The sequence below is a fragment of the Condylostylus longicornis genome, unplaced genomic scaffold, assembly GCF_029603195.1.
Source record: "Condylostylus longicornis isolate FDR11 unplaced genomic scaffold, ASM2960319v2 ptg000038l, whole genome shotgun sequence".
NCBI lineage: Eukaryota > Metazoa > Arthropoda > Insecta > Diptera > Dolichopodidae > Condylostylus > Condylostylus longicornis.
The window spans coordinates 1,381,390-1,453,478 of NW_026578007.1; the positions used below are offsets into that span (position 1 = coordinate 1,381,390).

The 72,089-nt window shown below is 26.6% G+C and overlaps 2 protein-coding genes across 2 annotated transcripts; both read left to right on the forward strand.

Moving 5' to 3' along the window:
* Nucleotides 1-21,402: 21,402 nt before the first annotated feature.
* On the forward strand, nucleotides 21,403-30,722 carry LOC129609225 (uncharacterized). The gene is made up of 5 exons (XM_055521157.1): nucleotides 21,403-21,665; nucleotides 28,275-28,724; nucleotides 29,016-29,692; nucleotides 29,825-30,574; nucleotides 30,718-30,722. Exons 1-5 carry the CDS (start codon nucleotides 21,403-21,405, stop codon nucleotides 30,720-30,722), a joined length of 2,145 nt encoding a protein of 714 aa, XP_055377132.1.
* On the forward strand, nucleotides 30,662-58,630 carry LOC129609226 (uncharacterized). Its single transcript, XM_055521158.1, has 9 exons — nucleotides 30,662-30,934; nucleotides 30,993-31,120; nucleotides 31,257-31,382; nucleotides 31,628-31,677; nucleotides 31,885-32,089; nucleotides 32,161-32,505; nucleotides 32,579-32,744; nucleotides 32,820-33,241; nucleotides 58,538-58,630. The coding sequence occupies exons 1-9, from the start codon at nucleotides 30,730-30,732 to the stop codon at nucleotides 58,628-58,630; spliced, it is 1,740 nt and encodes a 579-aa protein (XP_055377133.1). The 5' UTR covers nucleotides 30,662-30,729.
* The last annotated feature ends 13,459 nt before the right edge of the window (nucleotides 58,631-72,089 follow it).

Sequence of the window (72,089 nt, forward strand, 5' to 3'; positions counted from 1 at the left end):
GTTATTAAAGAGCGGTTTGACAGGTTCGAGTACTTATAGATATTTCAAAAACAAATTTTTAAATCCCGATTGTCAAGATATAATTCGGATAAGATGCAGGATATAACTCGGTCGGTTAATATCGACTTAAACGTTTTTACTTGTTTTCTTAACAAATTTTGTTGTTTTCTTTACTTGCTTTTTACTTGTTTTCATAAACGAAAACTATACCTGTTTTAATCCTTAAAACTGGTCAAATAATTAATTTAAAGAGCCAAGAAGCCGCGTTACCTTCGTCCGTGTTCAGTAGGCAGTCATTGTTTGATTTGTGTATCGGCATGCTTTCATGAACTTCTCTCCTGTGTTTTCTTTTCACCTCTTTTAATACCTTCAAGTTGTTCTCGGTAATTATGTGATCTCCGTAAGTTTCATAAATGTGTTTTGCAACCATTGAATCGAAATTTTTGTTAATTTCTATTTTTTTACACGCTTCACATCACTTAAATGTTTCTTAAGTTCCGTTATAACAGGTTTCTTCATTTGACCTAGGAAAAATTTGTCGGAATTATTGCATTCGATTTTAAATGCGCCGCATCTTTGATGTTTTTTCAATTTATCCTTAGCCGAATTCAACAAGTTATATTTATTGGTTTCCGATGTTCGAATGTTGTGTTTCTTTAGTTGTTTATTTATCAAGTTCGTAAAGAAATTAGATGATCGTAAGCTAAAGATGCCCATGTCGTTCTTTGTTCTTCCAATAAAATAGAACAGGTTATTAAAAGGTACTCATAAGAACGAGCAGCATAAGGTAATTAGAAACAAAAGCTAAGGAGCATAATTTAGTAATTTTTTAATTCTTTCTAATATTTTATGTACTTCACATAAATGATATACATTTTTCAGCGGGAACTTCCTGCGATAATATTTGTTTAAACAAATTTAGATCAACATTCTTGTTTTAGCAAATCTGTAGCCAGTTCTCTCACGTCGATTTTATATGAAAATAGTTATCAGAATCATTACCATCAGTACAAAAATTCTCAGGGTAATGTTGATTGTTCACAAAATGTGAAGTTAGATATCGAGCCTCTACTAACCCTCTTTCTATGTAAAATGCAGTATCAAGTAACTCATTTGCAAACGTTTTGCAAAGCACTATTAATCCATTTTGTCTTAGCACTTCGTACTATAGAATAATTACGAATGATTTCATGAGTCTTATGTCCATTATGATCGGTTGATATATCATTCTTAAGAATTTCATACGTAAATATATTTTCTAATAAAAATTTTTCATTTTTATCATATATAGTATCATAATTTAGAAAAGATACGTTGTCTAGCAACAAAACCGCTTCGACAAACTTATACTAGGAAAAAAAGTCAGTATGTTTACATATTATAGGATCAAGGTCAAGGATATAGGCTCAACATAAACCACAATCTTTTCAATCCATACAACTTTTCTCTACTAGGACAAAAGAATCTTACATGCATTAATTTAGTTCAATCTTTATACACTTCATCTTTGACAATAATACCAAAACAAGTCATTTGACCCTCCATTTTGCAAGTAACCCCTTAAACATAGATATCAATTTACATAACACAGATTTCTAAACATATATGTAGGTAGATACATGTATGTAGGTAGATACATGTATGTAGGTAGGAGCTTGTTAAATTTAGTTCGTTGTATTAATATTATTAGATAGATTAAAAAGCATTTGATAAAGATCCCTTACATAAAGAAATTTTTTTGTTCTTTTAATAATAAACTGTTCTTCTTTTCTGGTCATTAAATAGAAATTAATTTCAACCTCAAAGTAACAGTATAAAGCTACTTAAATTTGTTGCACCTATGGGAACAATTTTAGTATAAAAAGTCAAATGCAAAATTGTTAAATAATTCCTTTCCACCTCACAAATTTCTTAGTTTTACTCGTAGTTCATTTTTTTCTTCTTGTTTTTTACAATTAATACTCAAAAAAATCAAAAATAAACCGTAGCGCTTATGTTATGTCGCTATCAGTACCTTTATCAGTTTACTTTCACTTTCATCCGGTGTTCATAAAATTGTGAAGTAATAAAAATTAGTTCAAGGGAAAGGGTTAAGTTTTATTTCAAGATGCTGTTAGACAATAATGTAAAAAACAAAAAAACAAAAACCAAGTGGACCCTTCCTTTTATTTTTAATTTATAAGGACAAAAGAAAAAAAAGGACATTTCTATGCAAATTTTATTGTTTTTAATAAGCATAATTACGAATTTTTTTTTGTTTTATTGTATTTAAACGAAGAGCAGAAGGATAATGAAGAAAAAAAAATATTTTTAAATTTATGATCCTCGAAATTAGATTTTTAATGTTTTCTAATTTTTTTGTTCGTTAAAGGAATTTTTTTTTTCAAACGGACACAAAATCACTTGTGATGTAAACGGATAAAGTGAAGGTTGTTCTAAAAATGATATTTGATTTATAATTTTATTAATTTATTAACTTTTATATTTATGCACTGTTTATATTGTACAATATCGATATTAAGTTGCAGTATCTAATTAAGTCGTGCTTGTAGGATGAAAGTATTGACCAACGTCTGATCAAAAAAATTTTTGTGTTTTTATGTAGTTCGACTAGAAAGCTTGAAATTATAAGCTGTTTAAATCATTCCAAGGATATCACTTGTACGTCTGTATGTAATTTAACACTTTCTTAAATCCATGGCTATGTTTCAAGGAATTTTGTTTCTATTGTGCATTAATAGTATCTTCTCTAGTATAATTGTATACGTTATTCTCTCCCACCTTTTCAACCATGTGTTCGAGTGTCAAGACGGGTTAAATAAATTATATACTATATAGCTCATTACGAGTGCAGGAAATATTTGTTTAGCAGTGTTTACATTCAGCTTCAGTCCTGATCTCCAATTGTTCGATTCCAGTAACTTTAGAATTAATACCATTAGTCCTAAATTCTACCCTACCAGCTTTAAAAAAATGTTATGATAAATAATATTGTGCTTATTAAATATTTTACATACTTTTATTTTATTTATTCTTCATTTGAGCTCTTGGCCCATTTCAAGAATTTTTGCAAATACTTATTAATGAAGCCCACTAAATTCTGTACTGCATTAATAAGTTAGACACGTGTAAATAATCTTTTAAATAGTGGTACGTTGAAATACAATGCTTTGTGTTGAAAAAATTCAATAGTTTCGATATTTTCAAAGTAATTTTAAAATTTTGATTTTATTCCTTAATGAGAAATGCCAAAATTTTTCTTGCTTAATTTAAAAAAAAAAAAAAAGTCCGATGTGGCCAGCACATAACCGACGGCAATGTGTATTGTCTAGTTGTGTGAAATGTTGCAGAAGATTATAAAAATGCGTTAGCAAAGCTTTTAGTTAACATACCTAGAAAAAAGTAAATTTGGCTCTTAGTAGAATTTCGCTTTGTGCCATTCGAATTCCCTGAAATGCTCGCCAGTTAATTTTGGTAACAACCAGAACTCAAATATCAAACTTCAAGAAATTCCATCAATTAGTTCCATAAAAATATGATAAAAAATGTAAAATCGACCCCTATTTCGGTTTCAGAGCTATATAATAATAGAATTTAAATATTAAATTTCAAGAAAATTGGTTGATTATTCCTCTTTATATAAAAAGTTGATCAATCCGTGACATAGCCAAAACAAACTCACACATAAAATATCATGAAAATAGGTTAAGACGAACTTGAGATACATGCCTGCACACATAGACAGAGAGGCAGACAGGTTGACAAGTTGCTAAAAATTGTTTATTTATACTTCCCTACCATGGAGAAGTGCGTTTCTACCGAAAACTCGATATGCAAAATTTGTTGCTATCACGTCACCTACCTTATTTTATATAACATACAGTGCGTTCAGTAATAAGTAGCTATTTTGAAATATTTTTTCAACATGCATATAATGCAAAAATTATTTTGCTTTTACTTGCTCGCCGTTGTTCAAAATATAAACCCTACAAAACCCGAGTATTATACAAGTTCAACTATTCTTTTTTAATCATTCTAATTAAGACTAGAACACATATTGAACCCTCATATTTATCTAGCAATATAATACTTTGGACATCACTGTTCAGTAGAGCCACGAATTTTAGAATATCTACTTTTGGTTCATTCAGCATCTGAATCATTGATGTTTGACAACTTTAACATATCCTATAAGTGATTGAAGTCAAATACAACGAAACTCGCGGAATTTTTCTATTAATTTGATTTTTTTTTTTCAAAATGTTTTTGTAAATTTATTTTACCCGTATTTTTTTTTTTTTTTGTTGAAATATGCACAAATTTTCTTTTTATTAACTTCAACATGAGGACATAATGAAAAGAATTTTTAACACCCTTTAAAATTACTACAATCATTTTTCTTGTTGTAATCTAAATATTTCAATATTTAAATGTGTTACACGGGTGCATTTTCTTATTATGTTTAATAAAAAAATTATACTTTTTAAGTAATAGAGATCAAGGTAAAAAACAGACGAAATATGTAAAAAACTTAAAATAAATTAGAGTTTTGTGAAATCGAAGGCAATCGAATCGAAATTGTTTTCGATACTTATAAGAAATCAAAATTACATTTTTGTCAATATTAAAAAATATTAATAAGCAATTTTTAAAAATATTTTTAGATTGAACCCTTTTCACTAAAACTGAAAACTATTTACAAAATGTGAAAATTTGAATAAGAGCGCGGAAAAAAGGAACAAAAACGTTAATTACATCTTTTACAAAACTAAACATTGTTTTAAAGTAATCGATTCCAAATTCATATGTGTATTTAAAAGTTGGATATCCTAAACATTGTATGGAAAACTTCTGTATAGCAAAGACATATTTCAAACACATTTTAATTCTGAATATAATAATAAATTTCTAAAAAGAAATACGAATCGCATAACGATTTTATATAGACACCTTTCCAAAAGAGACTAAACAGGAAAAGAGTAGTGACACGAAAATTAAAAAAAGAAAGACAAAGAGTAAAAAATTTTACATAATGTATTGAAGTTGGAGTTAGACTAAAAAATCTTATTGCTTTGAAAAAAATTTTAACCTTGTGGGCTTCAAAAATATGTTCAGTCCCATCACAACTATCCGATATGCCAAAAAATTTATTAATTATATTGTAATGTTATATATTTTATAAATTTATTAATTATATTGTTAATTATATTGTTTTCCTAAATAAATACGTCAGTGTCGTTAAATTTTAATTATACTTATGTCAAATTTGCCATTCTGTTTGCGTTGTTAGTTGTACATGGTACCCTTTCCAAAAGTAATAGAGACTTGGTAACAAAGGCAATAGGTCGGATCGGTGAGGAACTACATTTCACAATTGAAAGAAGCTTTCCATAAAATTAGCTTTTGAAAAATTTATAAATGGAATCATATTTGGTCTTAAAAAAAAGATTTTTTTGTAAAACTTTTGTTTGGCCAATTTTTTGAAGTTACAAACACTCAGGCTTAGGCCCCAAAAATCGGGAATTAGATTTCATATAAAATATATTAAGAAATAAATTCCGATTGGATTATTTGTTTAACATTTTTGAATATTCTAAGAAGTATAAATAATCGTCCCAAAAATATAAATATAAATACTCCCTGTGAAGTAAAAAATAATTTTAGAAACAGTTTTTAAAATAAAGATTTATACAAGACAGGTTTGAAAGGTTTTTTTCGATATTACTATTTTGAAAAAGAATTTTGAATAGCTATATTGAATTTTTTAATTTTTCCGCCTTTAACTCGCTTCTTTGATTACGTAATCCATCTGTTCCGCAGTTGTATGAAGAAATTTTCATTAAATTAATATCATAAGTGTAAATTAATATCAGTATAAGTTATTGTATTAGTAAGTTATTCAGTATATTAGTGTAATAGGTACAATACCTATTTATATATACGTTCTTGTGATTGTGTGTTTTAAATAGCAGATTGCTTATGTAGCATCTAAATGTAAACAATGCTTAGTAAACATGTGGATTACAGTATAAAGCAATGTGAAGAACATTTCGTCGGCAATTTCTCCATGCCTCTGTAGCTCAGACGGTAGAACGTCCGCCTAGAAAGCGGTAAGTCACTGGTTCGAGTCCAGTTCGAGAAGAAAAATTTTTTAAGTTTTCTGCCCTTAACTCGTTCCTTTGATTACGTCATCCATCTGCTCTGCAGTTGTGTGAAAAAATTTCCATTGAGTTAATATTATTTGTCTAATAGTCACATTACTTATTAATTAAAACAACTACACGTTGTATTAGTAATTCAGTAACATTTTTTTTTCTTTTAGACCAAACTTTAGACATATCTAATTTAAAACAAACAAACATTCTCAGAGTACAAATATATTTCATGTAACGCAACCTGAGTTACTTTTCCTTTCACCCAGATGTTCACGTAAAACCACCTCAACACATATAAAAATTCATAAATTATATTTATTATATAGATGTAGATATATAAATAAGACTATCATAACCCATTTTCGTACTTAATATGCAAAGATAATTATTAAATTTATTATTTTTAATATTACCCTTGTGGGATTTTAACTTTTCTTTATATAATTCTTATACTCGTATACTATATAGATTCTTTATGGTACACCACATATCTATAGCAATATATGTTATTTTTTTTAAATATTAATTAGATTTCATACTTGTTTATGAGTCTTCTGATAGTAAGAGTTTCTTAGAAAATGGATTGTATAATTATCGTGGATAAGAATTTGAATATTCAGAAAAACTTTGTACATATGTACCTATAGCTTTAATATCTTATCAGAAATGTTAAAGTAGCCTAGACTTTTTGAATTATTTGTTCAGTTTGTTGAATAATAATTATGAAAATATTTGTTCCTCTCTTCTAAAAATTAAGAATTTAAGCAGTAGTAATTAATGCTAAATAAATACAATGCAGAAAAATCATCTTGGAACTCCATTTCACTCATTTAAGGGACTATACACTAAAAATATGCTTTGAGAAATAAGCTTGAAAATAAATGTTTTTAACTTGATTTGGTGAGAATTTTGTGAAAATGTTTTAGTATACCGAAGCTGCAATTTTCAATATATGGTTCAAAAGTATTAGTGTTCTACGGAAAAATTTTGCATCATATTGAAAACATAAAACATGATTTGGCGTTGAAAAAAAATTGCAAAGATATCCGTTAATTCTCATTTTGTATTCTTTATATTTTATTATTTGTACACAATTTCCAAAATCAATGGGTTTGTGATAAAGACGTAATTCTGTTGAAAAAGTGTTATATTTACGTTAACGTGTTCTATATTGTTTGTTAAAATATGCTACACATAAAGTACACAACTCATAATTGTGATCTTTTTAAATTATTTTCTAAAATAAATCTAAAAGTATTATATTGTGCTGATTTTTTAAAGTTAGCGAAATAAAATGAGATTTCAATAATATTACATTCAGTTAAAGCATTTTATCAATAACTGAAATTGTATGTACTTAATTAATTTTGAGCAAAAAATATATTAGGTTTTTAAAATAACTATATATTTCAATTTTAGTTAATTTAAAAATAGTCAAAAGATTTTAGGTTGATTACATTTATTTAAAGGCTCATAATATATACTTGATATATTTCTTTCTACTTATGCGAATAATATTTTCTCACCACAAAAATTAGTTAAAGCTTATATGTATTTTCTATTTCTAACATAAAATTAATCATTTATTTTAAAAGTTTGTCTTTATTAAACCAAAATTAGAAATAAAAATTGCATTAACAATTTTATTATATAAAATAAAGATATTAAAATATTTTCGTTTTATACGCAATAATACGACTAATAAGAATTCTTCTGTTCAAATAGACATTCTTTTTACATTAATATTGAAATTATCTTTATATTTTATACATATACAGACTTTCTTTATACGCTATAAGACAAAACTCTATAAAATACATTTGTTTCTTATTTCTCATATCCTTTTTTATATATACTGAATATGTAATGTACGTTTTCGTACTTAATACTCCTTAAATATCATTATTTTAATGTGAAAATTTTTAGAAAAACGAATAACAAAATAAAAGAAAACTCATATCTCCACACCAGAATAATCATTAAATATATACTCGTATACATATTATAATAATTATCCTTAAACATTTTTACGAGTATTATCCTTAAATTGTAAAAAAAAAAATTTTTTTTTTTTCGTTGACCTTTAGTGTAAAATGATTACCCATTAGCAATCAAATTATCTCCTTCCTATCTGATGTGTTCTCTTTAGTTTTCTTGAATTTCTTTTAAGATTTTGGCGAAGATAGGTATCACATCTTATGTATGTACTTACCGAAACACACATACATACATACTATATGTCGGTTTATATACTTAATATGCACTTACATTACGTGATATACTCATGTATTGGAATGGAAATTTTTTTGTATCTTTTTACTATTTTAATATGTAATTCTTGTGTACATTATAATGTTAAAAGTTAATAGACGTTAAAAACACTCTAGTATCCATAAGAAAATATTTTAAAATAATATAAGAATAAAGAAAATATAGAGCAAAAAATTTCCTTAGAGGATAATAAAATAATAGAATTTCATTATAAAAATGTTAATGGAATTTTAGGACCTTTTCTTTTGTCTTTCTAATTTATTTTGTTTCGTTATTTTTGTACATCTAAATAATTTGTGAAAAGCTTAATTAAATTTTTTTTTTTGTTCAAAATATTAAAATATTTGTAATGCTAAAAATGGAATTTTCTTATTATAGTGTTGAAGTACATTATTTGTACATTATTATTTAAATCTAATTAAGATATTTATGGAAACTGGAACTTATTTAAACATTAAAAAATTTAATTTGCCATATATGTATGTGTGACACGAAATTTGAATTCTTCGAGATTTCGATTTATCGAAGTCTGTCCGTCTATGAATTTGTGATCGTACAGCATGCTCTTAGAATGATCTTGGGAATCCTTACAACTTTTGACCAACAATTAACGAAAAGTTTTTGAAAGGTCATATTTTTGAGCATTTTTCGATAAGTTATATAATTTTATTATATATTTAAGTTCTTCTGTTTTCTTCAACGTTATATATTTTATGTACTTTTCTGTGAAGCATAATGAAATTCTTTTGCACTTAACAAGCACAGAAATTTGCTTTTTAAAAACTCAATTAAATTACTCAAGTAAATTATTTAAACTATATTTTTTTAGTTATATGCTTTTTTTACGAAAAGCTTATAAGGAACCCAAATCGCGAACCTATTAAAATTAAAATGTTTTCAATATAACATACGAGTACATATCATGAAAATCTAAAATGAAAGCTTAAATAATCACAATTACTAGGAAGCTCAAAATAATGTCATTCATTTTAAAAATGCTGCCTTATGTATTTGCAATCTATATGTGGTATTTAAGAAGTTCAACTTGTCTACTTTTTAGGTCTCAAATAGAATAACATACGTTGATTTTAAAATTTGATATTGATTAGTACTTGATTTTAACGAAAAATAATTTGAATGGATTTTATAAAAAAAAAATCTGATGTGGTCAGCACATAACCGACCGCATTGTGTATTGTCTAGTTAAGTGAAAGTGTTACAGAATATTATAAAAATGTCTGTTAAATACTTCTTTCCAATTTTTAGGACATTGGTAAGCTTATAGTTAACATACTTAGAAAAATGTAAATTTGGCTCTAAGTAGAGTTTCGCTTTGTGCTACCCGAATTCCCTGAAATGCTCGCCAGTTAGTTTCGGTAACAACCAGAACTCAAATATCAAATTTCAAGAAATTCCATCAATTTGTTCTGTGGATATGGTGAAAAATGTAAAATCGGCCCGCAAATCAGTTCTCGAGCCCTGATCATTCCAAAAAAATTACATGTTCATTGTTTTAATACGGGGAATTCATATATTAAATTTCAATGAAATCGGCTGATTATTTCTCTTTATATACACAAAAATGTATATTTGGCCCGTAGTAAACGTCTAGTTGCCGATGCCTGATTTCTTCCAAAACATACGAATTTTTGCGGACGGTCGAGCTGAGCTTATATATAAAATTTCAAGTAAATCGGTTGAATACTTTCTTCAAAATGTTCAAAAATGTAAAACAGGCCCGCTAAAAAGTGCAGTTCCCGAGGTCTGATATATACCAAAAGTTGATCGATCCGTGCCATGGTGGAAACAAACTTACATATAAAATTTCATCAAAATCGGTGCAGCCGAACTTGAGATACACGCGTGCACACACAGACCGACAGACCGACAGACCGACAGACCGACAGACTGACAGACCGACGGACCGACAGGTTGCTAAAAATAGTTTACTTACACTTCCCTACTATGGAGAAGTGCATTCCCACCGAAAACTCGATATGCAAAATTTGTTGCCATCACATAACCTACCTATTGTTTACACAATACGGTCGGTAAAAAACAAATAGCAAGTAACAAACAATTTGTTAACAGTCATTAAAAAATTTGTTAACATGTATTCAAAGTTACTATAAAAATAAACCGAGAAAATGCGAAATTAGAGAAAAAATTAAAGCGAACAAACATTTCTTGTTCTCATAATTTCCTTCTTGCTTGTCATAAAAAAGTACGCTTCTTTTTAGCACTTTTCTAAAAATTTTTTGAGAAAATTTTCCTTTTTTTCCAAATTTGTGATGTCGTTTTTCTTCTAGACCCCTGCCTGTAGAAGCTTAAAATTTTAGGGGCTTTTAGACATTAATCATTTGTTCATTTCCTTTAAAGAAAATTTTTTTCCATCTCCACCCCCTTTCAAGTTATCGCCTCTTGAAATTTGTAAAATTTAAATTTTTGACACCTTATATATCCGAAACCGCAAGCTTTTTCAAATTTCTATAAACGCAAAAAGCTAACGGTAAATTCCATGACATTAAGACATATAATTATTTTCCTTAACTCACACAATCAACTCTTAAAATCGACCATTATGTTAACCCCACTTTATATTAATTTTCGCTTTATTTCAAAGACCGCATATATGCATCATCCTAAATATATGCAATCCTAGAAATAGTTACGTACATGAATGAAAATAATTTTAATAGTGTGATAGATATACATAGACTGTATTTAAAAGCCGAATTTTCACTTTTTGAAGGGAAAAGTGCTACAATACAAACCATTGGTTTGACCCAACTTTATTTATTTCAAAGAATAAATAAAGTATGCATATGAATAGTAAAGTAGTAATGCAACCATATAGGTGTAAGAATATATTTTTCCAAATTTTTATTGCGGCGTTTTTGAACTATTAATTTAACCGATCATGTAAGATAGATTCAAGAACCAATACTTCGTTATTTTACAGAATAGTATTAAATGAAAGCAGATTTTTTACATAGCGGTGTCAGTCAAACATGTTTCTTAGTTTTCTAATTTTTAGCACTTTTCCAAAAAAATTTTTGAAAAAAATGCTTATTAGTTTCACTCTGTCCGTCCGTCCGTCCGTCCGTCCGTCCGTGGACACTTTTTTTGTTTACAAAACTTCTACACCCTTTAAGATAGAAAGCTGAAATTTCATACGTACATAGATCTTCACTAGAAACTTATTTCCGTAGAACAAAATTTTTACCTATCTCCCCCCCTCTAGAAGTTATACCCCCCCAAAACCCTAAAAATGGCCTTTTTTAAATATTTGTTGCAATGAAACCATAAGCATTTTTGAAATTTTGCAAACGCAGAAAGGCAGTGGCTTGCTTCCCCTAGCGCGATATACTATAGTTAAACTTTAGAAAAACAAAATGGCCGTTCAAATTTACCGTTATCTTAAGTCTGTTTTTTCCAAATTTTTGATGTCGTTTTTCTTCTAGACCCCAGCCTGTAGAAGCTTGAAATTTTAGGAGCTTTTAGACATTAACAAATAGTTCATTTCGTTAGAAGAAAATTTTTTTCCATCTCCACCCGCTCTCAAGTTATCACCTCTTGAAATTCGTAAAATTTGAATTTTTGACTCCTTATATTTCCGAAACCGCAAGCTTTTCCAAATTTTTATAAACTCAAAAAGCTAACGGTAAATTCCATGAAATTAAAAAATATAATTATTTTTCTTAACTCACACAATTAACCCTTAAAATCGAGCATTATGTTAACCCCATTTTAATTTAATTTTTGCTTTATTTCAAAGACTGCATATATGCGTCATCCTAAATATATGCAATTCTAGAAATAGTTTTGTATATGAATGAAAATAATTTTAATAGTTTGATAGGTATACATAGACTGTATTTAAAAGCAGAATTTTCACTTGTTGAAGGGAAAAGTGCTACAATACAAACCATTGGTTTGACCCAACTTTATTATTAATGAAACCGTACAATACAGAACTAAAAACAACAGAAATATTTGTAGTTATTTTTTTAATTTTTCTTCCGTATTACTTTTTAAAGAATTTTCAATAAATTGAAATTCTTTTAACGTGCTGGAAACAATTCCATTTCCGTTCTGCTTTTAAAGTAATAAATTTTTTCATATAATAAAGGTTGAACTTGTAGAGAATTATGAAAAATGCAGATGATATGAAACGCAAAATTGATTTAAAACTAAATAAATCCAAGTAAGAAAATTCAATTTTATCTAATACCATAAAAACTTGTAACATTTTTCAAAGTTTAATGAATCAAGAGTTGCTGAAACGTCTGAATAATAATCTTGAATTTTAGGGCATTTTCTTATAATTGTATTTTATAATTTTTAGACCTATTTGGCATCTAAAACACTATTTTTAAGACTTCGTTGTAAAACAATAAAAACGAGAATGGATATAGTTTTCCATGGCAACTTTGTGATACCCGTAAAAATCAATTAAATTAAGTGTCGGACATAATTGACATACAGTTCCATACAGCCTTTTGCTTTTTATATGTCTAGTTCTATTTTATATGGGAAATCTATACAATCTAAAAGAGTTTTACTGAAAATTATGGACCAAGTTACTTTGTTCAACATTTCAGTTTTGTAGCCTCAATAGGTTCTGTTCTATGAACAAACAGTTTATGAAGTTGTGTGGCAGCTTCCAAAAGCAGTCGATAAATTTTTCAAGCCGTTTTTTTTCAAATTTTTGATACGGTGTCCCTTCTAGACGATAAGCTGTAGGAGCCTGAAATAGCAACCTTTAGATATTAATAAATATTTATTATACCAAGTTATCGCCCCTCGAAATTTGTAAAATTTTAATTTTCGCCACTTTATGCTTCCGAAACTGTAAACTTTTCCAAATTTCTTCATATGCAGAAATATAATAATTTTTCTTAACTCTCGCAATTAACCCTTGAGTTCATCATTAGGTTAACAAGTCTTTGAAGTTTTTTTCTTCTCTCGTCCTAAATGTATGCAATATTTTGAAAAAATTTATATTTTAAAACTTTTGAATAAGAATTTAACAAAAAATTTTTCAAATAAAAAACATTTTTTTGTGTTTTTTTTTGTAAAGCTTTAATTATGCGGTCTTAAACGAGGGAAGTTAAATTAAACTAGACATTTGATACCCAGAATTACTTGATTTCAAAACAGTTTCTAGTAAGCGAGTTACAATATGTGTTAAAATATTTGAAGATTTTTCTAGTCAAAAGTGTTATAAATATAACCAATTTGTGATATTAATCAGGGTTGATATTAAGCGTGTTTAACTGCATATAATTTACAATATTGTAATAATGTTAAAACATTATTTTCACTTGTTGAAGTGAAATGTGCTACTTTGCAAACCATTGAATTGACCTAACTTTATCTTATATTAAGAGTACTTACAAAGACAGATGTATTCGAAAATTAAGAATATGCTGAAATCTACAATAATATTCCAAAAAAATATTTATAATGTTACTAATAATATCAATAACAAGTAAAAACGTTTCAGTCGGTATAAACCGGTTGAATTATACCCTGCACCTTTCGTTGATGTATAGCAATTACTCAAACCTGTAAAGCCATTCTATAAAAACTTCACGGATATATCTGATCTATAATTGGACACACAACTGCCAAGTTTCATGAATCTGACTTTATTATTTTTCCAAATATTTCAAATTAGCTTTTGGAGTTGTGTGGCAGGCACCCGAACCCGTTGTCCGAACTAGCCCAATTACAATAGGGTTCGTCCTTGGCACAAAAGAAACAACTTTTGAGAGTTTGATGTCGATTGCATTATTCGTTTTTGAGTTATCATGCGATCGGACGGACGGACGGACGGACGCACATGTCTAAATCAACGCAGAATTTTATACTGAGCAAGAATATATATATATGTATGTCCATACTGCAGATGACTCCTTCAAGTAGTTACAAACATCTTACCAAAGTTAATATACCCTTCACGAAGTGCAGGGTATAATAATATTATTAAACATATTAATATTAATATAATAATATTATTAATATTAATATAATAATAATAATAATATTAATAATAAATTCTACAGCAATCAACCCTCCCCACCCACACGCGAAGGAGGCCAAAATGAATCAACATCAGTTTTTTCGGCATTGCGGCAACATCAGTTTTTTCAATATTATTTTCTAGAATCAACTTTTCTAATTTATTCATATACCCATACCACAATTCAACTCAACATTACATATCATGAAGTTGTCTATTTAAATTATAATTTAATTATAAGACCATAATTCTTGCGTGATTTTAATTTTTCTTATCGTAAAATCTTATATTAAATTCATTGTAATTTGACATGTTTTTTAAACTCTATCCATATCCATAGTATTATTTTATTTCATAAAAATAAATCATCCACCTTTATCAATTAGTTACGATTTTCGATGTTAAATCCATTAACTAAACAATCAATCGCTATGCTTCTTAGGTGTTATAGTCTATTAATAGTTTGCGCTTGAAATGTCGGTGCATCTTTTGATATTAAATTTTTCGCTATTATTTAATTTGCATTTCGGACTCAATATTCGCTTGTTCTTTTTTGATTTAACTGTTTTTAGTTTTTCTTGTTTTTTTTTTTTTGTTTTTTTGTTGTTGTTGTTTACCTTTCAATACAATTTGGAGTCGAAATGTCTACAGTATAAAGTTTTTTCTTTATTAATGTTTACTTTTTCTCTTTTATTTGCATCTTGTTAAAGGCAATTAAAATGTGATCGCATTAACTTGAATAATAAGAAAAAGGAAATGAAGAAGAAAGAAGGATTAAAAGTATAATTACCTTCAACAATTTTGCAATAGTGTCGATTTTCTACTGCTACTGTTCGCACAAACAATTCATATAATTCATACTATTTTGTATGTTGCGTGCCAAATTCTTTTCTTTATTATCTGAGAGAATTTTTACACTGAAAAAAAGGCCTTAAATTGTTTGCAAAATGTAATCGGCATTTTTTTTGCTTTTAAAGAACTAATCAACGAGTCCCAATCTGTGAGTTTGAATATTCTTTCGCGGGCTATAAAATGGAAGTCATAATTTTCTTAATGTGAACGTCCACTAAAAAAATTAATTTTGCATAATTTTTGCAAATAAACGTACAGTTTAAATAAAAAACATTGAGCTAGATTTGCTGACAAAAAATTAATAAAATTAATAAATCTGACCAAAAATTAATAAAATTCTAAACGTAAAAATTCTACAAGAGAAGTAGCACAAAAGTCTTACAAAATATTGGCAACAGTATTGTGTTAACAAATGGTATAATTTGTTTTTGTAACTTGGGTGTTGTAAAATATAGCTATTTCCAATAATAATTTATATGTATATAGCTATTTCCAAAGATTTCAACGTATAGAAGATTTGTATTACGTATATATGTATGTATGTGTTTTTGTACCTTGTGTATACATGTGTTTCAGGTACGAAAATACTTAGTAATACTTTTAAAAGTTAATTTTATAAGAGTGCAAAATATTTACTACCAAAAAATAGAACTCAAACTGTTCATTAACAAGTAACTTCCTATATTATTACAAAAGTCAATCTGAATCTTAAATAATGAAACGAGTTCCTTTTTTAGCGATTGAGAAGAAAACTCGATAAAAATTGTCTATGAAAAATTAAAAGACTATTTGTCTTGGTGTAACTTGAAGTCAAGTAAAAACAAATGAAGTAAATCTATGATTGTTCTTTCGTTTTAAAATTCTAGTCTATAATATACAGCATCCCCTAGAAATTCACTGCAATTCACTTTTATTTTTTTAATAGAAACAAATTTTCATTTTTATTTTCCTTTATTTTCTTTACAAAACGAAGTTAACAAGTTTTTGACATTAAAAATGCTAATTAAGCTACTGGCATTTTGTACTAAAGTTTGTTTGTATCGTTGTTTTATTTATTTTCTTTTTCTTCTTCTCTTTTGCAATTTTCGCAGTTACAGCCAAACTTTTTCTTATTATACTTCAAAAGGTATTTTCTTTGTAGCTGCTACATAGTTGTTGGTTTTTTTGTTGCTGTTATGTAAGCGGAGAAAATGAAACAACAGAAATTCATTTGCATAAGAAATAAATGAATTAATGAATGAATTGCTTAAAAGTAATTTAGCCGACAATTAAGAAAATCTTGTAAAAGTTTTTTTTTCTTAGAATACAACAAAAAAAAAAAACAAAAATTTTCGTGCAAACAAAAAAATGAAGAGTACAAGAATAGGCACTTTACAATTACTTTGCTGATTTAATTGTTTATAAAATCAGCAAAGTAAAGTTATAGTATTTGTTATTGTGTATTGGAAAAGAACTTTTTAAAATGTTATGAATCATTCTCTCTGGATAAGAATTAATTGAACATTTATAATTGCGGCAATTTTAGCTGCAGGAGTGTGTTTTGACTGGTTAATTTTACTGTGGTATTTGTCTACTTTCGATTTACCAAAACAAAATATTTTCCATTGAATTTCCTTCATTTTGATAGAAAAATTGCATAAATTTCATTAAAATTGACCTGTAAGTACCTAAGAGTTTCTTAGATTTATTAACAATATGAATACCCAATTCCAAAAATTCTGGTAAACTTCCGAATGAACCTAATTGGTGCACGCGTTTAAACAAGACCTATGCAGCTATGTCTTTTTAGGTAAGCATAGCAAAATATGGTTGGCAAAGTTGGCAAAAATAAAGAACAGACGAAAAATCTGATGTGGTCAGCACATAACAACATGTATTTTCTAGTTAAGCGAAAATGATGCGTAAGATTATGAAAACGCCTTTTAAATACTTTTTTCAAATTTTACAGACACTAGTAAGCTTTTGGTTAACATACCCAGAAAAATGTGAGTTTGGCTCTTAGTAGACTTTCACTTTATTCCAGTCGAGTCCCTTCAAAGGTTCGCCAGTTAGTTTCGGTAACAACCAGAACTCAAATATTTAATTTCAAGAAATTGAATCAAATAGTTCCGTAGGTATGATAGAAAATATCAAATTGGCTTCTAGTTTGGTGTCCAAGCTCTGACATTTCCAAATAATTTTATAAATTCATTATTTGAATACCTTGAAGTCGTATATTAAGTCGTATTTTCAAGTCAATTGGTTGATTATTTTTATTTACATGCACAAAAAATGTATATTTGACCAGTAGTAAACGTCACCAGTTGCTGACACTCCGTGTCTTTCAAAAATTAGTTCAAATTAATTGATTTGAATACTTCCTTCAAAATTATCAAAAATGTAAAACCGATTCCTAAAAGGTCCAAATTGCGAGGCTTTACGTATCTCAAAAATCAATCAATCAGTATTATAGCCAAAATAAACTCACATATAAAATTTCATTAAACTCGGTTCAGCCGAATCTGAGATACAAACGTACACACACAGACCTACATCCCACTAAAAATAGTTTATTTAAACTTCTATCCAATGGCGAAGTGTGTTTTTACCGAAAACTCGATATGCGAAATTTGATGTGATCACATAACCTCCCTGTTGTATGCAATGCGGAACGTTTTTGAAAAATCGTGTTTAAAAACATACAAAATCATTTATAATTCTTTAAATTTCTTTGAAAACCCGTTTAATGTATTAGTTACACCTTTAAGTATTATCATACAAAAACTTATATTGAACTCTGTTAGCTTAATAATAAAATTTCAACTTTCAACTTAATATTGCAACTTTTCCATAAATTAAAAATAGTATTATATTGATTTTATTTCCAACACTTTTAGGCGTGTTAATCTGTTTCCTTACCTAAATAACTATATACACGTGGAATGAAACAGCTTATGGATGAAACTTAAACGTCAAACCCCAATCACACTTTTTTTGAAGAGAACTTATTTATAATGGAAGGCTTTATTTCAAATTTTTTCACCGTGAGCTTTTTCCATCCTGTTTTTTTATCCGATTACAAGGTTTTAAGAAATATCAATAATTTTTATATAAGCTCAAGACCTGAAATATGCAAGTGCCAAAAACTTTCCATAATAATCGCTGTAAGAAACATTTAATCCTGATATTTATCAAGTGAGGAGTTGATCTTTTGGAAATTTTCTGAGATCAACACTATAACAACCCGGATTTCAAAAACAAAAACCCGAAAAATATATTGACGGAAAAAACACTTCTTTTCGATTTTTATATATCTGCTCCGTGCAGAATACCAAAAACCTCAACGCCTACCAGACAATAGCACATGCATTTTTCGCAATTTTGCTATGAGTTTCCAAAAAGTTTAATAAAGAGTTTATTTTAAAATAATTTACTGAGAAAAAATTATTTTCAATGTGCTGCTTTACAAATAGTTAAAAAAAAGCTTTCAAGTTAGACCTATTGTAGGTACGAGTAAATAGAAAATTTATTTTTTCCTTTTATCATTCCACCTTTATTTAATATTCAAATGCGGTTTTTCATGCTGAATTTTTCCATGTTTAATGAAATAATTTTTTATTCATGTTTAATTTCAACTTTGTTCTAAAGAACTCATTGTTTCCAGTACTTAAAGAAATTTCAATATTTTTCAAAAGTGAATTTATAAATCAAAGCTCATTAAGAACAAAATTTGGTATATTTATTTTAGTATGTATGTATAGTTGTGTACACCAACAAATTTACCCAATAAATCATTTTATTTATACTAAAACACAAAATTCTCTCAGATTTCTCTACCTTATAAATCTTAACATACACACATAACGTAATATTTTTATAACATAAACTATTGCAATGCATTAAATTATAAAACTGAAAAATAAAGAGCGAACATGTTCTGTGTGGTGATTAAAAAAAAAATTAAAGATGTAGATTGTATTTTGGTGCCTTACCTATAGTTTTCATGTATAGTTACGGAATTTTCCTTTTATATACCGTAACCATATATTCCATAAGTTTTATCTCACATATTCATACATTCCACATTTTTGTGAAAGAGATTAAAGCATCATAAAGTATAAGAGCAAAAAAAAAGGAATAAAGAAATGGAAAAAATAGCGAAACTTCAGATAAATTTTGTTTTTGTTTTTCAGTTTTATTTACTTCTCTTAGATTGTGTATTCAATGTGAGATGGAAAGAGGTGAAATTGTTTTTTCATTTTGTTTTGCGAGAACAAAAAATAAACGAAAATTCGCGAATTATATTTTACTGTTTATGGAAGTTTTTGAGTATAAGAGGGATATTTTCAACCGTGTGATTTTATAGTATAATAAGCTAACACGCGCTTTATATGCTCTCAGAAAATATAAGAAATATTATTTTTTCTGTTTTATCTTTATTTTATAGTTCATACTCGTGAGGTAACTACGATATTCACAATCATGATAATGATGATGATTGATAATGTTACTTTTTTTTAATGATGATTGAATTGGTTTCTTATTATTGTTGTTATACTTATTCGTGATGATGATTTTATTAGTATATATTGATGTTGGTTATATTATTATTACGATTTCTGCTATAGAACTGCTGATGCTGCTGCTGCTGTTGTTATTATTATTTGTTCGTTATATTGTCTTTTCTGGGTACTTCTTTCTATTGCTCACACGATATAACAATATGCTGATGATAATGACGTTGATGATGGTGGTGATTTTATTTTATTTTTTTTTTTATTTTTTATCTTCTTTTATGATTGTATTTTTTTGTGTTAACCAATTCATTTTTGCTCCTTGAATGTAATTCTGATGGCACCGATAGTTTATCGCCAATATCCGTGCTGTTTAGACGCGATATAACAATTTATGCGATAATGTTATACGATTATTAAAATAAATTAAGAGGCAAAAAAAAAAATAATATATTTTATATAAAATTTTAGCTACGCTATACGATATTCAAAATGAAAAGTGATTTGTTTTGATATTTTTTCGATTTCCTCATTTTTTTTTGTGTTTTATATAGAAATGATGCGCGCGTGTACATACATAAATATCATATTTATAAAATTATCAACATATAAATATATAAAATAAAAATATATAAAATAGCTTCTTAATTTTTGTATACATTCATATCTAATTTATTTTTTGTATACAACGAAAGAATGAATTTTTTAAAATAAATCACAATATTTTTTTAGTGTTTTTAATTTTTCTCCGACATTACCTTTCCCGAAATTAAAATTTGTTACATTTGTTTTGATTTTATAATTTTTAGTGATTTACGAAAAAGTATTTTTATGGTGTATGTGTGTATGAATATAAAAAGAAAAACAAACAAAAATGGTGAAGAATCGCGACGGTAAAACGCGTGTGCAAAAATAATATTTCACTGAGCATAAATATTCCTTTTTTTTATTATTCTATTTGCTTTCTCTCTATTTGTGTATTATAAGATCTTTTCTATATAATATATTTTCTATAGAAAAAGGAGGATACCATAATATGTTTTAATTTAAAATTGAAAATTAGAGAAATGTATATGTATAAAAATAGAGTGAAAAGTATCCTTTTTATATACTGATATATTAAACTTTAATACATAAAATATTACTGCTATGCACATCTCTACAGAATTTCTATATTATATGTGATGACAGTAAAACAAAGTATTTATTTTCATCCCTTTTGTTATTTATCGGTATATTTATAAAGGATTCTCTCTATAATAATATGTAGAATTGTGATTTTCTGTAAAATATAAAGTGAAAAAAGGATATATGAAAATCTATGTGAAAATAAAAGGAATTTATAAATTATATAAATAATTTTTAAACGAAAATTAGAAAAAAAATTATATTATTTTGTGATTAACTAAAATACAAGAAATAATAATTTAAAAATTTATCGATAATTTTTGAAAAAAAAACCAAAAAAAAAAATGCATTAAAATTTAAATAAAAAGTTTTCCAATCAAAAAAGAAAAAATCAATTTATAAACTAAAAATTTAATAATTTGTTGTAAAGAAAAGAATAAAAAAAGGTTACTTTATTAATTTATTGGTTAAAATCATGGATCATCATGGTGGTGGTTTTGCTACATCACCATGGGCTGCAGCAGTATTAGGACATCATGCTATGGCGGCAACTGGATCTGCTGAACATACAAATTTTGTTGCAGCAGCAGCTGCGCATGTTCATCATAGTAGTGTTGCAGCAGCAGCTGCTGTACATCATCATTCACATCATTCACATCATCATCATCATCATCATCATGCACTAAATCATGGTATGCCAATGGATTTACATGTACCACAAGGATTTCCATATTATAGGTAAAAAAAATATGGAAATTATATATAAACATGTTATATACATATTTTATATAATATATACATATATATTTTGTGAACAAAATTTATATATTCTTTTATCCTAATAGTGTATAGATAAAATATTTAAAAACGTGACGAATATAGTAATAGATGAAAACATAGTGAAAATTATGAAATTTTTAGATAAAAAATAAGTTGTGTATGGCAACAAGGTTTTTGTTTTTCAACTCGAAAAAAACATTTCTTAAAATTGAATATGCTTTTTATAAGAACAGTTTTACTTTTATTAAAAAGGTACTTAAATTAAATAATTAATTGAAAATTATGTTGTATAAATGAATTTGTTTTAATCACAATAAGATTAAAACCAGGTTTTTTGATTTTTAACTTTATTTGTTCATTACTGCATACTATTATAAATTCTATGCGATTGTAAACAGAATACAATCTTATACCTGCTGAAATTTAAATATTACTTAAAGTAGAGATAAAAAATGTGCAACATTTCTCTTAAACTATGCATTAAAATATCTTAATATCAAAAATTAACTTGCTAACATTGAAGTTTTCTATTACATTAAGAAAAATTTTAAGTTATTTAGCAAAGGTCTCAAAATTTTGGTTTTGGATATGAAATTGTTTCTAAATATTAATGTGTTGCTTTTTTATATACATTATAAAATAGGCTGATAAATTAAATTTGAAAAAATTGCATATTTCGCGGAAAATTTTAGTCGGAATATCTTCTTACTATAATAGTATGCATCTTCTTACATATTTCATCTTATATTTATACTCAAATTCATTTTTAATGCAAAATTGTTATTGAATATTTTTATTTAAACCTATCTACCTTGAGAAGCCATTTTAATCTTAATAGAAACCTTAAGAATTTAACAAATAAAATAGCAATAATAAAGATGTAAAAAAATTAGCACTCTAAAAGAAATAGCAAAACTAATAGGGAAAAATTAAACGATGAATTAATATAGGTGTATACTATGCTTAATATTAGCATAGTTTTGATAACTAGTTACTGAATTTCACTTTAAGTAAGTTTAATTAATTTTTTTCTTTTCTATCGAACCCTTTCTCCACATATCCACAATTTAATCATTTCCGATAAAATAAAAAATTGAAATTCAAAAACAAATTTATTATTTTAAATTCTATCCTCTTACTGTCCTCCGTTCGACGGAGTATAAATCAAAGGTTCTTATGACATTTTCTCATCATTGAGATTTTTGTTATATTATTGTACCAGTTACATTTGAAAGGAGTTGTAATTGAGTTATGAATAGAATTGAGTCATAAATATTTTCATTGAAGGAGCAGCCCATGTTTTGCTTTTTATAAACCTTTGGACATCCAGGAAGGAATTAGAAATTAAAGTTAAACTTACACTATTTTATCAAGTTAAGTCATGTAGTACAAAAAATCTGATGTGATCAGCAAATAACCGACACATTGCATGTATTAAGTGAAAGTGTTACAGAATATTATAAAAATGCCTGCTAATTACCTCTTTCCAATTTTTAGGACATTAGTAAGCTTATAGTTAACATACCTAGAAAAATGTAAATTTAGCTCTTAGTAGAATTTCATTTTGTGCTACCAGAATTCCCTGAAATGCTCACCAGTTAGTTTCCGTAACAACCAGAACTCAAATATCAAATTTCAAGAAATTCCATCAATTCGTTCCGTAGATATGATAAAAAATGTAAAATCGGCCCGCAGATCAGTTTTCGACCCCTAATCTTTCCAAAAAAATTATATTTTCATTGTTTTAGTACGAAGAATTTAAATATTAAATTTCAATGAAATCGGTTGCTTATTTCTCTTTATATACGCAAAAATGTATATTTGGCCCGTAGTAAACGTCCAGTTGCTGACGCCTGATTTCTCCCGAAAGTTAGGAGGTTTGCCGGACGGTCGAGCAAATTCATATATGAAATTTCAAGTAATTCGGTTGAATATTTTCTTCAAAATGGTGAAAAATGTAAAATCGGGCCGCTAAAGAGTGCAGCTCCCGAGGCCTGATATATCCCAAAAGTTGATCAATCCGTGCCATATTAGAAATAAACTTACATATAAAATTTCATCCAAATCGGTTTAGCCGAACTTGAGATACACGCGTTCACGCATAGACCGACAAACCGACAGGTTGCTAAAAATAGTTTACTTACACTTCCCTATTATGGAGAAGTGCATTCCCACCGAAAACTCGATACGCAAAATTTGTTGCCATCACATAACCTTCTTATTGTATGCACAATGCGGTCGATAAAAAAACATGTTAATTAAAACAAAAAGCCAGTAAAGTTTCAGGAAGTGTACTTTTACTTTAAATTTGTATAATAAAACACAAAACTTGTGGCAAGTTGTAACTGAAATTGTTGAGTTTTAATTCACTGAACCAAAAAACTTACGTAAAATTGACGAAGTGAGCTTGGGTATTAATTTTTGTATGGAGTTTTAAAACTTAGATAAAATCACCTAAGATCTAAGTGACCTAATCTTAGGTAATATGCCTAAGTTTGCTTAGGTATTTTTTTTTATATGGAAACTAAAATCTTCTGTAAAATCACCTAAGTTATTGGTTAACTTAGTTAACAAAGTCTACGGTAATATACCTAAGTGCACTTAGGTGTTTCACTATTTCAAAAAAATAAAAATTTTGTTGGTAAAAACAACTAAGAAATTGGAAAATTACCTAAGTTCTTTTGTAAACCAGCAAAAAAAAATTCAAAAAACAAAAATTTCTTTTGTAAAATTTTTTATGACAAAATTTTTACTTATCTGCCTAAGAACTATGGTATTTTATCTAAGATTTTAGTTGTTTTATTACCTAAGTTCTTGATTCAATTTTTTAAAAATGCACGAACTATGTTATTTACGACCGTAAATACATTTTATTACGGCTCATCTAAGTTCTAAGGTAATTTAACTAAGCTTCTTAGTCAATTATCGAACGTAAAAGTTAACTGTAAAATTAAAAGTTTCCTAAAAACATTTTTTAAAACTTGATTATATACTTAAAGTATGATGCTAATAAAACATAAAATTAGCATGGCGACAGAATACCGGTAAAAATATTTATGTTCAACAAAGTTTTAGTTAAAACACCTAAGAACTAAGGTATTATTAATAAACCTGCTAATAGTTTTAATTGTATTTGTTGAAATAAAGTTGTAGTTTGCCTAAGTTATTGGCTAATTTAACAAAGCTTCGTAGTCAATTATCGAACACAAAAGCTAACTGTAAAATTAAGTCTCCTAAAAACCTACTTAAAAATTTGATTATACACATAAACATTAATGCTAATAAAACATAAAATTAGCATGGCGACAGAATGCCGGCAAAAATATTTATGTTCAACAAAGTTTTAGTTAAAACACCTAAGAACTAAGTTATTATTAATAACCCTGCTAATATTTTTAATTGTGTTTGTTAAAATAAAGTTGTAGTTTGCCTAAGTTATTGGTTAATTCAACTGAGCCACATACATATATATAGCCACATATATAAATAGAATTTTGCCTATGTGTATGTAAAAAACATTTTTTCAAAAAAAAGCACACAGTGGAGATTTTTAACAAATTGAACATAGAAGTTTTTCAGTACATATATACACAGTCGTTCATAGAAAAATTTGTGCAAAACTATTTTTTTAAAAAATTACTACTCAATTCTTATTGCTATTATTTTCATTATTATTTTATTATACGCAATTTAGTTTTATTATTTTCCAAGATTTTGGTTTAAATTCGGTTTATTTAAAACCAAAACCTATTTGAGGTTCTAAAAATTTATATGTTAATTAAATATATATTTAAATTTATACGTAGAAAACTCGGGTATTGCTAAAACATTCAAATTTTAAATTTTTGAAAAAAGTTATTGACTTTGTTGCTAATTAATATTAACTTCCTAAAATATTTTTAAAGAGAATATGTGAGAAAAAAATTTGCTGCACAGAAAATAAATCATGACGTAATGACTAATTAATAAATATTACAGGTTGATTATTACATTTTTATATTTTTTTCATTACTTTCACTGGTTTGTTTTAGAAATATTAATAAGCCCCAAACTTCATCTGCAGTGCCATCATACCCCATATACGGTTTTTAATAATGTGTTGTATTTATATCTAGAATATTTTAAAATTAAGATAAAACCAAAATTTAATTGAGAAACAATTAATATTAAATTAATAAATAATGTATTAATACTAAAAAAAAATTATTAAACTTCTTTCAAATGCTAGAAGCACGTGGTTTGAACTTTTACAAATAAAGTTTAAGTTTCTATACAAACATTAGACTTATTTCAATTGAGAAAATAAAAAAAGTTTTACAAATTTAATTTTTTGTTACAGATGAAGTAAGTTGTTATTGAAAAAAATGTTAAGACATTTTTTATACACTGTTTTTATACATTTGGGTCTAATTGTTTCTTTTTTAACATTTTATTGTATTTTGCAATAAAACGTTTATAATTTAAACGTTTCGAATATATTAGAGTAGTACATAATATACATATTTTTAAAAATTTGCTATTTATCATATAAGTATACATTAATACAAATCATGCATCGAGTAATGAGCATTCTTAATTATACTTCTACAAAACAAGGAATAATTATATAAATATATTATAAACAATAAATATGACTTTATTCTTATTTTTTTTGTAACTATTGGGATTAATCCTAATAACTAACTAATAGAATTTAATAATAACATTAAAATGAAAAAAACGAAAACATTATCATGAAAATAATGAGTTTTCATTATTGTGTTTATTTGTCAAAATTTATTAAGCTTAATTTAGGTATTGGTCTATAATTTTCGGAACATCTGTAGATGCTGTGCGAAAAAATTTTATTTAAGTATAACATTAAACAGAGCACCATGTAGTAAAGCACTACAAAATTGATATATTACATTAACTGCTACTATATAACATAAACGATAACCCATATACAAATAAAAGCGTGAAAAAGTAACTGTAAAATCATCCGATACACAAATACAGAAATAATTAAAAACCAGAATTGGCCTAAGTTCTTCGTTAAATTGCTTTAAAATCTTACAAATGACATTAAAATTTAACCTAGTTCTTAGGTAATTTAAGCCGCCACTTTTTACACATATGCATTCGTATTTATGCGTGTATATGAAATTATAGGAGATCTAAATCAGTACTTAATTTGCATTTGCTGGTGACGCGTCGTTAACACTTATAAGTAATTTTTAAATATTTTAAAGTTTTAAAGTTGTTGTAAAAGTGCCGTTTTTTATAAAAATTAAAAAGAAAGTGTTTGATTTTGTGTGAAAAACATATTTGATTTTTTGCAATTTTAATTTAAAGTTTTCGTCAATAAAGGTGTTAAGAAGGTAAATATTTAGTGAATAGAAGTAATTTTTTAAACATTTACAGTTTCAATTTAATTTCAAGTTAATCTGAATTAAGGTAAAAGCTTCATATTGATTGCATTTGCTCAAATGTGCAATTTAAGAACCAATTATGATTTCCTACTTATACAAAATTGAAATATTTCAATTGTAGGTTACTTCCATAAGTACAAATTTGAATACAAAAATTAATTAACATTGTGAAAGTTATTTTTCTAATAAATAATTCAGTTTATTGATTAATTATTATTAGATTTATTGATTAATTATTATTAAGAATTAGATTGTATTCGTAATCTCCTAATGAAATATTTCAATTTAGTACAAAGAGAAATTCTTAATTTATTGGCGCGTGCATTTATATACATATAATTTTTCTATGCATTTATTACGTACATATGTATGTACATACACGAGTTTTGAAGTTTAATGTATAATTATGTAAGTAGGTGCATACATATGCATACCTTGTTTATACTTAAATGTGTAAATCTTCTAAAAATTAAAAAAGAAATTTTGGAAATGATTTTTTAATTTTTTTTTGTAAAAAAAAACTTTCAGTGTGAATATACCAAAAAAATTAATTATTTCATTGTCATCAAACCTTTAGGAATAAAAGAAGCAAATGAATTAAATATACAACATTGAATATACACATATTCGAGAATTAAGTATTAAAGTTCAATTCTACAAAATTCAATAAATGAAAACCTTCTCTGATTCAATTTTTTTACGTTTATACTTCAAACTAAATTATTTGTTCACAATTGGGTGTTTAAGTGAGTTTGTTTTTTCAAATAGGAAACATACTGAAGACTTAATTGGGATAGCTTTTGAAAAAATTAATTTCTAATTTTAAAGTTTAACTAAAAGATTTGCTTCATCTAAACTAAAATTTCGTGATAAATAAATATCATAAACTAGTATCGTTTAAATATATATTTTAAAATTTTTTTTTGTTTCTAAAACACAAATTGTTTGTTATACATGTGCATGTATATTTCATGCAAGAAGCAAAAATGACAACATTTTGTTTAAATATTATATAATATGTACATACATATACATTGAAATAAAAACGTAGATAAAACTTTTTGCAGAAAAAAATGATATGCTTTATATGCAAAAAAAAATTGGAATCAATCGCTGTTTTGATGGCTCATCTAAAAGTTCTTCATGGTTGCAATAGATTAACCACTTATACTTGCCCAAATGAAAATTGTACTCAACGATTTCAAAACGTGTCCTCCTATAAAAGACATTTAATTAGAGCGCATTCAAAAACAATAAGAAGAGAGAAAGTAGTAAACAAAATAGAAAGCCTAAATTGTGCTCAAAAATTTTGTATTTCCAATACAGAAAAAAATGATTTATCAACTAAAGAAGATTCCGAATTAAATGAAGCTTATCCTAAAACAAATGAAGGTCATCCAGAACTTAGTGAATTTCATTCTGAATTAAATGAAGTTCATACCACTACTTGCAATATTTTTGACATTAAAATTTTTAAATTGGAATATTTAAACAAGCTAACTGAATTCACACTCTTATTACATAACAATAATAATTTTACTAGAAAAGACGTTATTGATTTACAAAATAGCATAACAAAATTCCTTATCCATCCTCTTTTAAATGGGTTAGAAAAATTATTAGTAAATTTTTGCAACAGCGATTCTAACAGGATACAAAATTTTGTAACCGCCTTTAAAAATCCTTTTGAGGAAATTATGTCTGAATATAAATTTTTACAGCATTTAAAAAAAACTGGTTTGTACATGCCTCCCGTAAACTTTGATATTGACAGAACCATTACATATTTAAAAAAAAGTGGAAAAACTTTGTTAGCAGAAAAGGTTGATACTGGTGTCTTAATGCCGCTGGATTTTCAATTTAAACAAATATTTGAAAGGGAGGAAATTTTAAAAAGAGCTATAAAAAAATTAGATGAATTTGATACGAAATGTCAAAAAATACATAATTTCGCACAAGGTAGACTTTGGCAAGAAAAAAAAAAATTATATAGTGATAAAACAACTGTTCCATATTTTCTATACATTGACGATTTTGAAATAAATAATCCACTGGGTTCACATAGTGGTAATCAAGCCATAACTGCCATTTACTTTTCTTTTCCAACGTTAGAATGTTTTTCGAAACTGAATGATATATATTTAGCTGCTCTTATAAAAGCAAAAGATATAAAAAAATTTGGAAATGATTTAACAATTAACTCATTGATTGAAAAATTAATATCATTGGAATTGAACGGCTTAAATTTAACTTTGGACAACAAAAAAGAAACAATTCATTTTATTTTGGGTTTAGTTCTAGGCGATAACTTGGGGCTTAACCAAGTTTTGGAATTAAGTAAATCTTTTTCAGCTACTAATTTTTGTCGGTTTTGTGTTGATAATAAGGATATTACAAAAGTATTGGCAGAAGAAAATATGTTAACTCTAAGAAATGAAAAAAATTACAATGAAAGTTTAACGGATAATCCCGATGTTTTCAATGGAGTTTTAAAGAATTCCTTGCTGAATACTATTCCATCTTTTCATGTCACACGAAACTTTGCTGTTGATTTAATGCATGACATTTTTGAAGGTGTAGCGCACTATAATCTTGCCCATATTTTGGACTATTATATTAAGAAAAAGTTTTTTGCTTTAGAAGATTTTAATGAAATAAAAAACAAGTTTTCGTTTGGAGATACAGAAATTGCTTGTACTTTTAAAGATATTTCATTTGCAAATATTAAAAAGAAGAAATTTAATCTTTCAGCCAGAGAAATGTGGTGTCTGATACATCATTTTCCTCTCATGGTAGCCCATTTAATTCCTGCAAACGATGAAGTTTGGATCTTCCTATGCACTTTTGTTTCATTAATTGATAGCTTACTAATGCCAAGTTTTGATGAACATGATCTTGAAAAACTTCAAAAATTAATCAAATTTCATAATACACAATATGTAAGGTTATTCGGAGACGATTTGAAGCCAAAACATCATCTTTTAATTCACTATCCCAGGATAATTCAGTATTCCGGCCCACCAAAATTTTTTTGGTCTTTTAGATATGAAGGAAAGCATAGAGAGCTAAAATCGTACGCTAAAGTCATTACGAGCAGAAAAAATGTACTATTATCTATTGCGACGAAATTTCAAATAAAGTTCGCCTATCAATTCTTGAAAAAAGATGAATCAGATGTGTTAATCTACCTCGAAATACATAAATGTATTTGTAAAAGTCCAGATTTACTTCCAAATAAATTAAAAATTTTACATTGTAATGTTGTATATTTCAAACAAGTTATATATAATGGAATATTATATAAAAAAGGACACTTTTTATCTATTACAAAAAATTCCTGTACAATAATCTACGAAATAGAAGAGTGTGCAATTGTTTTTGAAAAAAATTTGTATATAACGTGCCGTAAAAAATCATCAAACTTTTTAGATCATTATGTTTCTTTTGAAATTATAAGTGAAGATGAACATTTTTTGGAGATTTTACATATAAATGCTTTTGACGGTCCACCTGTAAATTCACATTTGCTTCCGAACAGCAAATTATTAATAAGGCCAAAAAGATATTTTTAATTTTAACGAAAAACAAATTCTTTGTAGCTTAAATGGAATATGGATGTAAATGTAAACAACGATGGAAAATTTCTTAATCCTACCTATGTCACATTGGAAAACTCAGATTTGATATCTAGTTCCAGTTCTGAAAATGCAAATAAAACTTCTGACCAAGCTGAAATTTTTTCGGCAACAAATGATCCACTTGCTGATTTATTAAGAAAATGGAACTTATTTGACGATCTTTATGAAGTCTTGAAATGTAAGCTTAAACTCAATTTATTTAAAATATTTTGTTTTTAATTAAGAGTTTGTTTTAGCAAAAAGAGTTACCCTGGAAGTACTAATGTATATGAAAGAAAGGCATGTAGATGAAATTTTTAGTGGGCAAAACTTCGACATTAAAATTATATTTGAACATAAACTTGGGGATTGGCAAAATGAATGTGTAAGTATTAAGAAGAAAGTATAAAACAAAACTTTAAGTAAAATAGTCGCACTTCATACATTTTGCCATGTGACATAATATTACTATTTTTTAAAAACTACTTTCGTAAAACTTCTACACATTTATTATATTGAAGGGAATATATAATTTGAAACCCCAATCATGGCCCGGAGCTTCTAAAAATGTTAATTCTCCGATTCATCAGTGGCTTGCTAATATTGGAGAAAAAACACCGTCTTCGACCTGCAGTCACTACTCAGAAGTAAGTACAAAAGTTTTTTCAATATTTTTTTTATAACATTACAAACACACATCAAAATTTCATCTCAATTCAATTTGTCATGTAATTGTTCCGTGTTATTATCTTATATATAACATTACCTTATATGTCAGATAATAACATAGTATTATCGACATATCATTTTGGACACATGACATATCTTACATTAGAATTATTTATTATATATTTTACATATATTACAAAATTAAAGACAATTATTCTTTCAGGCCAACGTTTCACGTACTGCTTCACGATGCTTAAATGTTTTTCAAATGAAGTGTTAAATATCAAAATATTGAAATTCGTCTGCTCGAAAATTTAAATTAATATAAAAAACTAATAAATTTAACTTTTCGTGTGGCATATTCTTTAAATGGTAGTACTTATTTCAGCATATAAATTATCTGAAATGTGTGCTGCCATTCGAATTTTGTTAACTTTACTAATATTTTTGAAATAAATTTTTAAATTAACAGACGTTTAGCGTGTTGAGTATTTTGGAAAAAGTTGAGCAAAGTAAATCCTTGTTAAAGAAGTATGAGGAAACACAAAAACTAACACCCGATGATAGAACTTGGATCGTGCATCACATTATACAGCATGTGGTAGAAAATGAGAAGAAAATAACCGTTAATCAATGTAAGGATTTGGCGGAACAGATTATTAATATTTTCCCAACTGAAAGTGTGGTAATTAGCGAAAAACTTTCAAAATATTTTTTTCCATTTGTGCCTTCAAATATTTTACTTGTTGGAAATAGGTTACTTACTTTAGTCAAGATAATAAAAAAAATCCGCCGAAAGGAAAATTATGGGATCGTTATCAAAATAGGCAACGCTTACTCAAAAAAACTGTGAACCAAAACCGAAAACGAAAACTTGCTGAAGATTTCGAAAATATAAATCCTAGTGAAACGAGTGCTGACTTTGAGGAACTCAAAAGAATTTCGGCTGAATTAAAATATATTAGGGATTGGGAGCAAGTGCTAAAAAAATGGAACCAAACAATTTTGTATAGGAAAAAAAAATTGGACGAAAATAATATGACTCTACAGGAAATTTTAAAAGATTGGCCATTATTCAAATGCTCAAGAGCTCCTGAACTGGTATGTTTTTTATTTTAATAATAATGAGAAGAATAAAGTGTTAATTAATTTTATAAAATTTAAATAATCTCAGGTAAATATCGATTATATGTTTTCGTATCCAGAAAACAATTTCAATTTTTCGAAATGGGAAAAATTTTGCGAAGTTGCAGAGAAAATTTTTTCTGAGAGGGTTAAAGATATAAAATGCAAGGGTTTCCTTAAAAAAACCATTGAAAAAAAACATTCTCTTAGCTCAGGTAAGATATCTAAATTTTTGAAATATCCTTTTCCTAATATGCACTTAACTCAAGTATTTATGTATATAATTTTAGATAACTTAAACATATGTTTCATGAGATTACTACACGCAATTTTAATTCCTCACACTAAGGTTTTTCAAGGGTCCTTTATAAAATATACAATTAAAGATTCTCAAGAATCTTTCACCATGCCTGTATCTCAAGCAAGTGATGTAGATAAAATTATTGCAGAAAAAAGAACAAATTGCATAAAAGAAAAATCAACATTGCAGCCTTTTATAGTTATAGTCGGAAAAGAATTCGAATATAACATGTTCTACGTTTGCTTAGATGACATTAAATTTGCTTTTGAGTCATACGTCGAAACGATACAATTTTGCTTTAAGTTAATGTACACGCTGAATTTAAAATATCCAAATGAAAGCGTTTCATTTTGGACTTTCATACAGAAATTCCTTTTTGATATTCAAACGCAAACAGTAGCAATTCCTATAGTGGATACATTTATAAAAGATTTGAATGATCTTATTTAAATATGTAAGTTTTCTCTAATATTTTCTATGTCTAAAGTTTATTTTGTATTCTAATATTTCAGTTGTTATGAAGTTGTAAGACGATAAATAAAACAATTTTATCTATTCTTTAAATTTAAACATTTTTTTATTTTTTTAACATCATTAAAATATAAACGAAATATTAATTAACGTAATTAAAATTAAACGTTAATTAAAATTGTGTTATTTTTCATTTAATCCTATACCAGCTGAAATACAAGAATACTTAAAATAAAATTTATTAAAAGTAGTAAGCAAGAATTCATAAAAGTTATTCTAGTTTTTTTTTAATTTTCATGTAAAACTATTACAATATGTCGTAATGTTAGAAAATGTGTTTTCGGTTAAGAGTTGCAAACTTATACTAAAATATGTAATAATTAAAAACAAAAATAAATTCTTAAGAAAAGATACATTTACATTATATTCCATTTTCTTTATTTGAAAATTTTAAATTAAGCTTATTGCAGAATTTATAAAAAGCACTTGTGTAAATTTATTACAATATATATATGTGTGTATAATATAAAAGATAGATTTTGTGCACATTTTTAATAAACCTCCACGAAGAATTCAATGTAATTGCATAGCCAACACTAAAAAATTAATTAAAAAATGATTAAAGAAAAGATTTTTTTAGTAAACGGTAAAAATGTCATTTTAATATTTCTAATTTAAATGTCAGCAAACAAAGTAATTATTTGTACTTATTTTCCCAATAATGGGGAAAAGTAAAACTTTTTATGTTTTTTTCGAATTTTAAAGTGTATAAAGAATTTTTAAAGACAAATGTTGCATTTTTTAATTATAATTTTGCTTTAGTTTTAATTTATAAGTTGTAAATCACTAAAAAACTTGTAAAACTAATCAGGAACATATAAAATAAAAGTTTTATTTAATGAATTTGAAAAACAGAAATATTTGTTTTTGAATTAAATAATAAAATATCCTTGTACAAATATCAAGAAATTAGTTGAAATAGATACGTGAAAATGAACAATATTAATATAGTTAATTCATATAAAAATGAATTATAATTCATTTATAAATTATTTTAAAATATTTATAGTTAATTTATGGGAAACATTTTAATGGTAAATATTTATAATTATATTTCATTATTTTTCAACTTAGGTATACTTTGAGAAAGTTACCTAAGAAGAAGGTAATATTTTACCAAAGATTAGTGTTTTAGTTGCCTAAGAAAATAGCTACTTTTTACCTAAGTCTTTTAATTAAATTACCTAAGAAAAAAGTTATTTTTCATCAAAGTCTTTTAGTTAAATTACCTAAGAAAAAAGTTATTTTTCACCAAAGTCTTTTAGTTAAATTACCTAAGAAAATAGGTAATATCCTACCAAAGAAATTTAGTTGATTTGCCAAAGAAAATGGTTAATAATTTACCTTTGTTCCTTAGGTGAATTATCAAAGTTCAAAGTTGAATTTTATCGAAGTTTTTAGACAAAATTGACATAGACTAAGTTAATTTTTACCTTAAGCTAAGGCAACAATTACCTAAGAACTTCGGTACATACGTCATCATTTTTGTGACGTAAGCAAATATCACCTAAGTTTAAGTTAAAAAACTTAGGTAAATTTTTTGCAGCCTAAGACTTAGGTAATTATCTTAGGTGATATAACAAAGTTTTATTTTCAATTTCAACAAAGAAACTAAGTAAGAATAACATATAACTTAGTTAAATTTTGGATTTTTTTTTTTACCTAAGTTTCTTGGCTATATTACACAAGATATAAGTTGGCTCATTTCGACCTAAGTTCTTAGGTATGTTATACTCGATTCTTAGGTGATTTTACGTAAGTTTTTCGTTCAGTGTTAATTTCTAAAATTTTAAAGTTTAAATCCTAAACTTTAGTTATGTCTAAAGTTTCATTCTAGACATATGCTTTAACTAAAAGCAAATTAAAATTTTGTTCAAAAATCAAAAATTATGTTCAATTATCAAAAATCATTAAAAATAAGTTTCAGTAATTTTAAGTTCCTCTGTAAGGAACTTTTTGTTCTTTTTATAAGATCTTAATGTTTTTATAATTTCCCTATATTACTTACATACCTAATTTCCAAACTTTATTTTTCTCATGTTATTTCTTCCACGTACTTTAATTCACAATAGACCAGCCTACCTCTACATACGTTAATTTCGAAAAGCACAAAACATTAAGTTGTAAGCAGAAAAACCTAATTTTATATAACAGTTTGATTGTTAAGGTTTTTGTTTTGTATATCTCATTTAACTTTGCATTGAATGAAAAGATGAAGTTACCAAATATTTATGGAAAAGACACTTTCATACAATGAGTTCTAAAAATGTATACTTGTTTTCAAAATTTGTTTTTCAGTTTTCATTCATTCACATTTGAATATAAAACATTTTTTAGTATCCTGCCTTTTAAGAAAAACTTTTGACAACATATTTTGTCAAAAATAACAAATATATAGTGTAAAATTTGCAGTCAACAAATCACAAAATATGTTGTGAAGGCACAAATATCAAAAAACTTAAATTGACTAATTTTGGCCAAGACAATGTTCTGTCCGTCCATTTTTTGTCTCAATTTTCGCTAAACCGATCATCGAAAATCAGTGGTTGGTAAAGAAAAAGAAAAAGTTGTTCATATAAATGAAACAAGTGAAAAATGTTTCGTAACTATTGCATAGTTTTAGGGATGATAGCATAAATCCAAAAACTCGTCAGTAAAATCAGTTTGCATATGAAGCTATTTACATATGATTTGAAGGAACGTTTATATATGATTTTGGTTGGGAATGCCCTTAGATCTTTTTTCATAGATATCCACAAAGGCTTATACATTTTGTTTAGGGAAAATATCGAGTTTGAAAAAAATTTTGCTAATTTAGGCGAAAAGAAAAAAACTTTTGTTTCAACAAAAATAAATCGTATATTTATTTCTATAAGTGTTGAATTTTTATTCCTCCACACAACTTAGCGTCTAAAAGTAAATATTATGCTAAAATTTTAGAATCATTTTGTCTAATTATGATTTATCTGTGACATTTTATATTAAAACAAGCCACTATTCTCGTTCTCCATGGAAAACGTCTAGCGCAGGAAAACAATTTTCAGACTGTAAGATATTATTGCTTTAAAATAAAGCTGATAGAAAAAAAAATGTCCTTTAGAGAGAAATAGCTTTATTAACAAATAAATTTCAACCATAAGATGTATTCGGGTATTAAAATACTACTTTTTGTATTCGAAATAGTAGAAATTTTCCAAACGCAAGCAAGAAAATACGTATAAAGAAACAAAGTGTATTTAATATGTAAAAGTTTGTTTCAGTTTTATTAAAACTGTTTAACAATTTAAATTATGTAAGATAATTGTGCTTCTTTAAAAATCGTTTCTTTATCGTATAGAAATTAGAACCTCGATAGAACCATATCCTTTTTCGGTTAAAAATTTATGAAGTTTACAATCCTGTTATCGTAATATGTATATTATATTACCATAACATTAGCTATATATATTGCATAAATATGTGACATAAGTTGTTATTGATCGATTTATCCGAAACAGGAACTACACTAACAGTAATTTTATGATTAAATGAGCAAAGGTTTTTTTTTCGAACAGTATTGTGTATGATAAATTTTCTCTCTTTATACCACAGAAATAAAATAAAAAGAATAATAAAAATTTTAAAGAAATTTATAATTAATTTAATTCAATTTTATTTATTTATTTTTTGTTTTCTTTTTCTTTTGAATTAGAATTAGCTGTAGAGTACTCTTATATTTAATATTATAAATATTACACAAGAAAAAATAATATAAAACAAAAAATAAAATAAATTAAACTGAAAAGGTATAACACATTCTTCATAAGTATAGGAGAAAAACGCACACGAATTGAAATATTTTTCCAATTCCCATAAAAGGAAAAATTGCGAATAGCGCGCTCTCTGTGTACAAAAATAAAAAACACAAAAACTATAATAATTCAATTTTTCAATTTTCCTTTATTTTTCTCAGTACAATATTTTTAAAATTTAATTTTAGATGTTGCTTTTTTTTAATTTTTTTTGTACTTTTATTATTTAATTGAATAGAAAATAATAAAATAAAATATAAAATTATATATTTTTTTTTCCTTTTTCAATTTTTTTGTTTTTCTTGTGTTTTATTAATATCGAACCGACAATACTAATTTAAAACAATTTATTTTCAAACGTGCGCGAAATTAAATTTTCTTGATTTTGACTTTTTTTTTCGTACTTTTATTTTGATTTCCCAGCGTTTTAATTCTGTTTTTTTTTCGCAAAAAAAAAAACAAAATAAAACATTGTACAAGTAGTTTGTACACAGAGCGAACAAATTATATCTACTTACATATTAATGCATATGTATACATGTACAAACATTCATAACATACAAACATATACTCTTAAAGGTTATCCCATGTGAAGTTTTCAATTCTGTATTATAAAAAAAAATTAAATTTATTGTAATTGGTCCCCGTCAACATAGATTTTGGATTTATATTGGATTATAATAATTTCCAAAACATCAAAGCTATAGTATAAGAATATAAGAACAGTAAACCCCACTACACAGTCCAATTACGTTATGAGCTTTCACACTTATGTACCTATAAATATTCTTCTCCGCAGTCACTTTTATTTTATGCAATCATTCTGAATTTTTGATTATCATTATTTAAAAGATTACATAAGATTTGTACAATTGAGGGCTTTATATATAAATATCTTTAGATTTTATTGTAAATATTATTTTGATTTATATCATATTTTTGCACCAGGTAGGTACGCGAACCTATGAATATTTTTTATTCGTTGTGTATTGAAGGCAAAATGGGGGAGAATAAAATGTGATTTTTAATGGTTTACAGATTAAAGTCAACAACAACTTATTGGTTTGTTTATATTTTTTCATTTTGTGTTTTTTTTTGAACATAAAAATGTTTTCAATATCATCGCGCTAAAAGTCAAAAGAATTGGCAAAATAATTATGTATATAAATTTTTTTAGTATGATTTTTTTTCTGCTTTTATTTAATAACATGCGACCATATTTCTTTTCTAAAAAGTAAAAATTTTAATTCATTTTTTATTATTACTTTAATTTTTTTGTTCTTTTTTACGTTTTAAAATTATTTTTTTAGTTTAAATACCATTGATAAGAGTTGCCATAATTACGTTACTATAAAATTTTAAAATGTTTGAATGATAAACGAACAATTTTAAATATTTTAAATTGCTGAAAGACTATTTTAATTATTGAAATGGTATTACAATATGACTATTAGGTAAAGAGGGTCAGATTTACACAACCACCTATTGTGATACATCTATTGTTGGATACAACTCGATATCGCTGGAAGTACTGTGCTGCCGATGTTTATGGTCTAAAGTGTTGTAGAATGTGATCCTTTTGTCATTGTTCCTGTGTAAAGCGATTTTTGACATTGTATTTATTCATCAATTTGTTGTTTCTTCGGCCTGTATCTAATTGTCATGAAGTTCCTTTTAAGGAAAATGTCAGCAATTTTTAAATGTCATCACGGAGATGGTAGAAATGAGCCAGTATGAAGAATTTTAGATTCTTTAAACTTCAATTTTCCGTATTTTGATTCTAATGTTTGTAAAGTAACAATACGATTAGGCTTTCGAGAGAAAGCCTAATCGAGTACTTCCATACTAATTTTAATTCCTCTTTCTATCTCACTCTCAAATCATTTGACTTTTCCTTTCCCCACGAATGATAGCGTTATTGATAGTACCATATTGCGTGATAGTACAAAAAAAAATTCTGATTTTAGGGAAAAAAAACAAATGAAAAATTGCATTTAATTGCAATAAAATAAGCGTGCAAAGCAATTGAATAGAGTTAGAGAATTTGCAATAATTGAAACAAATGCGAGATAGACACTCTCAGTTTTGTGAGTGCACGTTATAAGCAGTAGTCTTTTTTGTTAAATCAGCAGAAAAACCCATTAAAAATCTTTATTAAAAATAAAAATACATAAACTTTTCTATTTTTTTATTAAATATTAGCATTTTCCTAATTTTGTAAAATGTTTCATAAGTTAATGAGAATTACCGAAAATTTTTGAGCTTAACCATTTCTCTTGAAATCAATTCTTTATAAAGAAAGAAAATTTTAAAGAATAAGAAGAAGTTTACAATTGAAAATCAAATTGAAAATTCAATTGATATCAAATATAATTTTGACTTCATTTGAGAAACTTACACAGGATATATGGCAAGTCTATTAAAAGATTGAAGTAAATCCAAAAATTAAAGAAAAATGAATCCCAAAGAAATTACTTTTTCTCTTCTTTTTGATTTTATAAAATTTCCATCTTAAATCTTTTATTCTCTTTTCCTTTACCCGGTCTTCCGTTGTAGTTGTAATTTTGATAAAATTTTCACAAAAAAAAATTTTTTACTTTTTTGTTATTTTTTTTTTTGCTTAATCTTCCTTTTTTATTCTTCCTTTACTCTTTTTGCGCAATAATTTCAAATAATTATAGTGATTACAAGATGGTAACGCTATCAATATAATTGAAATTTTGATAGGTTGTGATTACTGAAGAAGGCATACATAAATAAAAATGGAGATGAAGAATAATGGGAAAAAAAATTTACATTTTCTCCATTATAAATTTTGTTTTTTCCATTTCTTTCAGAAGAATGTTTCAGGATATTTTTGTCCTGATTATATTGAAAAAGTAATCAGCGATTCGAAATTTATCAAAAATTTATAATCTCAGTTAGATTATGAAGAGTTCAATAGTATAAAAATAACATCGATAAGATTTACTAAACTTTTTGAAAATTTTGTATTCTAAATAATGCTTTAGAATTTTAATAATTTTGTATGAAAAAGGGATTTTAACCTGAAGGAGTTTACCGATTTGTAAATGATTTTTAAAAACGTATGTTATACTTTATGTTTAGACTGAATTGATTTATAATTTATTAATTAAAATAGGTTCATATACAATTAAAGTTTATTGGAAATTTTTAAAATTTTACATAATTATTTCAGATTATCACATTGCTGTTACAATATAATTGTAAAATATTTCAGAATATTACAAACTAAATTGTTTGCTTTTTTTATTTTTTCTTTAAGATTTTCTCAAATTAAAAATTTAACACACAAATGAAATTTCAAAAATCATAAAGTACAACATGTTTTATATGAATATTATTAGGTAAGAACACACTCAAACGGGCTTGATAGTCACTAAATTGCTGATACTCAGTTCAGTTCTCACTTTTTTAAAAACAAGACTTTTCGGGTTATACGGAATAATATTGAATTAATTAAAACACACATAGTTTCTTAAAATAAATCAGCGTTTACAACTTTGTTTAGGGCTATCATCATCTTCTTAAAAAATATTAAGAATGAATATTACTTGACGGAGTTTACGTTGGATTTTGTAAATATTTGAAGTTGTACCCAAATTTATAAATATTGAGAAATTAAAGCAGTTAATCTTTTTATTAGAATGTTAAAATTTCATCTCGTCGATAAAAAAATTACAGAATTCATGAATAGAGCCCTCTGTTGCCGATGTCGGGTTATCACAACATATTCTTTTCAAATATGTATTTATATTGGATTTAGATATCTTTTATCCGATTAATTATATGAATAACCGGTTTCACCAGAACATTTTAAATAATTAAAATCTTCGAAACGTCAATTTAAATAAAGACACAAGCATTTGTTGCGGAATAGCATGTGCATATTATTTTAGAAAGTATACAGTATAAGAAGTATACAAATTTATAAAAAAAGTGAGCACTTTATTTAGCTTGTGAGAAAAGATATGTGAGCACGTACATTTTGAAATACACTTAGTTGTGTTTTATTTGTCTTTACCAGAAATAATCCTTCCATGCATTAACCTTTTTCATGTCTTCATTTCAAAATGAATCCCGTTATTAAAAACATTAATTTTTTATTACAAGAAACATAGTAGCAACTTTCATTTTAAAAACCTTTGACACTATTAAATTCTTTCTTTTTATAATTTAGAAATATTAAGCTTTATGGAGATTTACTTCTGTACGAAATGCTATGAAATGAACCAATCATCCTATTTTATGGCAGAAAATGAAATATTATCTATTAAGCATAATTTTGGAATATAGCTATTATGGTCACAAAATTTAATTTTCAAAATCACGATGCTCAAAATAAACCTTTACTTTTTTGAAAGGCTATACTTTTTGGTGTATGTGCCTGAGCTAATTTTCTTGCTTATTAATATCTTACATATGTCATATTTTCAAAATGTCTGCATACAACTTAAACCATCCTGTACAACAATACATTAAATTAAACAACAGGTTTCTGTATATTTCTTTCTATATACAATATAGTAAAATACCTTATGAATAAAATACCTTACGTATATGTACCTTGTAAATACCTTATGTTCAAGCAAATCTACACAATGCAATGCAAAGATAAACTTAAAAGTAATAAAGAAGTGTATAGTTGAATACCGACCGCCTAATCATACATCAAATAATCGCTAATAAGTAAAATTATATTTCATAGGAAAATGTATGGCTAGTACCACATGTATAGTTATAGAAACAAATGAATAAAAAAGTAAAAATGATTGGAAAAGATTAAAGAAAATTCAAAAAATTGCATTTAATAATTGAAGGGAGGTAAAAATAGTCGAATAGTGAATTTTAAATAAATTTGTAATGAAGAAAAGAAAAAACCTATAGTACAAAAAAAGACAAAGCGAAATAATTGATTTTTTCTTCACATTTTTTTTAATAGTTATTTATTTACTAGTTTTTACAATGCATTTAATGATTGTAATAGTTATAATAATAATTTGGTTACAAATTTAATCGATTCGGACAATTTGCCATAAATAATAATTTAATTGAGAATCGATTTTTAGCTTTTCACATCATCATTACAATTATAGATGATGACCACAGCATAACGAAAAAAATTGCTAAAATTTAAGACATTGTATGCGTATGGTTTTAGCAATTATTTAGGATAAGCACGAAAGACAAAATTTTCAGGAAACCGACTTTCAGTTAAATTCCTCGAAAATTGTTCAGAATATTTCAATATTTTCAGAACTATTCTGTTCTGAAACATATTTGCCTATTAAATAAAAACATTACGTTCTATTATTTCTCAAAGCTACAATATTGCCTAAAAACAAAACCCGGCCATATCTTAGGAATTTTTAATTTCACAGTCATGGAGTATTCTGAAACTGGAGAGCTGACAGTATTGAAATACAATAAAATAATTAATTTTTAGCCAATTTTGCGTCATAAATTACTTGGCATTAAAATTATAAAAAATCATAAAATATTGTAAACTCATTCAAGTTAAGACAAATCCATTGAAAAGAATAATGAAAAATCATTCCCATTAAAAACCGTAAAAAACGTCTGTTAGGTGCATAAAGTGAAAAAATTGTACTTATCCGAAACATGTACTAAACCCAAGATATACATACATAAAGTGAAGAAACATATTGGAACACAAATAAATAATAAATTAAAAAATAAATTACATAATCATAATAAATTATAATATAAAGTATTCATTTAGTTTTTAGATTTAAAAGACAATTATGCATAAATTATATTTAGCCGATTTATATAGGCGTAATTAGAATGTGATTATAAGGTTTAATAGATGTTTTCTTTTGATAATGTAAATTAATTTCGGAATTTCATAAATTACTTTTATTACTATCGTAATAAATTTAGCATTCTCGTATAATCATATTACATCGTATTATATATGAAGTAATTGACTTTACCTCAGGTATTTTAAAATAATGCTAACATTTAATGCTTAAACAAAATGTCCCCAAATATAGTAATTAAATTGCTTCATCTACGTATCAATATACGTATGATTTAATTTAATTAAATTATTTTCGATCAAAGTTGTTTTGTATTTCATACAGTTCTTATAATTTCAATAAGTTCAAATAAGAAGTTGTTTGCGAAATATTTGTTGCATATAGTGCAATATTGTTAAGAGTAGCGAAACCTTTTGAAAATCAACCACTGATTAAATTGCTTGTCATCAAATGACTTTGTAAAAATTTCAAAAAATTTTTGTTATGAAAAATATTTAAATTTGAATTCAATTATACATTTTCTGAGGCCACAAACCTAATTAAAATAAAGTTGGGTCAAAAATTAAATTCATTTAGGACAGGCAATGAGCACGAAACTTTTGAAATGAAACAAATAAAACGTTTGAATTCAAGGTATTAATTGCTATATTAATAAATATTAATAAAAGAAAAATAATTATATTTTTAATGGAACCTCATTTACCGTTAGCTTTCTGCATTTATAGAAATTTGGAAAAGCTTGTAGCTTCAAAAATCTAGAGGAAAACAGACGGACAGAGTCAAACTAAGGTTTGAAAGTTTGCACCTACAGCATCTGTAACATTGCAGATTACAGCAACGTTATTGTAAGTTACTGTAAGATTACAGTAACATTGATTACATTTTTAATTGAGCGAAGAGCTTTAAAAAGACTTAAATTTTAATTTTTTAATTTATTTACTTGTGCAATACTATTTTTTAATTTGAATTTTTACCGACCGTATTGTGTATACGTTACAATAGGTAGGTTATGTGGTAGCAACAAATTTTGCATATGGAGTTTTCGATGGGAATGCACTTCTCCATAGTAGGGAAATGTAAACTATTTTTAGCAACCTGTCGGTCTGTGTGTGGACGCGTGTGTCTCAAGTTCGGCTGAACCGATTTTGATGAAATTTTATATGTAAGTTTATTTCGACCATGGCATGGATTGATCAACCCGTGATATATCTTTTGGGATATATTAGGCCTCGGGAGCTGCACTTTTTAGCGGGCCTGTTTTACATTTTTGACCATTTTGAAGAAAATATTGAACCAATTTACTTGAAAATCAGATGTCAGCAACTGGACGTTTACTACAGGGCAAATATACATTTTTGCGTATACAAAGAGAAATAATCAACCGATTTCATTGAAATTTAATATTTAAATTCTTCGTACTAAAACAATGAACATGTAAATTTTTTTGAAAGATTAGGGCTCGAAAACTGATCTGCGGGCCGATTTTACATTTTTTAAGCATATCAACGGAACAGATCGATGGAATTTCTTGAAATTTGATATTTGAGTTCTGGTTGTTACAGAAACCAACTGGCAAGCATTTCAAGGAATTCGAGCACAAAGCGAAACTCTACTAAGAGCCAAATTTACAATTTTCTAGGCATGTTAACTATAAGCTTACTAATGCCCTAAAAATTGTAAAGAAGTATTTATTTTTATAATATTCCGTAACATTTTCACTTAACTAAGCAATACACATTGCGGTCCGTTATGTGGTGACCGCATCACACTTTTTTTAATATGAATTTCTTTTTTTCATTATTTTCTTTTTATTTAAATGGATATCTTTAATTTTAAATTAATAATTTTTTTAAAACAATAATAGTTTTTTTTTACAATTTTCAAAATTTTTTTACAAATCTTGAAGGGCACAAAACTAAGAGAAAGTTACAGGTTACAGTAATTGGTTACTGTAAAAAATTTACAACTTTACAGTGGTTACTGTAAGTTACTGTAACTATCCAAACCCTAAGTAAAACTAATAAGAAAATTGTTTCAAAGATTTTTTGAAAACGTGCTATAAACTTCTTACACACCACAATTATAATGTAAAAAATCCAAAAGATTGAAAATAGAATTTAAATTTTAGAATAATCAGAATTTCTGTATCAGATTCAAACAGAATTTAAATTTTTAGTAACATGCAATTTCATATTTACGTATTTTATCAATTATTTTATGTATTTCTTTTAGAAATTGAAAGTCTGCTCCTGATCCTTATTATATAAAATCCATATTAAATAATTCACCGCAATATTCCAAATCTATTTGTACTAAATTTGTAAATTATACTTTAACCTTATTATAGCACAACAAATGTAACTTGAACTTATATGTCATATATCTGGTTCGATACTTTTATATTTGTGTAAATTTCAGCGAATACTTGAATATGATTAGTGTAATGTAGAATAAATGGTGCAGTGGTTATGGCACCGGTCCTTTAACCGAAGGGTCTCGGGTTCAAACCCCAGTCAGGTCACTATAAAAATTATATTCAGTATTATATAGCTTAATATACAATACTAATAAATATTATACAAGTAATTTTCAAATATTCATAATATTCAATATTAAAATAAAGTTGGATCAAACCAATGGTTTGTATTGTAGCACTTTTCCTTTCAACAAGTAAAAATTCTGCTTTTAAATACAGTCTTGTACCTATCAAACTATTAAAATTATTTTTATTCATATACAAAGCTATTTCTAGGATTGCATATACTTAGGATGATGAATACATGCAGTCTTTGACATAAAGCAAAAATTAATATAAAGAGGGGTTAACATAATGCTCGATTTTAGGGGTTAATTGTGTGATTTAAGAAAAACAATTGTATTTTTAATGTCATGGAATTTACCGTTAGCTTTTTGTGTTTATAGAAATTTGAAAAAGCTTGCGGTTTCGGAAATATAAAGTCTCAAAAATTCAAATTTTACAAATTTCAAGAGGCGGTAACTTGAGAGGGGGTGGAGATGGAAAAAAATTTTCTTCTAACTAAATGAACAATTTGATGTCTAAAAGCTAAAATTTCAAACTTCTACAGGCTGGGGTCTAGAAGAAAAACGAAATCAAAAATTTGGAAAAAAAAATACTTTAGATAACGGTAAATTTGAACGGCCATTTTGTTTTTCTAAAGTTTAAGTATAGTATACCGCGGTAGGGGAAGCAAGCCGCTGCCTTTCTGCGTTTGCAAAATTTCAAAATTGCTTATGGTTTCATTGCAACAAATAGTTAAAAAAGGCCATTTTTAGGGTTTTGGGGGGGATAACTTCTAAAGGGGGGGAGATAGGTAAAAATTTTGTTCTACGGAAATAAGTTTCTAGTAAAGATCTATGTACGTATTAAATTTCAGCTTTCTATTTCTATTATATCAGGTGGACGGACGGACGGACGGACGGACGGACGAATGGTCGGACGGACGGACGGACGGACAGAGTGAAACTTATAAACACTTTTTTTCAAAAAGTTTTTGAAAAAGTGCTAAAAAAAAATAAAACTACGGCAGGCTAGTCACCTACCTGTAAACTCTATGACGCTATGAAACTAGAGTATGATATCATTCACTAGCCCTATGCTCCTCCTAGGAGTGAAGAAGGAAAAAAATTGTAGAATAAATCATACTTAATGTAAATATTGAATAATTTTTAAATCTAAAAATAGCATGATCCACGACAAAGCAGTTTCTTTTATTAAAAGTTGTTCTTTTCCTACCTTTTGATCTTAACGTTCACGTACATACATTTTTCTATTGCTTACTGGTATCATAATAGGAATAAAATTACAATTTAGAGTAAAAGAAAATGGAAAAAGACATACTGTGGCGATACAAAACCAAAAAGAGTAAAAGAAAAAAAAGTTTTCAATAAAGAATCAGATTTGATTGAACTTTTTAAGTTCCATACTTCAATAATTTTTTATAATTATCAAATCATTCCAAATACTTCTTCCAATGTTTTTTCCTACTTTCAGACGTATAGCGGAATTTTGTTTTAAGGAAAACACTACAAAAAATGGTTAGCTAAGAGAAGTATAGTTTTAAATGGCACCAGTGTGCCACGAGTAGGACAGAAGCAGCATTTAATGGTATTAAAACAGAACTATTTAAAAAATTACATTTAAGTTTTTCGAAACTTTTCAAATATTCTGTTTTTTTTTTTTTTGCCCCTAAAATTTTACAGAAATTTTTTCTTACATTTAATCTGATTGTTTTTCTAATTTTTCATTTTCTTAAAACAAAGTACGCTAAAATTTCAGCATTTTTATTGTCATTTTTTAAAGCAACGTTTTTGTTCGTTTCTTTTTTTCTCCTACAAAATATTTTCAGATTTTTTGATCTTTAAATTTTTTTGTTAATTTTTTGTCGTCCAAACTTTAACAAAACATAAAAAATCTGATTTGGAAGATAAAGAAGCAAAGTATCGAAAAATTCATTCACAAATAAAAAAAAAAGAAGAAAGAAAACATTCTTAATTTTTTTTTCTTCAATTTTAATTTCAGGAGTTCGTTGCCACCAACAAGAACTCTACGTCATAAAAATCTATGTCACCAAAATAAATGTATAGATTTTGGAGATACAATAGATTAAATGACCATTTCAAGTCTACAATGGTTCATTTTTACCGGGTTGATGTTTATTCCAACTGTTGAAATACATTTATTAAATTAAGAGTTAAGAAATTGAAAATTTTTATACACATTCTAAGTTTTAATATTTTCAAATTTGTTTTTGACTTTGCAGTTCCGTTTTACTTAAAGAAATAGTATGAAAGTTACTATGTTGTAGTTCCACGAACAATACTTTCCTTTAAAATAATTGAATTTTCGATTTATTTCAAACCAATACAGATATAAATTTTTTAAAATTGATTGCGAGCCTAACAATTTCGCTTTTTGAAAGCTTTAGAAGTTTTATTTTTTCAACCCTTAAACAATTAAAAAACAAAACAAAAATCCTATTTTTTCTTTCTAGGAGAATTCTAATCTAATTTCTGAGAGGTCGTGAAGCCAATATATACACAACTTCACGAGTGAGAGAACAAAAGAACTCGTTCCCTCGCTTCTTTTGTTCAATTATTCTGAGCCAAAGAAGTACTTTTACGTGATCTTATTTTCAAGAATCATTTTAATTTTTATTAAATTGTTAATTTGCCATTATTATTACGAAAACTATTAACAAATTCTGTGGGAACCGAGAAGACATTTGTTAGAGCGTGAAGCTTTAATATGTATAGAATTATGAATAATAATACAATTATCAAATCATATATTGTCACTTAAAAGCGGCAATTAAAAATTTCATCCATCTCAATTTTCATAAATCTCATAAAGATTTTATCTTAAATTATTACCAATAAATTGTAATGCAAGCTAGTTTTACGCCATCTTCTATCACATTGTTATACGCTTAACAATCATTAAACACTTAATTCCCAATTGATATTGATGCAATTTAGTTGAAATGAAGAATTTGTAAAAGCAAATAAAGAATGAATTAACTAATTTTGAAATAAAACAAAATTGTTAAATGTTATACAAAATGCACTATTTAAAAAACTAATAATTTATTGTCTAACATGTTGTTATATTCATTTTGCAGTGGATTATTATTACCAAAGCACTAACTAGTATAAGACAATTGTTGAAAAACAAAAACTATGTTATAATATTAACAATATTAAAGTTTTTTAAACATCATTTTTAAAATGATAATCAATTGTCTATCATCATTTTCAATATGTCATCATGACAATGATTGTTGTCATCAGGAGTATAGAAATCATTTAAAGCGTCACTTTATAAAATTTGCCTTAGGGAATACTATAATAATCAATATATAATAATAAGACGAGAATAGATGCAGTTGGGTAAGACAACTGACGGATATCTTAAAAAATATTTAAAAAATTATTGTTTCCAAACCATGTTATTTGCTTGATGTAAAAGTTTAAAATTAACAAAAAAAATAGTGATAAAATTGTGAGAGCTGCTTGTCTAAATTCTGATCTTAGATGATTTTAGCTGAAAAACGGCACTATAAATAAACTCGCTATGAAAATTTTTACCATATTATCATGCACCAAGTCTTTCTTCGGATGCATATGTAATAAATTATTTCACAGTAAACTATTCAATGTACTCCAGCCGCTATTCTAATTAAATATAGTATTTGCGCTACGATCAAGTTAAAATAAGTGGAGAACTGCCAATTACAGAATTTTTAAAAATTTGCTTGACAAATATAGAAGGCGAACATTTTTTTATTCCAAAGTGTCAAGTTAATATAAATTTAATTCGCGTCAACTGGTCAAATGAAATTTTTGAACGCGGCTTTTTGAACTATGTTATTTTGATATCAAACTCGTAGAAGAATATTTTAACGCTAATATAAGACATTTTGGAAAATGAAGATCATTTATTTGTATTCTTAATGACATTACGAAAGACAACGTTGTAATAATCATTTGTATTTACTACAAATGACAATACGGGTGATAGCAAAAATGAAATTACGAATAATGAAGCAGGAATTTCATTTGTGACATTTGCTGTTATTTTTTTAGTTTGGATATTATACGTTATATTTAATGTTTCCAAATTTCCCATGTTTTTCTTAATTCAATTGAGAACATTTTGATAAAATTTTTGACTTCCTTAAAGTTTTCTAAAAAAAATTTTGTGTAAATTTTGTAGTTATTTTTTTTTTACCGCCCGTATTGTGTATACAATAGGTAGGTTATGTGATGGCAACAAATTTTGCATATCGAGTTTTCGGTGGGAATGCACTTCTCCATAGTAGGAGATTGTAAAAAAAACTATTTTTAGCAACCTGTCGGTTTGTCGGTCTGTGTGTGCACACGTGTATCTCAAGTTCGGCTGAACCGATTTTGATGAAATTTTATATGTAAGTTTATTTCGACCATGGCACGGATTGATCAACTTTTGGGATATATCAGGCCTCGGGAACTGCACTTTTTAGCGGCCCGATTTTACATTTTTCACCATTTTGAAGAAAATATTCAACCGAATTACTTGTAATTTCATATATGAATTTGCTCGACCGTCCGGCAAACCTCCTAACTTTCGGGAGAAATCAGGCGTCAGCAACTGGACGTTTACTACGGGCCAAATATACATTTTTGCGTATATAAAGAGAAATAAGCAACCGATTTCATTGAAATTTAATATTTAAATTCTTCGTACTAAAACAATGAACATGTAAATTTTTTGAAAAGAGTAGGGCTCGAAAACGGATCTGCAGGCCTATTTTACATTTTTCACCATATCTACGGACCGAATTGATGGAATTTCTTGAAATTTGATATTTGAGTTCTGGTTGTTACGGAAACTAACTGTTGAGCATTTCAGGGAATTCTGGTAGCACAAAATGAAATTCTATTAAGAGCTAAATTTACATTTTTCTAGGTATGTTAACTATAAGCTTACTAATGTCCTAAAAATTGGAAAGAAGTATTTAACAGACATTTTTATAATATTCTATAACACTTTCACTTATCTAGACAATACATCAGGCCGCATCAGATTTTGTCGTGTTGTTGCTATCACTTTTAGAACGTTGGTAATCCAATTTTGTTTCAAAATATATTATTACAAATCAAGACGACGTACACATAAATGCTAAAAATATTTACAATAAAATTCTTATTATGTTATATAGAAAACGTACGTCAACTCTAAAGAGTGTTTTTACTTCTCATTCCTCAGAACATAGACAAACTAAATAATAATAGAAGAAGAGAGTAGGTAAAGTAGGTTTTGTTCTTGGTACCCTAGCATTTTCATTTCTTTTAAATTTCCGTTTTCTTCTTTTCTTGCTTTTGTTATTTTAAAGTCTATGATTTTTGATCGCGAATCGGAAAATGGAATCAAGCAAAATTGTAAATAAAGTAAAAACAAAATTAAAAATCAAAATATTATAAACAATACGAAAGGGACAAAGAAATAAAATATAAGAATAGAAGAGAAACAAAAAAATTTAAAATCCAGTTGTGATGTACTGTACGCGCCATGCCGACACAAGAAACGGTTGCTAATTCAAAAGTAAAATTGAAAAAAATAAGACTTAATTTAACATGAAAAACTTAAGGAAAAACATAACCTGAAATTGTTATTTATGGATTTGTGCAAGTTTTTGTCGCATTCGCGTTATGCGACTAATTGGGTATGAAATGTTTTTTGTTTTTCGTTATTTTTCAACTTCTTATAATTTTCTTTGTAAAAAGCAAACGACACAACATAGAAAAATTATAAAAAAATTTTAAAGTAAAAATGATTAAAGTAAAATAAAAAAATTCAATCGCACAACACAAAATTAACAGACAGAAAATTGAAACTCTACAGACATTGAAGACATTGTTCTCTACATTAATTACAAGCGCTTTTAAGAAAAAAAGAACAAGAAGCAAAATCAATAGAGAATTTAGAATTTTTTCTTACAATTTCAAAGGAAATTTTTAATTTCAAAATAAATGAACTTGATTTTTCCGCCAGAATCTGAGGGATATTGCCATTTATTCTAGTGTTCAGTTTGAATTTTCAAAAATTTTATGAAGTGAAACAGAAATTTGTACAAGTGTCCTTATAATTTATAGAAAAACAAAAGCAAATTCGAATCACTGTGCAAATTTATTATTTTTTTTAATTAAATCGAAAATAATTAAATAATCCGATCAAAATTGTTCGATTTAAATTGGAAAACACACTCTCCCTTTCACTCAACTCTAAAAAAGCATAATTGAATACCGTTTTCTTTAGTTTCGTTAATTATTAAAATCTATTATAATAATTGTAACACGCACTAAACTCACGCACAAGCTTTAATCAGCATCCTTAATACAATACCCAACCAGATAAGTTACGCAATACCTTGCCGTGGTGCGTAAGTTATATATATATGAAATATGTAAAAATATCTCGCCATTACATACATATTCATGCAAGTTCTTCTTTTGGTTTTACAGTTCTTTAGAGATGATTTCCTCAAAACTGCATAGACATGCTCGTCTAGTTTATTATTTTGAAATATTCTTTTACAGCGCTTAATCTTCATTCTCTTCGCCAACCCCTAGTTTAGATACCTTCTGGTTAAGAAGCATTCTTATTACATGACATTATACATTTGAATTAAATCTTAATTTAATCTACATTTAATATATCAGAAAATATATATTTACCAAATTCATACAAAACTATGAATATTGTTGTGCTTGCGGGGTAATTAATCTGAGGTGAAAATAGTTTAATACTGTTTAACAATGGTTTAATGATGAGCTGCGATAATTTAAAAAAATTTAATGCAATTTACAATATGTAATACAGCTTGGTGTTTAAAATATACTAGACAAAATTTATAAGCTTGCTTAAAAATAAGTTATACTCGTAATAATTTAAATATGTGTAGTACATAAAGTTAATCTTAATCAATATCCAGTAAATTATTTATCTATTTCAATCATTTTTAAATGTTTTAGAAATTTTATATACAAGCAGTTTTATATAGCTGCCTTTCATACACATACACAGAAGTCATACACAGAAGTCTTTTTGGAAATAAATGCAATTAAAGTTTATTCGATGTGACACGATCAATCTTAATTTTTTTCAAAGATAATTTTTGTCATTTCATCAAGGATTTTTTTTACCTTTATTTCACTTAGAAACGTCTGTAGAGTAACTTATATTGGAAAAAAACCCTCTTTTTGGAATTTGATTAGTTTTTTTTTATGTAGGTTTTCGCTTTTTGTAAAGCTACAAATTATTATTATTACAATTATTATTAAATTGACATTCTGTTAACAAAAATATCATGTCATTTTGTTCGAGTAAAGGTAACCATACTGTGAACTTATGATTTTTTCCATAATTTTTTCTCATTTTTAATTTTTTTATGACTGTGAGCTTACTACCGTTTTGCGGCTTTATTTTTGCAATGTTACAATTTTATTTTTTTGTACTTCGTTAATAAGTTTCTTATTTTGCTTTAAACTCTAATGAAATTTATTTCCAATGAAAAAAGAAAAGCCCAAAGACGTGAATATATGATCAATTATTATTAATCGCTAGTGAGAACAGTGTTGTGTCGAACTGTATAGTTTTTAAAATTAAAAATTTTATTTTTTTATAATTTACGACTATATAGAGCGGTCCACATTGTTATAAAAATTCAAACGAAATCATTTCGGATTTGTTTCATTCTGATTTTTTTCTTATAGAGTTATTAAATAAATTAGTAATGATATTGATTGATATACATATATTATGAACTGATAGAAATGGTGAATTGATAGAATTAATCTTAAATTCATTATTAATCTTTTTATCTCAGAAAGTAATAATATAGATTAAATACATAGGAAAATCAAAAAGTTTGCAGTTGAATTAGCAAAAATTTTAATACGTGTCGCATGGTTTGCGAAGTAAATAAATAATTGATTTTATTTGAGCAATCAGCATCTACATAAATGTAGCAATAGGGGATTAGACCTATTGGTGGAATTATGTGAATACTTTTAATGACAAAAGACTTTTAAGAAAAAATAATTTAAACGAAAACCGAAATGAGCTAATTTTTATGATTTCTATTGATATTTTCACCGACGGCATTGCATACAATAAGGGAAGTTATGTGATGGCAACAAATTTTGCAAATCAAGTTTTCGGTGGGAACGCACTTCTCCGTAATAGGAAAGTGTAAATAAACTATTTTGAGAGAGGTGTCGGTCTGACTGTCTGTCTGTGCGTGCACGCGTGTATCTCAAGTTCGGCTGAACCGATTTTAATTTTATATGTAGATTTATTTCGACTATGGTACAGATTGATCGACTTTTAAAATATATTACATTTTTACATTTGATCATTTTGAAGAAAATATTCAACAGATTTACTTGAAATTTTATATATAAAGCTTATATTATTATAATATGAAGCTTTATTATAATATAAAACTTTATTCGACAGTATGCGAAACCACCTAACTTTTGGAAGAAATTAGGTGTCACCGTCTGGTCGTTTACCACGGGCCAAATATACATTTTTGCGTATATAATGAAAAATAATTAGCCGATTTCATTGAAATTTAAAATTTAAATTCGAGATGTTAATATAATCAGGGCTCGGAAACCAAACTGAGGGCCGATTTTACATCTTCTACTTTATCTACGTAACGGATTGATGGAATTTATTGAAATTTAATATTTGAGTTCTGGTTGTTACCACAAGTTACTAACAAACTTTTCGTATAATTCGGACGGCACAAGATGAAACTCTACTAAGAGCGAAATTCCTACCTAAAAGTTACATAAAAGTTACCTAAAAGCTTATTGGCGTCCTTAAAATTGTAAAGAAGTGTCTAAAACGCATTTTTTATAATCTTCTGGAATACTGTTACTAATTTAGATAATAAACATTGCGGTCGGTTATGTGCTAATCACATCAGAATTTTTTTTCAATTAAAATCCTTCCGTTTCGTCGAATTCAAAATAACATGAAAACCTCAAAAAAATTAAAAAATTATTTTAAAACTTATTGGGTCACCTCTTTATTCGTAATATTCGTAACTATTTCATGTATGCTATGTTGATTACTTACAATGCAATTGTAAAGAGAGCACGAGTTTTCAATTTAATGACAAAAAAACATATAAACGCATGGAAAAATGAATTAAAATGAAAATAATTGGTGAATCCATAAATGAAAATCGATCGTTAATTTTTTGTAACTGGTTTCTAATATCTTTTTAGTTTTTTCTAACTTTTTCTCATTTATTAAATTTTACATTGATTAAGTTGCTCCTTAACACATTTATTTTAATATAAAACTTGTAAATAAATTGTATATTTACCTGTTTGCTATTCAATTTCCATTTGAAATCATTTTCTGTCCAGAAATTTTCGAATTTGCTAACATTTAAAATTGATTGCCTTTGCAAGAGAAAACAGGAGCCAAGTACTAATTTATATAAATAGCTAAAATTCTTATTAAATTTGAAAAAATCTGATTTTTATTAAAAGGGTTGGAACGAATTAAATTTTAATGTTTTGATAAAAAGCAACTATTTTAACATTATGTGATATACCGTGAGCTAATAATCATGTTATTCATAAAATCCTCACCCAAAAAAAGGATAACATATAATTAAAAGAACAAGTTTTAAAGGAAAAATTGTTTGATAAAAATTGTTGAGATTTTGATATTGCACTTGACCCATTTTCTCATGCCTTACTGACAAAGAAGCGATTTATCTATCTAGGCAAGCTTTAAAGCTGCAGTTTTATTTTTTATTCGTCTCACTCAGTTTTATAATTCACATTTGGGTGAAAACTTTTTTACTCAATTTTTCTAAATGGCTCTTCCCTGCCATAGATGGATTTCGCTTTGTTTCCATGTCAAAATATATATTTATATATATATACTAGAATGCCCTCACAGGCAACATAACATTATTGAACTGTGAAACCTTTAGAGCATTTTGTGAATATTCAGCTTTTAATTCTTTGAGAACACTTATTTCGTTTCTTTTAATATTTACTTTTGTAGGATATGAGAAACTAATTTCAAATAAGCTAAACAATAATGACAAAATATACTTTTAAAAACCATTAATCTAATTTATCCTTAACTTAACTCTTTTGAACGAATAATTATAAACAAAAAAAATTTGATGTGGTCAGCACATAACCGACCGCATTGTGTATTGTCTAGCTAAATGAAAGTGTTACAGAATATTATAAAAATGTCTGTTAAATACTTCTTTCCAATTTTTAGGACATTAGTAAGCTTATAGTTAACATACTTAGAAAAATGTAAATTTGGCTCTTAGTAGAGTTTCGCTTTGTGCTACCCAAATTCCCTGAAATGCTCGCCAGTTAGTTTCGGTAACAACTAGAACTCAAATATCAAATTTCGAGAAATTCCATCAATTTGTTCTGTGGATATGGTGAAAAATGTAAAATCGGCCCGCAAATCCGTTTTCGAGCCCTGATCTTTCCAAAAAATTTATATGTTCATTGTTTTAATACGAGGAGTTCATATATTAAATTTCAATGAAATCGGTTGATTATTTCTCTTTATATACACAAAAATGTATATTTGGCCCGTAGTAAACGTCTAGTTTCCGATGCCTGATTTCTTCCAAAACATACGAATTTTTGCGAACGGTCAAGCTGGGCTTATATATAAAATTTCAAGTAAATCGGCTGAATATTTTCTTCAAAATGTTCAAAAATGTAAAACAGGCTCGCTAAAAAGTGCAGTTCCCGAGGCCTGATATATACCAAAAGTTGATCGATCCGTGCCATGGTGGAAACAAACTTACATATAAAATTTCATCAAAATCGGTTCTGCCGAACTTGAGATACATGCGTGCACACACAGACCGACAGACCGACAGACCGACAGACGGACAGACCGACAGACCGACAGACCGACAGACCGACAGGTTGCTAAAAATAGTTTATTTACACTTCCCTACTATGGAGAAGTACGTTCCCACCGAAAACTCGATATGCAAAATTTGTTGCCATCACATAACCTACCTATTGTTTACACAATACGGTCGGTAAAAACATGGTAGCGCAATAATCTAATGCAAATTAATAATTTAATAAAATAAGCGGCTCAATCTTTGAAAACTTCTAAAATGGAGAATAAAAATATCAGCAAACAAGTATGACACATTTAATGTCTTTATTTTTAATTTAAATTTAAAGTTTTTATTTTCAATTTTAAAGACACTTTATTTAATATCTTGGCATTTGATTTGATATTTTTGTCTTATAAACTTGTTTAGACTTTTTTAACGATTTAATTAAATTAAAAAAAAAATTTGTAGTTAAAATTTTAATTTATTTTTTATATTTATTGGAAGTAGATAACGTTCGTTTTGCAATATATCTAGATGGCTTTAATATTACTTTTTATGGAATGTTCGTAAAATTTGTATAATCTTTAATTTGTATATTAGTTTGCGCTCAATTATTTATAAGATTTTTCTTAGGGAGAAAAGCTTTCTATTTACAAATTAGGTTCATTTATGTTCCATGTCGTCTATTGTATTTCTGGTTGTCTTAATCTTGATGTTAGTAAGGGCACACTTGGGTTTATTATTCAAGTAATTTGAATTATGTTATGTTACGCCTCTATACTTGATCCTTAACCAAAGTAACTTGTCTGGTAATAAAACATCGTTTTTGCGTAAATATGTGGACCGCAGGCAACGAAATTATACCTAAGCAGTATAAAAAAAGCTTATAGATATGTTATACTAAATTGAAACAGTAATTTCAATTGACTTACAGTTTCATACAACCTCTTACTTTTATATGTTTATGGATATTTTATACATAAATATTAGTTACTATATAGTAACTAATATATCCATACAAATTACCAAATTGTTCAAAATTTCAGTTGTATGGCACCAACTTATGAAATTGTGTGGCGCTCATGACAGCTCAACAACTTTTAACGAATATAGCTGCCAATATTTTGTTTTTGCCAAATTTCAGTTTTGTTTTTAAGATATAGCCGAATAACTTTTCAAGTTGTATGGCAACTACCAAAAGGAGCCAAACAATTTCAGCGATATTTACCAAGCACAATAGCCCTAGTAATATATTCAATGCCATTTTAATAGCTTACCTTATATCGTTTCTGAGCTGAGATATAGCAAGATAAATTTTGAAGTTGTGTAGCAGCTACCAATATCTCGATCTTCAAAGTATGTATAATCAAGTCTTAATTCATACATTCTTTTCAATAGAATAGGCAGCACATACGTATATATTAAGTATAAATACAATAATTATATTACCTAAATAATTAAGTATAATATTCAAATATTCTTAATCGGTTTATTTTTTCCTCATACTTGTTTTTCGCAATCATTACAAAAATGCACAGAATTCAAAAGGAATCACTTAATATTTAATTATTTGGCGAAAATTATACAATCACCTCGCGAATCAAAGTATATTTCATCAATTAATTCACTTTGTTTGCAAATACTCGTACAGGTACGCATTGTACCTTACATATTCCGGTTTTTTTTATATATCATATACTCTCAAATGTAAAAAATTTATATACATATGTACGTAATATACAGAAAAATATTTTGCATAAAGTTAAATTATTCTGTATTCACCAATGTATTTTAATTTGTTAACTACATTTCAAAATAAAGAAAAACAAAAAATCGAGTTCGAATTAAATTTTCATACTTTAAAATTGATTATATTATGCCGCTCCAGAATTATTCTTTCATAGGAAAAATGGCCAAAAAAATTACTTATGACTTATATTTACATTCTTTGGCAGTTCTTAAAGCTTTATTTAATCCGATTTCTCTAACGGATATAATTTTAAGACTATTTTGCATTGTTTCTTAATTTACGACACAAATGTATGGCAATATTACAGAATTAAAACTACTAGTGATTATCATGGGTCAATGAATATTAATTAAATAAATTTTTCTGTTATTATGTCGTTTATTTAATTTTTTGTTCGCTTGCGTCGTTAGTTGTTGAAAAATGCTTGGGAAATGCTTTTTGGATTTGAAACAGAACGACATCAGAGCGACGATTATGCAAACAATTGCTGTGGTATGGAATAAAGTTAAAATTACTTTTCTCTTATATGCTCTTGTTATTTAGTCAAGTGCTCTTAGTACTTAAGTCAAGTGCTTCTAATGTATAAAATAAAATCAAATAGTATTCAGCATAATATTTCCTACACACATTAATAAATAGTCATATAGTGTAACTATACAGTGGATTTAATTATTTTTCTTGAACTATTGTAGAGTACATTTTTTTAAATAACACAATCAACATTTAAAAATTTTTTTATGGCAATATTTGTACGAGTATTTTAGATTACATATTGAAAATTTATTCAAAAAATTAAAAAATCTAAGTCTAAACATTGCTGTTGAATCGCAGTTCACGGTCGGCTAATTTAAAATTCCTTTTGATTTTAAAGATAAGGATTTAATAAAAAAAATAACGTGAACTGAATTGATTATTGCATTCTAGAAATGTTTAGGAAGACTTTTTGAAAAACAAAATTTCATTTTAATATAACTACATATGTGATCGAAAATAAAAGCATGGTAAAAAGATAAACTTCTTACAAGATAAAATCTTGATATTGCCGGTTTATATGATTTGGGAAAATTCTAGGATTTTTGATGACCTAATGAGTTCTCTAAACTAAAATTTCTCTATTAAATTTCAATCATTTTTTTTAACTTTCAACAATTAAAATTCATAAGCAAAACTTATTATAGCAGATAGGTTAAAAAATGGCTAGGTGGTAATTATAACAATGAAGGAAATGTATATTGTTCATAATACATTACAATGAACAATTTAAATACAAATTTAAAATTAATAAATTTTGAAAAAGTATATTTCGAATTTTTTACTTCATGATTTGATTCTAACAAATACAAATAAAATTATTATATAATAAATACAAAGATTAATTGTAATTAGAAATTTTTTCAGTCTCTTCTAATGTTGATACTTGTTATCTTTATGTACTACAGTCACTTAGACTTCAGTCAAGAAATTTTTGTATGAATCACAAATAATACTTTGCAAAAAATAATTTAGAATGAATGTGTTTGGAGAGTAAATATTGCAGCACTACTCTGGTAGTGTAAAATAGTCCACATTTTATTTTTGTTTACAATTATTTTGGTTTTTTCTTTGAAAATCTGAAAAAGTTTCTTACAAACGAAGTTTTCTCGAAGAAAAGTTTCTTAAAAACGGCATTTTATTTTTCATTACTAAAAAAATTAAATTTTGTGTTCATTCTTAAAAACAAAATCCATGCAATGCACATAAAATACATTCATCATGTAATCATCATCATCACCTTTGTTATTATCATCATCACTATTTTTTATCATCGTTACTACTATCAAAAGAAATGAATCAACATATAAACGTCATCAATTCCTTTTTCAACAGTTTGTGTATATAACAAAACGGGAAGTACGATATGCTTACAAATATCAACACTATCATGAACGAATGATAATAATTAATATGCAGAATGCATTTTGTAAATTTTATTATTGTTGTTGTTATGTTGTTTTTTTCCTTTGATTTTTTTACGCGAGTACACAATTATACGCGATCAAGAAACCGTATTTTATTCGTTCGGATTTTTTGTTTGTATTTTGTTGATATTTGCATTTAAGGTTTTTGTTCTCAAATAAAAATTGCGTATAGTCTTTCATTTGTTCACATTTTTTTTTCTTGTTTTATTTTTATGATTGATTTCAGGAAAGTCTGGTTTTATTAGAATTATATTTGTTTTTATAAAAATACAAAACAAAAGGAAGAATACCTGAAGAGCTTATTATATAATTAAATAGGCAAAATGAAATTAAAAAAAAGTGCATAATAAACAAAATGACCGTGAAAGGAATAAATTAATATCGTCCACAAATCAAATTATTTTTATATAAAGACACAAGTGTGTATTGAACATATTGAAGATCGATTGATATGCCAGCTGTGATTATTATATGACAAATGAAATTTAAGAACCGGGAAGGGTTAATATTTTTACAGTTTTAAGGAATTAAACGGTATTTTTTAATATTCTTTTATTCTCGTTTTCATTTAACGAATTTTCTAATTGCATACAAATGAAATAAATTCATATGTCAAGAAATTATATTTCGTAGTCAATTTTCTAAACATTAATTGACATTTTCTTATAAAATATTTCCTGTTTATTACTTATGTTTGTTATTAACATAATTTTATTTACATAATAAAAGTATTAAGCAAATTAATTGCCATACACAGCTTTTTTTTTTTGTGATGAATATGGAGTTTTTCGAAAAGTCTGCATTTTATTTATCCGTGAAGTTCTGAAATCCGCCAAATTCTATTTCAACACAGTTCTAAATTGTGTTTATGGCAATACAACACAAACCCATTCCAGTAAACAGATAAGAAACAATAAAATGAATGAGAAACATCCATTTTGAAAACATTAAAAATTGCATATTTTTGGGGACATTTTAGGAAAAATGCGTGAATTTATATAATTTTTAAAGTTAAAACTTATATGAAATAATAAATTATAAATCAAAATGGAATATATTCTACATGATGTTATATTGTATATTACTTATTCTACATATACATATTTTGGGAAAATACATTTATTGTAACTGTTTTACTACACTTATTTTAGAAGCTCACAACATCTTAATCTATTTCAGTTACTCAAATCCACATTAAAAAGTTACAAAGATTTCTAATTAAAACCGACTTACATAAATTTGAAGAGAAGTTTCGAACATTAAGCCTACTGTAGGATAATATTGAATTGAATTAAAAATACTATATAAGACTATGATGGATTTTCTGTAAAAGGAAACACAGAATCCTGTTCTTTTTATACAAACATTGAAGTATACATACAAACTTTGTAATTATTTCAAAATCTAAGAAATGTAATTATAACGTTTCCTCTATATGCAAAAATTTACTTGCATGCCTAAATTTGTGTGCTTACTATATAACTTAAAATTTCTCTAACTATTTGTTCATAGAGCGTAGTTATAAGAACGTAGTTATAAGGAAATGCAAACTTTGATTAAAATGAACCAGTTTTGGGAAACTTAAAATCATTTGGCATATAATTCAGAGGAATGGCCTAAAGTCTCAGGAACTAGTTGAACTAGAAACAAATCTTCAAGCCTTTCAATTATAAAGTCTTAATAATTGTTAGTTAAATAATTTTTCCCCTTTTTTTGAAATTAAAAATAACAAATTCCATGTCGCAGTTTTTTCAATTAACATGAAATATTTTTAAGGAAGTTAATTATATTTTAGGAAAACTTAATTAACAACTTAATTACCATTTCAAAAATAAGCGCTCAAATATTCAAATTAAATACATAAAAAAAATTTTATTTTCTATTAGCACTTTATAAACTACAAAAGAATGCAACTTAAAATTTATGTTCTTTTTTTCGCAATTATGTGTTTTTAATAGAAATATTTCAAGAAAATTAATTATGAATAAAATCACAAAAACAAAAGCTCTATTCATTAGAACGCCACCGATTCAAATAATGAAATATTTATATGTTTCGACTTCTGAATAAACAAAAAATAATTAGTATCGACGCCATCACGTCTTTATAAATCATAACAAAATTAATAAATAAATAAATAAAATCACAATAGACGTCAAGTCAAGTCAATATATATTACAGTCTAAAAGTTCAATTTAATTCTATAAAATGCGAGAAGTACATAAGAATGCATGCGACAACGTATAATAATACCTGTATAGTTGATTTTTTTCTTTATTTATACTAATTTAATAAAATATTAAGATATCTAACTAGAATACCTTGAGGTTATATTAAAAATATAAGGTGTGAAAATATGCTTACAATTTATTAAAGTGTCGTTTAAAATCTGTTGTAAAAATATATTTGACACGAGTACCAATTATAATTATTATGCAAGTTAATTTATTCTCGTTATTATAGTGCACTCACACGTTTTTGTTTTTTTTTTGCTTTTATATTTGCTAATATCATGAAGACATATATATGTATTATTACAGATTTTTATTAGCATTGGAGACACGTTAAAAAGTACAATAAATATGTATAATAATAACAATAATAATAAATTGTAGTAAGTAATATGCCGGCTAGTTAAAGATGCAGCTCTTGTAATACAAGTTTTTAACTTATATTTAACACGATAGTTTCATGCAAATATACACAAACAATATTTCGTATGTAATGTAAATTTATACAAAATTTTTAAATGCTATTCTTTGAATGATTAAAAATTAAACTTCTTATAAAAAATTTAGAATGACTTTAGGGAAATTAATTTTAAAATAAAATAGATTGATTTAGCCTCATCAACTTTGCATGTTATGTCCATACAAACTACTAATTCCACAAATTATTTGAAAACTATCATTTGAAATTATGCATACTCGAATACAGCTTGAAATAGTGACTTTGGAAGTCACATACGTATTTTAAACTAATGCCAACTGAATATTTATTAAGTTAAATTAATTGAAAAAAACAACTACGACAAGAAACTCAACAAATTTCGCCAAGCTATTTTGAGAATACCGATTCAACCCGGATCAACTTCTAAAAAATTAGAAGGAACGCCACCGAAAAGATTTTAAAATTCGTATTTTACAAATTTCAAGAAAGGATAACTTGAAAGAGTTATTAATAATATCTATTTATTAGTATCTAAAAGTTTCAAACTTCCATGACTTATTTTATAGAAGAAAAACGATAATAAAAATTTGAAAAAAAACGTGTTTCAGGCAACGGTTAATTTAAGCAGAAATTTTCTATATTTTTAATATATTTTTAGTTTTAAATACTGCTAACTATTGCTAAAACAGAAACTTTAAACCAAAATCATTTTTTTTTTAAATAAAGAGTGAAACTAACTTCTTTTGTTTTTTGAATTGTTGGTGTCATTTAAAAACAATGACAGAATTACATAACTAGGGAGCGATCTTTTTGTCTAGTAAATGTTTGAGAGTACCTTTTCTTTAAGTTTCTAATTCGTTTGAAGTATTGACATTAAAACTTTGTCTATTCATAAATTAATTGAGGTTCAAGAGCAAATATTTTTCCTTTAATTACTTTCTAGCAACATTTAAACTTTCATCAAAAAATTTGTTTAACTTGTTTTCTGTAGGTGGTCTTATTATTTTGTCCATAACTGTACTTTACAAAGGGATCTGTAAAATTTTTGTTTCAAATTTAGTCTCTACTTCTTAAACCTTAAAAGCAAACTACATATACAAAATTTTTGATTTATTTGATTCGTAATCGTTATAAAATATTTTATTTGACAAAAAAATATCAAAATTTCTGATTTAATTCCTTTACTTTTCTTATTTCATCTAAAACCCCTATAAATAATCAAAACAATTTGAAAAATTATTTTATTGAAATATTTGCAAAAAAACATAAAAAAATTCAAAAGCAAAAAATTCAAAAGCAACATACCAATAACAATATGGTCAGGAATAAAAAAGGAACTGTATGTAACAATACCAGTTCCCAAAAGACCAGTTGTAAACTGAATTAAATTAATTCCTAAAAAAAAACAGTGAAGAATCATAACCTAAAAGCCTAAAACCTAATAGAAAGAAAAAAAACATCAAAACGAAAAAGAGAAAATCAATGAAAAACGAAATCAAAATTAAACTCTCAAGCTTAATACGAAAAAAAAAACTCGGAGACTTTGATAAAATTATTCGTAACAAGATGACGGCTCATCAGAGTAATGATGAAATATAGGAAAAGAAAAATACAGGTAAAAAAAACAATTGCAACAAAAAATATTTTTTTGTAAATTTGATTGAAAATAAAAACAAAAGCACGCGGTTTCATCAACATCAGCACCATAAGGCAATAATCATTTCAATCAACTGAATACAAGTTGTTCAAAAGCGAATATTACTGTCATCATCATTTTGGGCTACATCATTCTATATAATATCAATATCCTTTTATAGAGTGTTTGGTATAAGATTGCAAATAATTTCAAAGATTTTGGAAACATCAGCAAAAATGTTAATTTCGAAGTGAGCACTTTATAAACTATAGCAAAACGTATGCCATCCAACTTGCAGAGAATAGCTGAGATTTTAAAAATAGGCCTGTAGCTACTAAAAAAACGGCAAATATCACAACATTGAACCCTTCCATACTAGCACACTTATACGGCATTATTTCTGGACCAGCAGAGAAGTCACACTCAGTAACTCTACACCAGATGACACGTCAGCAACCACCACAGCAAGGCCACTAACATCAAAATCCCCGGTCGGTACAGTATTCGTCACAACCAACTAAAGCATAAGAATTAGAGAAGTGGCAAGCGAAGAAATTCAAAACAACAAAGAAGAAGGGTCTCTGAAAGAACAATCGAGAAAGAAGCTTACTCTTCAAATAAATAAAATAAAAATTAAGATAAGTTCTATATAAAATGCCACACAAAACTCCTATCAACCTATCGAAGTTGAATTGAGATTCTCAAAATAAACTTACAAAAGTCAAAACTAAAGGCATATAACAACAGAGAAAGTACACAGGGGGATAGTAATCATCTGTAAAAAACAAGATTCAACGGTCAGACAAGCATATTCCTGACACAACTAGTTTGATGCAGAACACAAGAACTATTATTCACAACTAGCGACAGCATAGAAGATAAAAGTTTTTCCGAACTCCTTTTCATACTTTCCCAAAAGTATGAAAAAGAGTTCGCACAAATTAACGAGATTCTTCGAAATACTACTAATTCAGTATTACTTATTCCCAACGATATTTTCTACAATCATCACAAAATATATTCCCGCAGTCTCATTAATGCGATCAGTAACACCGTTTCCAATACTAAGTTATTTGGAACAGAAAACTCGCAGAATCGAATTACAAAATCCGGCTACATAAATACCAAAATACTACTACTTATATGCTACATACACCTGTATTTAGCAAAGAATCATCCGCGAAATTATTTGCAACGATTGATCACCCTGTAAAGTATGTGTACGTATTATTAATATTTCATTTAAATTAAAATAACCCCTAATACCAAACATATTTGTAAAATATATGTATGTTTTGTGCCTTATATTTACAAGGTACATGCCTACTAATACGTAAACAATAAGATTTTGTTTCATCATTCTAAGGGAAAGCATAGTGTTATGTACACATTACGCAATATAGTAACCAAAAGATACATACGTATGTGCATATGCATACATGTTGTAAGAAGATAAAACTCTCTTTAAAAAAAAATAAGTATTTTAAGATGGTGTTTTTATTCAATCCTTTTTATGTATAACAAAATCGTTATACCCCCATATCTGTGAATTTCTTCGTATATTATATAAAGTATTATCTGTTTCTGAAAATATATGATGTATTTTAGATAATAATTTCATTATTTTTGCGGCGAGAAAATAACTCATAAAATAAAAAAAACCCGATTTAAAAAACTACACATACGCAATCCAATATAGAACAATACAAATATGTATTAGATACAGCATCGAAATTTTTATGTTGGTTAGTGATTTCCAAAGAGTATTGTAATAAAATAAGTGATTAATGTTTTCAATATATACAATATTATGTAGATTTTGACATCGTAAATGGCTTAAAGACGTCTCGTACACAATGTCTCATGATAAAAAATGTCAAAAGAAAGTTCATAAAAGCTTTCGATATTGTTGCATGATCAAAACCCGTTTTACAAAACCCTGTTTCGCTTTGTTCGAATTCTCTGAAAATCTCACCAGTTACTTTCGGTAACAACCAGAACTCAAATATCAAATTTCAAGAAATTATATCAATTCTTTCCGTAAATATGGTGTAAAATGCAAAATCGGCCGCCCGTTTGGTTTTCGAGCCCTCATGGCCTACTACGTAAAAATACGAAAGTCGCGAAAGAAAAAAATACGAAAATTTTGGTAAATTGATTCAAATTTGCGTAAGTAAATGTACTGCTTATAAGACTTATAAACGCGAACACCATCTAAATTCGGTATAACAAAATCAAACATAAAAATTTGTGAAAAATGAAAAAAGAAAACAAAACTCACATTTCATTTCATGTATGTTTTACTACTTATACTCGTATCAGTTCTCATTGCCATTGAAAGATTGTGAACCTCGATTTTCCTCTTTTGAACGTTATGTTATTTGTGAACAATTATAATAAAATGTATAAGTCAAAGAAGTTTGAAAACTGATGATTGTTGCCGACAAATATTAAGTATGTATTGATCAGAAATCAAGTAAAATATTGAGAAATCGACAAGCTTAATAAAAAAAAATTAAAAAAAATAAGGAGTGAGGGCCAGTAGGGCAGTAATCATTTGTTCATTTTATATGCAACTTTCTTACAAGTTCAATTATTATAAATAGAAAGTTTTAAGTTTTTTTTTAAATATGTATAACGTATCATTAAAGATAAATCATTCATATTAGGAGCAAAAATAATTTCAATGTGGCTCACCGAAAACTATTTATGCAGTGTGCTCCTTATTATTATAAAACATGCTGAATTTATTTTTCCTAAAAACAAACTAATGTGAACTTACTGTATTGTTCACAAAAACTGAGATGCCTTATTAATTTACCATAAAACATATACACTCTTCCAAAATTTCTCTTCTTTTAAGGGCTATCATTATAGAAAGAGCATTTTTGAAGACACTAAATGTTCAATTCGATTTCGTGTAACTTGTAGTACAAGCGGCAAAACGAATTGACCAAAAACTTGCGAATTCTAAAAACATAGTCTTTTTTTACACTTCTATACTTTAACCTCTTTCTTCTCCCAAACATTTTTTTCTTATTCCTTTCTCCATCTTTTTCTTACTATAATAACAATAATAATTGAGATAAAGTATCTGCAAAATTTAATAATAAATTACTTATTTTTTGCAAACTTTTCTTAAGCAAAAATAAATTTATGAGGTTCACTACTGCTGGTATTCTTGTTTTTGTTTCTTACAATAAATTTATTTTCATTTTCGTCCTTCAATCAAAAATCTTAGGGAATAAAAACAAGTTTAAACAGAAATAAAGTTGAGTCAAACTAATGGTTTGTACTGCAGCTTTTTTCCCTTCAACAAGTGAAAATACTGCTTTTAAATACAGTCACCTACCACACTACTAAAATGACTTTCATTCATATACGAAACTATTTCTAGGATTGCATATATTTAGGATGAACGATTTATGCAGTCTTTGAAATAAGGTAAAAATTAATATAAAGAGGGGTTAGCATAATGCTCGATTTTAAGGGTTAATTGCATGAGTTAAAAAAAATAATTATACTTTTTAATGTCATTCAATTTACCGTTAGCGTAGCGTTTATAAAGCTTGACGTTTCGAAAATATAAGGTGTCAACATTTTACAAATTTCAAGAGGCGATAACTTGAGAGGGCCCGGAGGTTGAAAAAATCTTTCTTCCAACCAAATAAACTATTTATTAGTGTCTAAAAGCAGGCTCCTTCAGCCTGGGGTTTAGAAGAAATGCGGCATAAAAAATTTGGAAAAAAATGATTTTATATAATGGTAAATTTGAACGGCCGTTTTGTTTTTTAAAGTTTAGCTATACTATGCCGCGATAGGAGAACCAAGTCACTGCCTTCCTGCGTTTACAAAATTTGAAAAATGCTTATGGTTTCACTGCAATAAATAGTTAAAAAATGGCATTTTTATTTTTTTGGAGGGGTATAACTTGTAGAGGGAAGGAGATAGGTAAAAATTTTCTCCTACGGAAATAAGTTTGTAGTAAAGATCTATGTACATATTAATTTTCAGCTTTCTATCTTCAAAGAAGTAAAAGTTTTGTAAACATGTTCACGGACGGACGAACGGACAGAGTGAAACTATTAAGCATTTTTTTTCACTTATTTTTTGGAAAAGTGCTAAAAAAAGAATGCTGAAACAAAAAGTAAAATATTTCAGACTTTCAGAAATTGAAATTGAATCTCATTATTTAAAAAAGAAAACGTAAAAGTAGTACGAAAATTTTTTTTGTTAAATAATTTTTCTAAATATATTAATGAAAAAAGAAAATAAATCACATAAAGAATTAATTCCGCTATTAATGAGAGAAAATGGGACAGCATAATAAAAATTTGTTAATATGATAAAGGATATTAGCAATATAAATAAAAAACAAATTTATATATACATATATATATACATACATACATATTTCCATATATAGAAATATATAAAGATATTAGTGTTTATGCCTTAAAAAATTAAAGAAGTATTAATAACAAAATTGAGTTCATTTAAAAATTAATTTTGATCTGGCTAAATAAAAGTAGAACATTTTATGATAATGAAAGGAAGACTACAAACTATATTATTACATTAGATAATTTACATTATTCAACATTTAAAACTGTACTGCTTAAATGAATTCACTTGATGCATTTAAAAAATTATTTACACTAATGTGATGATAATATTACAATATTCAACAATCAGCTGAAACTAAGTTAAACTAAAAATACTTACGTAGGGGTATTCACATTGCTGCACATTATGCACATTCGGTGCTTGGATACTCCGACAAAAGTTCAAAATTTAACTCCTTGATCACTTACTTGAAAGACTCATGACGAAAATACCACTTTCAACACCCACCACGAATTGACGCTAAATTTTAATAATCAGGTTTTGAAAAATAGAATCAACGATTTCAATTCAACTAAAATTAACTTTTTCTTTTAGTTTATGATTTAATTCAATGGAACATAACTCGTTTTGCTTAATTTATTAATAAAGCTATGAAGTTCGTCATTAATTTTTACCTTTCGAAATACAAGATAAGTTTTATGAAATCCGAAATACTTTCCAGAACCCTGAATTGTTTTAAAACCATCAAAACAATAAATATTAAGCAACCATTAACAGCAATTCATATATTAATAACTTGATTAAGAGTTCTTATAATAATATCATAATTCAGGTAAGAGTCTGCAGATTCGCTATCTAGAATGCATTTTGAAGACGAATTCGTGTAGCCTTTATCAATCTAATAATAATTAAAAAGAAAAACTGAATCAAAAACAAAATATTTTCATACCAAAAAGTAAAATTAGAGATTACGTTTTATGGATTCTACGGTGGAGGTAACAAGAAAGACGTTTCGATATTCTATTGAAAGGTTTTTAAGCCTTCGACGTGACTATCCGGATCACCCTAACGTTGCATATGCAACTCATTGTACTATATCTCCTGGCCACTCTGAAAATTAGATTAAGCATAGAGCTTGTGTATATCGTAAGCAATTACGAAAAGCTAAACCGACCGCCTCTTACCAGATAATTAACAATTCTGCCATTTTTTTATGCTCTTATATGCAATATTCTATTCAAGTATTATTATTGATAATTTGTGTTCTCTTATAATTTTTTTTAGTTAATGGTAATTACAAATATTAACTAGAACTTGAAAAGACATCATGTTAGGGGTGACCTTCGTTTTACCAAATTTTTACAATTGAAATTAAATTATGTAGTATATTTAGAAACTATTGTTAACATGAGCAACAAGTGTTCCAAAGATCTTTATACACTATTTAAGCCTTTTTTTGGCAATCGGTAGAATGACGTATTAAATTAAGTGTTACATAACAATTGACATATTAAATAATTATTGTCAGAAATATTCTGTTGAGAAAAATACTCAAATGTTAAAAAAAAGCAACTGTTTTAAAGTTTAAAATTTATAGAACAGAATTATATTCAGTTCATAGTATAAACAAGGATAATTACATTTTTTATAGCTCTAAGTATTTATTAGAATTTAAAAGTTAATTAAATAATTTCATTTCGTTCTATTTTATGTTATAGGTTTTCGTATATGGTAAGATATAGAATAATTGATATAAGTTTCGATAAGAGATAGGCTTTCATGTGGTACAGGAACAAAGTTGTTTATGAAAGCAGTTTTGTTTATTATTGATGCAAAATATTTAAAATAAAAAAAACGAAAAGTATCATAGAACTTTAAGCAAATAATTTCTAATTATCAATTTGATTTATACATTAAAATTTTTATGTCTTATGCATGAAATCTCATAAACTTATTAGTTTCAATTCATTCAATTAAAAACAACCGAATAAAATATGCATGAAGATCACTAAAGTTCTAAAGAAAAAAAATACAATTACAGTCAGCGTATAAATCACAAAGTATCGATTTAAATGTCTTCATAATATATTGTAAAGATCATAATTTTACATGCACAAAAGTAATATTATGGTATATTGCACAAAATATTTGCAAAAGAATCACTTAAATTACAAAAAATTCAAAGCATTTGAATCCCCAAAAGTAATTTTCTTTCCTTATAAAATATTCTTTCATACATACATCCTTTATTTACCGATTAATTGGAGGAACCTTCGTACACACATATCACATATGTATATAATTCAAGTTTTCAGGTGTACCCTTTAAAAACCTTATAAAAATCTTTAAAAAAAAATCGGCATCTCTTCCCAGGAAAAAAGTAATTATCTCTCGGGAGGACGCTAATAAAGTTTCTTGAAAATCTTGAAAACTTTGTTTTAATTTTTTTCTTATTCAAGTTTTTAGGAATCTTCCTTCAAGATAAAAAGAAATTAAAAGAATCCTTACTTTGTTTTTGGTTTTTTATTATTGAACGCTTCTTCAATCAATCAGTCAATATGTTTGATTGAAGTTATGCTCGTATTTTCGCATACTGGAAAAAAAAGCAAAAAAATCTGCGAAAAAAAAACACAAAATAATAATAAAAGGGAAACCAGAAATTAAAAATTAAATTTATTATATTAAAAGAATTTTTTTTCTTAAAACACTTGTGTACATATACAGGTTTTATACATACAAACATATTATATTTAATTTCTATGCAATAAAATATACGAATTATATGAAGGTGAATGTCTATACTCAATATAATCTCTATTTTTATGCGTATATATATTTACATGCTATTAAAATACGACGGATAGATACCCTGAGAGCCCTCTTTATTCATCATCAAGTTATTATTATTATATTGATTATATCGACAGATAATTGGGTCGGTCTTCGATTTTTTCCTTTCGGTTTTTTTTTTATTTCTGTGATATTTTTCTTCTTTTGTTTCTAAACTTGAATTGATGGGTACCTATATCTTTTTAGGCTCACAAAAAAAAAACAGAAAAAGAAAAAGGTTTGTCAAGCAGTACTGCTCTCCTCTCGAATATTTATATCCACATATACATATAGTTCAGTGTGTACTTAAATAAAGCTACGAACAAATTAACTAAAATAAAAAAAAAAAACGGAAAAAATAAATTTTTGTGTTTTTTATATTTTAATAATTACTTAAACGTCTGGGCATCATTGTTTATAATAATAGGTATTCATATTTTAGTAGATTCCTTATAAGCAAAAGCATATTTAATAAAATAGTTATTTTTTTTTTTGAAATTGTGTCAGTCCTTATCATTCAAG

Coding starts and splice junctions, on each gene's coding strand:
- LOC129609225 (XM_055521157.1), top strand. CDS start 21,403: ATGGATCATCATGGTGGTGGTTTTGCTACATCACCATGGGCTGCAGCA. Junction 21,666..28,274: donor CAAGGATTTCCATATTATAG/GTAAAAAAAATA, acceptor TGGTTGCAATAG/ATTAACCACTTATACTTGCC. Junction 29,693..29,824: donor AATGCATGACATTTTTGAAG/GTGTAGCGCACT, acceptor GTACTTTTAAAG/ATATTTCATTTGCAAATATT.
- LOC129609226 (XM_055521158.1), top strand. CDS start 30,730: ATGGATGTAAATGTAAACAACGATGGAAAATTTCTTAATCCTACCTAT. Junction 30,935..30,992: donor TCTTTATGAAGTCTTGAAAT/GTAAGCTTAAAC, acceptor AGTTTGTTTTAG/CAAAAAGAGTTACCCTGGAA. Junction 32,745..32,819: donor AAAACATTCTCTTAGCTCAG/GTAAGATATCTA, acceptor ATATAATTTTAG/ATAACTTAAACATATGTTTC.